Here is a 60,948-nt window from a genome sequence, read left to right on the forward strand (position 1 = left end):
CCCGACTGGACGAACAATCAGAAACGGTCCTCTATAAATGGGAGAAAGTTTATGATCTCCTTGTTTAGGCCAGTCATACAAGACGAGATCTCCTGTCTTAAATGAATGAGATCGACGGTGAAAATCGAATCTGCGCTTATTATCTAGATGTTTTTCGTATATATTATTTACGGCTTCGGCCCTGGCTAAAGCAAGAAGGTCAAGTTGATCTTCACGTGGCGTGTCATCGATGAAACTTGCAATGTGCAATTCACGTGGAAGGCGTGGTTCATATCCATGAAGCAAATAAAATGGGGATCTTTTAGTTGAATTTTGTCGTGTGGTGTTGATTGCTAGTAAAGCGTTAGGTAATAATTCATCCCATTTTTCTGGATGTCCATCAATTATTTTTCTCAAAGTTGATGCAATGACACCATTGGCGCGTTCAACAATGCTATTAGCTTGTGGTGAATATGGTAGTGTCATGGACTGTTGTATTCCACACTTTTGTAAAAAGCGCTGAGTGTGGCGCGCTGTAAACGCAGTTCCTCTATCTGATAAATACATGCTGGGCGGCCCATATCGAAGTATGATGTTGTTATATAGTATGTCAGTCACTGTATGTGCTGCGAGAGAAGCAGAAGGTGTCGCAATAACATAGCGTGTGGCATGGTCAATCTGAACGAGTATGTTGGTGTTACCAGATTTGGATTGCGGTAAGCAAATTATGTGATCAGCAGATACAATTTCCCATGGTGTTGTAGGAATCGGCGATTGCTGTAATAAGCCATAAGCGTTGGCAGTTCGACGATTAACAATTTGACATTTATGACAACTTCGAACATATAATTTGGTATCCTTTCGCATTTGTGGCCACCAATAGCGCTGCTGCAAGTTGTGAAGGGTTTTCTTGGCATCCATATGTCCGACATCATCGTGGCAAGCAATCAATGTTCTGTCTTTCATGGATTTCGGTATTACAACAACAGATTTCAATCCATTGTCTTTAAGTCTTACAAGCGTATTGTTCTCAATCTTGTAATCTAATATATATAATTCTCTTACGTGGCTCCCAAATTTTAGCTGTATTTCTTATCCGCCGGTGGCAACGTTTGCTTTGTTTTGAAAACACCAAAGCATTCTGCCTTTTAATGATGTGTTTCTGATCTAATATATATAATTCTCTTACGTGGCTCCCAAATTTTGGCTGAAGTACTTTGTGCAACTAGATAAATTTCTTTTCACAACAGTTAAATATTTACTTTATTTTCTTCATTCATAGAGAAAACAGTCGACAAAGAATTCTGTTAGGTTAAAAAACATTTCGCTAAAAAAATAACGAATTCTAAAAGAAATAAAAATAAACAACTTAAAAAATAAAAATGCTGTTGCTAGCCATGGGATTTTTTGAAAGTTAACTTAGCAACATAAATCAAAATGACATAGAAGCGCAACTAGATTAAAGTTATGATACCTGAGCGCTTGACGTAACATATCCTTCAATTCTAACATTGTTGTATCGCCAAATGCCCAAATTAACAATTGTGTTCTTAAAGAAATTCTATAAAAAGTTTTAAATAAACAACCTACTTCTACAACTGCTTCTTGAAGAGCTTGGCTCATTGATTGAAAATATTGTTTTAATTTTACAGTACTAACTTCACTTCTACTTTCATTATTGCTATGACCCTCTTTCATTACCAACTTCATGCTAAATTTGAGGACTTTCAGTTGTTTTGTGGTTGAATACTGACATTTAGAAATGTGTACATACAAAAAATAATATTTAGAGGTTAAGAGTTGCCTCAGAAAAATTTGAATTGTTGACATTGAACTTAACAATGGAAACAATCGTTTTTGTGAAAAATTGAATTGTATTGTTGACATCAAAACTAAAAATATTGTGTTTCAACTTAACAATACTACCTTAATTTATACTTTAGAATTGCCTCGGAGAAATTTGAATTGTTAGCAATGAATAAAACAAAAAGTTTTATTTTAACTGACAAATACTATATTATAATTTTAACTTTTTCTATGACTATACTTATTTTCTTACTCTTTTCTTTGTTTTTTATACATTTTATATTTTTGTGATAAAATAAAAAACTTATAGTTGTTCTACTTCTGAACACTGATGAAAACACAAAATGATCGGCTTCATCAACAATCAAAAATATATACATTTATTTTACAAATTCCATATTATTAAGGTGGCGCCCTTCAGAGAATTAAAAATACAAAATTATCTTTATCAAAGCCGATGCTTTACATCCAGCGTTCAATGGCAGACTACTATTTCATATTGTTTTACAACACATGGCCTTAGCCCTCTGGTGGGAAAGACTTTAAAACAAAACTTACAACAGTTACTTTTCTCAACAACTGAAATTTAGAATAGTGTGATTAAGAAAAATATGTGAACTGTTTGCAATTTCAAATTAATATTGAAATGTACAGGTTTAGAATTTTCTACAGTGAAAAGTTTTCGGAACTTCAGTATTCAAAAAAGTATACAAAAACTAGACGTTAAGAACGTATCCAATGAGCGAGCAAGGCGAGCATTGGATTGCGAAGCAATCCGAAATGAACTGCGAAAGCAGTTCCGGGGGTTGGTGAGCGCCAGCGAGTAGGGGGAAAAGCCTCCTAGTTGGATATAATTGACAAAGTCTTTTTATTAGGGTTATCTTCTTTGAGTAGGCGAAAAATGTACTGACAAAAGTCATCTCTGTTCTGTTTTTCACAAATCTGAGATTCACGGCTTGCAGTAACAGTTACACAAATAGCTGGTTTCGGATAATGTGAGAGATGATCGGCAATAACATTTTCTTTTCCAGGTCGATGAATAGTTGTAAAGTCAAATTGTGCAAAATCCACCAAATATCGGGCAAATTTCCGATTGAGAGATGATTTCGTAACTACATATGCAGTCGTATAGTTGTCTGTTATCAGCTGAAATTTGTGACCAATAAGATATAGACGAAATTTTTCAGTAAGTGCCCAGTGTACAGCAGCACACTCCAGCTCATTGCTGTGGTAGCGTGTTTCAGCATCTTTTAAAGTCCGTGATGCATATTCAATGATACATCGTTTTCCATTTTGCTCTTGAGATAAACATGCACCTAGTCCTGAATAAGATGCATCAGTTTCTACAAAGGTTGGTAGTCCTTGTTTGAAGTACGCAAGAATAGGAGCGGTAGTGATCTTGGTTTTCAAAGTCTCGAATGTTCGATGTTGGTCATCAGTTAAAGTGATTGTCGCATTACTTGTCTTCTTTTCTAATCCTTTAAGAATATTTGTGAGCGGTTTTGCAACAACAGCATAATTTCGAATGTGCTTTCTAAACTGATTGGCAAATCCTAGGAAACTGCGGAATTTATTAATTGTTTTTAGAGTAGAGTAACGTTCAACTGCTGCTGTGCGTTCTCGATCAGGGCATTCACCATCTTGGGAAAGATTTCGACCAAAAAGAGAAATTTCTGATACAGCAAATTGCGACTTTCCTGGATTTAGCTTGAATCCAGCTTTACGAGTAGCTTGAAAAATATTGTAAATAACTTTAAGGTGGTACATATATTGACGACATTTCAACTTCACATGGTAATCAAAATTATCATGTGAAGTTGAAATGTCGTCAATATATGTATTTACATTATGTTCAGCAAGGTGGTCGTATGCACATTTTATTGCTCTTGTCATCGTAGATAGGCCGTTAGTGACACCAAATGGCATTTGAAGAAATTCATAATGTCCGTCAGCTGTTACAAAACCAGTTTTGTAGACGTCAGATTCTCTGATACGAATGGTATTGAATGCGGATTTTACATCCATTTTAGAATTAAAGCGTTTTCCTACTGTTCGTTTAATCACATCTTCCATCTGATCGATTGAGTGCGGATCAATCTTGGTGATGGAGTTGATAGTGCGTAAGAAATCTACAACAACTCGTCTTGGAGTGCTTTCATGGAAGGGCTGCTCAACGATGAAGGCAGGGGCGGCGTAAGGCGAGTTAGAAAGACGACAAATTCCTTGTTTCAGCCATTTTTGAATTTGAGTATTCATAAATAGGCGATCTGGTTCTGTAAGGCGATATGGACGACAACGAATAGGCTTGTCATGTTGCAATTCTATTTTGAATTCCACATACGGGCATAGTCCAATATTGTCATCTTCAAAATAATATATGTCTGCAAATTGTCCAATTATAGCATCAAGTTTAGTTTGCTGAAGCTCAGATAGTCCTGCAGATTTTGGAATAAGTTCAATTTGAGGAGGATGTTTACTTGGTTTAACAACGTCGTCTAATGATGGTACTGAGAGTTCTCTGGAAGCAATGCAGTTAATGCTAGGTTTCGAAGAATGAACACATTCGTATAGATGGAGTGCAGACGGCATAGAAATACATAGTGAACCATTAGAGTCGTAAGTGCATCTAGCTTGCACTTGGTGTAGCCAATCAAATCCCAAAATAAGCGAAAATAGAAGTTCGGAGCAAATTCCAATCTTGGTCATTAGATGGTCAATGTTTCCAACCTTTATGTTTAAAGAAATCCATCCAATAGGGTTTATTAAATGGTCGACGACTTGAAAATGTCCATCAGTCCATGGGTGAATAACAGCATTAATAGGAACGCAAGAATACTGAATAACGGTAATATCTGCACACGGATCACAGAGGGCTTGAATTTCTGTATTATTGTCAATAGTAACAGGTATTAAGGCACGCTTATTTGTTTGAGTTTTAATACAGTTTATAGAATGATCATTTTCATTTGTAGGCTCAGATCTTGTGGGAGGAATGTTGCGATTTGTGTTGCGACGTAAATTTGGATAATTTGAACTGGTGAAGCTGCGTGGTTCATTATTACTGGAACTAAGTGAGTGTCAAGTCGACGGGAGCTGAGTTCTCGGTTTGTTGTTGGATTCTTGAATGGATCGTGAAGAATTTCGTGATTGAGTTGCAGGTAAATTTCGTTGAGGAGGAGGTAAAATGTACATAAAAGAAGCATGACCTTTTTCTCCGCATCGCCAGCAAGTAATATCTTGAACATCGTCAGTAGCAGGGTTATATTTACGTCTTTGTTCAACGTGCGAATTGAAATTTTTTGACTGATTTTTAGGTACTGAAATTAAATTGTTAGCTGATTAGCGTGACATATTTTCTTGTTTGAAACTTCGAATTGCATCAAGTGCGGCAGCTCTGTCAATTAATTCTTCGACAGTAATGGAATTCTGAGTAGCTAATGCAATCTGCCATTTTTCTTCTGTAATATCACCAATTATCATAGAAATACGATTAGCTTGTGGTATAGTACACGGAGCTTTTTCAAGAAGAGTGTCCTTAGCATAAATATAATCAACTAAACTTTCATTAATTTTTAATTTACGAGAGCTCTGATGAGCCAAAAATTCTTGCACTGTAATACGCCTTTTAAATCTGACAGCGAGGGCAGTTTTCCATTCAGTCCAGTCATTATAAATTTTACCTCGTGTCTTTTGCCAATTTTTTGCAGATCCAGCGAGGCGAAATATCGCATTAGATCATCTGACCAATTAGCTAGTGTCGCAATTCTATCTACTTCTTTTATCCATTCAGAAGCATTGTCAATAGCATCTCCTTTAAATATTGAAATAGAATTTGCGGTATCATTAGTGGATGTAATTTGAATGATATTTGGTTGATTTACTTGTCTGTCCAGTAATTGTTTTTGAATCTCCATAAATGTAGGGAGAATTGCTGCAATATTAAAATCAGTTTGCGAGAGAGGAGGTGAAGGGGGGAGTTGACGTTGACTGCTTAAAATTTCCACTTGTTTCTGAAGTAATTCAATTTTAGTCAATAATTCTGAGTTGTCGAAGCAATTTTCTTCGGAATATTGTGTATTGTTGTCATTATTTGGCGATTGCATGCGAAGAGTTAAAAGTTCATCTAAAGTTCCATCATCTGTTATTTTTATATTATCATTAAATATACGCGATATTAAGTCATTTTTATTTCCATTGGGCGAAAGATTTCTTAAACGCAAGTCTGATTTTAACTGGGCGACAGTTAAATGAATCAGTCGTTCCACGCATTCAAGGCATTCAAAACAGAATTCACGTCTGTTGACATCTTGGCGAGAAAAGTGCAGCGAATCTGTTTTGGCGACGTATGTTTGGCGAGAAGAAATCAGTATGTAATGGAATCCAATTATCAAATTTTTTTCGGTTAAATGTTATTTTTTGTCAAAATGGGTTTACCTGGGCGAGTTTCAGCCAATGATGAATACTTTTTTGCTTCGTTGGCAGTCAAAATTTCATGGAAGGAATTTAAAATGTAGCGATAGAAGAAGATCGATGTTCAAAGAAGAAGTTGTGAAAAGGTTCTTTCTTAAAAAGACGGCTGCGCCATATAAGATAAAGTTGAATGACAAGGAATTTAATTAATATGCAATACAGTAAATAAGCGAAGAGATATTTTATAAAAGCATTTAATGAAAAATAATAACAGCGAGATATGTTTTTGCGAAGCGTTCTATTTACATATCTGAATGTTGCCACCTTTTTATATGAAAGTTAAACTATTCTCTGCTGTAATAAAATTAAACTTATGCGAACCTTACACTGCCATACAAATCTTTATGGTTACCATTGGCCTATGGTATACTGCCATGCAAATCTTTATGGTTTCCATTGGCCTATGGTATACTGCCATACAAATCTTTATGGTTACCATTGGCTTATGGTATACTGCCATACAAATCTTTATGGTTACCATTGGCCTATGGTATACTGCCATACAAATTTCTATGGTTGCCATAGGAGAATGGTGACGTGCCATATAAATGTCATACAGGTCTCTATGGTTACCATTGGTCTATGGTATCTTGCCATACAAATTTCTATGGTAGCCATAGGCTTATGGGGTAGGGCCATACAAATCTCTATGGTAACCATAGGCGTATGGTATCTTTCCATACAAATTTCTATGGTAGCCATAGGTTGCCATAGATTACCATAGGCTTCTCTATCGCAAATTTTCCTAAACAAATTGAAGTGGAGGAATATGAAAGTAATAAACATCAAAACATGTTTAATTGGAGGTTGAAACTTGAAAGTGCTACCAATAATTGGTTTTCGACTATTTGGTTAAATAGTAATTCGCTTTTCTCTTACGTATAATTTTTTGCTTCAATATTCATAAGGATTCTAGAATTACATATTAAAAGATGTTTTTACGGAACACCCTGCATATATTTGTTAGTGGAAAATTAACTCTGCATTTATATCTAAAGTATACTATAGATACATAGTGTTTGTACAAAATGTTTTATTTTAACCTCAATTGAAATTCACTTCGTTAACTATTTAAATGACTAAGTGATATCTACACTGAGAAGAACTATCCTAGTAAAATTACCGTACTGTATGGTAATTATCTTTCGGATAAAAAAATAATAAATAAAATAAAATTTTTGTTAATAAAACCAGCATTCTAATTTACGATTTAAACTATTCATTTGGTTATTTTTCTTTTCATATAGTAAAGGTTTAGCAGAAATTTTAGTTTTCAAAATTATTAGCTCTTATTACAACACATTTAATAAAAATTGCAAAACTGCAAAGTCACCGATTAATTGGTTTTTATGTCATGCTCTAAGATATCGTGATAAAGTTATAGGATTTAACTACATTCAGTAGATTTTATCGCTAACTATTAAATTATATTTTATCGTTATCTTTACCAAAATCATTATCAAAGTTCTTGTGTGTTCCCATAGAGCCAGAAATGCGGTAAATTTTACCATATTCTGATAGTGTTGACCATATTGTTTTTCTAGGTGTTCAAAAATTAACATTTCTATTTACATTTTAGCATCGAGAACTTCAAATTGGTTGGATGGGTTCACTTTTTATTGTTGCAGGACTCATAGGGTCAATGATTGCCGGAACTATTCTTGATTATACCCATAAATTTAAGTAAGTTAACAGGTTATGAATTCAAATAAATTATTTACATAGATGCAAAAATGTATTTAGCATAAAAGTAAATTGAAATTATCTTTTGCTAAAATAGTTGTGTAATTTAATGCAAAAAAAATGACCAATGTCTCTGCTGCTGATGTAATTTAATCTTCTGTTTTATTCAGTTAGGAAAATACAAGTAGCTGCATTTCTGTAAGCATTCTTAGGCAAAAGCATTCTTAGGCAAATTGTTGAACCAAGATGTCCACCAAAATTACTATCTCCTGAATAAGGCAATCTAATGTTGAACAATGCTTCGATTTGAGAGACCGTAATATCGAGCCATCAAGGCCGTAGTAGCCTAATGGTTCCGGACTCCGGCTTGGAGTGCCTGAGGTTCGATTCCCGACTCCTCTAAGACCCACCAAGTACATGCTGAAATGTGGAGGGCTCCAAACGATCGATAGGTACTTATACCCATCCAGTTGACGTTTTGAGGGCTCCAAACGGTCGCCAAGGACAGAACTCTAGCTCTTCACAAAAATAGTTCAGCATCTTAACCTTTGAGCCATCGAAGATCCTAGTTTTTAGTTTAAAAACTTTTCTTTAAAAATTCTTCATCTGAATGATCTGATATAAAACTGACTACAAATTATGACTTTTGCAGAGAATGTAGATTTAAAAATGAGGGAAACAATGATCACATAAACGCTACTATTTGTAGAAATTTTTTTCGATAATTAAAATGTGTGTGTTTGTCTATCTGTATTTATTTAAATACTGTATCTGCTTTTCTACTTGTATTTTAGAGAAACAGCTTTATGCATTTGCGTCGCTAGCTTGATTACGCTGATTATTTTTTGTTCTCTACTAGCCATCAAACAACTCTGGGTGACGTTTCTTACTATCATAATATGTGGGTAAGAATTAACTTTTCAACTTCTTTTCTTGTTTGAAAATTTTGATAAATGCAATAAATTTAGTGCAAAATATTTGAAAATCTATAAGGCCATATTTATTTTCCACGAAAGCTTACATTATCATAATGCCAATAACTGCAATAGTTTTTCATAAGTAATAAAAATTGTAAAAAAAATTTCAGGAAAAGCTACAACAAAAGTTATTTTGATTTCTTTTACAAAAAATATTATATGATATGATTCAATACAATACGATACAATATGACACAATACGATACAATACAGCATAATGCAATACAGTATAATATAATACGATACATGGTAAGGTGATGTAATATGATATGATATGATATGAAAACAAATAATTCACTTATGATATGGTATGAAAATAAAACAAATTTACAACATTCTCTAGATCTACTGTTTAAACTGATAAATAATAATTAAAAAAATTTAGGGATGCTTGATAATAAAACAAGCTAAAATCTTAAAAAAGCATGTTTTATTGAAATCTAAACAATTTAAACATTTGAAACATTGACCAGTATAGGTAGGAGAAAAGCCTATTTTTCTACTTTTGAACCTATTTTTATTCATAAAAAAAGCCTTTTTTTATTCGAAAAGAGTTTTGATAGTATAAATAGATTTTAAAGACACATTTCGCAAAGTATTATTAATAATTTAAAAATTAGGAATTAAGCTGATAAGACTAATGAAAATTAAATAACAAAGGTTTTAATAGAATTTAAGTAATTTCAATCAATAACGGTAGCTAACGGTTTAGATAGATGAAATTCGTGAAAAAGCCTTCCTTTAAGGCATCAATATGAAAATCCTTTTTACCCAATGTAAAAAATATTTTAGTAATAACGTCATTTACTCTTTATATCTTTTCATTATTATTCTTTACATGCACTTTTATTAAAATTTGAATGTTTTTCACATACACATTTTGAATGTTGTCACAAAAATAGTTATTTTTTTTATTATTCCTGTAATTAATTTATTTTATAAATAGATGTATAATATAATAATTAAAGAATGTGTACTAAAAACTAAATGTATAAAATATTATTTACGATTTGCTTTAGATTTTTCCTGACCAGTTTTCTACCAGTTGGTTTAGAATATGGAATTGAATTAACATTTCCAGAACCCGAAGTAATCAGTGCATCATTGCTTAACTCAGCTACAATGGTGAGTGTCTTAACAAATTAGCAAAGGATTAGATTATTAATAAATAAGACTAACAAGAAAGAAGATTTAAGGATGATTGAGAATGAAAGGTTTTACCTTTTTTTCAAATGTAAACCAAATCAAATCAACCAATGAAAACCAAATCAATCAATCAAATCATGACAACCAATTGCCAACACCACCTGTTGCTTTCAGAATTAAGTGATTACAGCTTGACTAATTTTTTTTTCTTCAAATTTTTGTCGAAATTGAAGTTGAAAAATTGTGCACTATGTGAGTTGTAGGTTATCTAACGAAACTTATCGAAATCTAACAAACCACTATTGAAGAAAATCTGATTGAAAGCATCAAAATCTGTTTAAATGTCAGAAGAAACGTAGCAAAGATGAAAGCTGATCTTAAGAGACATTTTTCATTAGGCCAATCAAACTGGTTTTAATTTTGCCATAGTTTCCCTTAGGAAAATTTGCCATAGGTTTGCCATAAAAAATGCCATAGGATATTCCTATGGGGTTTTGCCTATGACAAAAGTTTTGCCATACACTTTTGCCATATACGTATGGCAAAATTTTGCCATACATGTATGGCAAAAGTGTATGGCAAATTTTTGCCATAGGCAAAACCCCATAGGAATATCCTATGGCATTTTTTGTATGACAAAATTTTGCCATAGGCAAAACCCCATAAGAATATTCTATGGCATTTATTTGTATGGCAAAATTTTGCCATACACGTATGGAAAAACTTTGCCATAGGCAAAACCCCATAGGAATATCCTATGGCATATTTTTGTATGGCAAAATTTTGCCATAGGCAAAACCCCATAGGGATATCCTATGGCATTTTCTTATATGGCAAATTTTTGCCATAAACTAAGATGTGCTACAGTTTATGAAGAAATATTTTTCCATAGGTTAAGGTACACCTTTGCCATACAGCTATGGCAACATTTCTCGTTGATATTTTACCATACGTCAAAAAATAATTACTTACAAGAATCTTTCGCAACCCTTAGGAAAATTTGCCATAGAGAAGACTATGGTAATCTATGGCAACCTATGGCTACCATAGAAATTTGTATGGCAAGATACCATACGCCTATGGTTACCATAGAGATTTGTATGGCACAACACCATAAGCCTATGCCTACCATAGAGATTTGTATGGCACAACCCCATAAGCCTATGGCTACCATAGAAATTTATATGGCAAGATACCATACGCCTATGGTTACCATAGAGATTTGTATGGCAAAACCCTAAAAGCCTATGGCTACCATAAAGATTTGTATGGCAGTATACCATAGACTAATGGTAACCATAAGGATTTGTATGGCACGTCACCATTGGCCTATGGTAACCTTAAAGATTTGTATGGCAGTATACCATAGAGAAAAGCTGATCTAGATCTCCACCAACGAAACAACAACTTCTATGGAGTCCTCAAAAACATCTTCTAAAAGAGATAAATATCCATTATTTCACCCCGAAGTTAATTAAATTCAACATGTAAACCCACAAGGCATTCCTGGTGAGTCTTTTCCGGCCTCCGGGTGGCCAATTTTTCCAATTTTGAGTGTTTAAAATCCGATGTTCCATTGATTTAGGCTTAGAGTATCAGACCGCCATATTAACGTGTCATCCACTACAAGTGGAATCTTTCGCTAACTTTGGCTACTTATTTTTATATTTTTTCGATCTCATTCTTGGTCAAAAACATTTTATTGCAAACGCCTATGCAATTATCTATCTGAATTTATTAAGTTTTTTAATTTCCGGCTGTCTGGTACTTTTATCAGTGTTTACATTCTCATTAGTTTTTTTATTTTAATTCCACTTAGGTTCTGGCAATGCTTTTTTACATTATCTTACATATGTTAGGGCTTTATATTTATATTTTGTGTTTAATTTTTGCTTACCATTAAATTGATTTTTATCATGTCTCTGTGTTTTACTATTTTACAACTAATATTTCTTAAGTATCCACATATATTTGTACAATGTTCTGTTACATGTTTATACATAGCTTAGGGTCATCACTCAACTAGATTTGCTGAATTACTGGTTGACAATTGTTTTGCTTCAATATCATCAACTGGACAGTCCCTGGCCATATCATCTGCTGCTGTAACCAAAAATGCTTTTAACAATTTAATCTTTCCTTAAGTTTACAACTTTTTCGTCATAGTGATTCCCTATACCCAATTAACTTTTATTTACTATCCCTGACCAAGTGTAAATTTGTCAATAACAATTATTAATTTCACCAATTTTAATCATGTCTTAAACATGTTTTGTATTTACCAATGTTTCTATATTGCGTTCTCATTTCTAACTGTGCTAAACACAACTCAACATAAATTTTCTGAGTTTTATATCTCTCACTATTAGGGGATCAACTAATTTAGCCTGTTTTCTATTCTTAGCTTTTCATAGTCTAATACCATCTTTTTTATAGATAAAATTTTGTTCACATGCCACCACTGGTTGCACCGTTACATATTCAGCTTTTGTCCCGTTTGATCTATTTTAAACTAATTTCGCTTCGACCACCGGCTCCACTTTTTATCTTTTGAGTTTTAATAGTATTTTATTGTTTTAGTAGTCTGTTTAATTTTTAGTTTAGTATCACATATCAAAATTTAAAGAATTTTCATACTCGCTCCGACCATCGGACCGTTATTTTGCTTCGCGTTCTTTTAGGTTCCTCTAATATCTGACGCTTATCTAACTAATTATGATACCAATCAATCAAATTAACACTTTTTATAACTCGCTCCGACCTCCGGACCCACTTTCTATTTTCTTCTTTTTACAGCTTTAACAAATATTAGTTGCCTGTACTCAATATATTTTGTTCTTAATCAACATAACCAATATTTTCCCCACTCGCTCCGACCACCGGACCCATTTTCTAACGGTTAGTACTAACTGTTTGAAATTTATTTGAATAAGAACCGCATACAAAAAAGGATTCTGCAAGTAAAACAAGAGAAGTTTATCAAAGAAATTTTAAAAAAAAAAGCTTTCTGGATATATATTTATTCTACAATTATTAAGTTTTGCATTTTTAATATCCATTGCGAAAGATTCTTGTAAGTAATTATTTTTTGACGTATGGTAAAATATCAACGATAAATGTTGCCATAGCTGTAGGGCAAAGGTGTACCATAACCTATGGAAAAATATTTCTTCATAAACTGTAGCACATCTTAGCTTTATGGCAAAAATTTGCCATGTAAAAAAATGCCATAGGGTATTCCTATGGGGTTTTGCCTATGGCAAAATTTTGCCATTCAAAAAAATGCCATAGAATATTTCTATGGGGTTTTGCCTATGGCAAAAATTTGCCATACATGTATGGCAAAATTCTGCCATACGTATATGGCAAAAGTGTATGGCAAAATGTTTGCCATAGGCAAAACCCCATAGGAGTATCCTATGGCATTTTTTTATGTCAAACCTATGGCAAATTTTCCTAAGGGAATGGATATTCAAAATGCAAAACTTAATAATTGTAGTATAAATATATATCCAGAAAGCTGTTTTTAAAATTTATTTGATAACCTTCTCCTGTTTTACTTGCAGAATCATTTTTGTTATGCTGTTCTTATTCAAATAAATTTCAAACAGTTAGTACTAACCGTTAGAAAATGGGTCCGGTGGTCCGAGCGAGTGGGGAAAATATTGGTTATGTTGATTAGGAACAAAATATATTGAGTACAGGCAACCAATATTTGTTGAAGCTGTAAAAAACAAGAAAATAGAACGTGGGTCCGGAGGTCGGAGCGAATATAAAAAGCGCTAATTTGATTGATTGGTATCATAATTAGTTAGATAAGCGTCAGATATTAGAGGAACCTAAGAGAAAGCGAAGTAAAATAATGGTCCGATGGTCGGAGCGAGTATGAAAATTTTTTAAATTTTGATATGTGATACTAAGCTAAAAATTAAACAGACTACTAAAACAATAAAATACTATGAAAACTCAAAAGATAAAGAGTGGGGCCGGTAGTCGAAGCGAAATTAGTTTAAAATAGATCAAACGGGACAAAAGCCGAATATGTAACTGTGCAACCAGTGGTGGCAAGTGAACAAAATTTTATCTATAAAAAAGATGGTATTAGGCTATGAAAAGCTAAGAATAAAAAACAGGTTAAATTAGTTTATCCCCTATTAGAGAGGGACATAAAACTCAAAAAATTTATGTTGAGTTGCGTTAAGCACAGTTAGAAAAGAGAACGCAGTATAGAAACATTGGTAAATACAAAACTTGTTTAAGACAGGATTAAAATAGGTAAAATTAGTAATTGCTATTGACAAGTTGACACTTGGTCGGGATAGTAAATAAAAATTAATTAGGTATAGGGAATCGCTATGACGAAAAAGTTGTAAGCTTAAGGAAAGATTAAATTGTTAAAAAGCATTTTTAGTAACAGCAACAAATGATTTGGCCAGGGACTGTCCCGTTGATGATATTGAAGCAAAAAAATTGTCAAACAGTAATCCAGCAAATCTAGTTAAGTGATGACCCCAAGTTAAGTATAAATATGCAACAGAACATTGTACAAATTTATGTGGATACTTAAGAAATATTAGTTGTAAGATAGTAAAACACAGAGACATGATAAATAAACAATTTAATGGCAAGCAAAAATTAAACACCAAATAGAAATATAAAGCCCTAACATATGTAAGATAATGTAAAAAAGCATTGCAAGAACCCAAGTGGAATTAAAATCAAAAACTAATGAGAATGTAAACACTGACTTTGATATTGATATATGACAGCAATAAAATGAAATTGTCACCGAAGAAGTTAAAAGAATTAAAAAATTTTAATTATTAAAGAAATGATGGATCTGGCTTAATGATAAGCACTTAACTGCGTTTTTCATCATGAGATTGTTTACAAATTGCTATGGGGAATAGAACACCATTAATAATGGAAAAGTGATGTGACTTTAAAAATTTATATAAAATCAGAGGGAGGGGATAAAATAAAAAGCAAGATGTCGTTTAATCAGAAACAGTTGGGAAAAAGAAATATAAAAATTTTAGATAAAAATATAAACTGCAAGATATTAATTAAAGTTGTAACGTATCAAGCTATATTAGGAAACAGTTCTATGTTTTATTAAAAAAACGTTTATTTCACACAACAACACATACAGTAACAAATATAAAGTACCCGTTACGGGATAGGGAAAAGATCATAAAACAACAAGAAAAACCCGTAACGGGATATAAGGAAACTCACCCGTACCGGGATAGATGAAATATTATAAAACAAACTAGATAAAGTGCCCGTAACGGGATATATGAGAACCTAAATTCCACACAAAACTAATTCTAAAAAATCAACTGGTGTTCTAATTTTATCGTCTGCTTTTATTTTTTTAAATTTATCTCTTTATATGCTTATTTTATTTTATTTATGCTTTTGCCAGCCCGTTATTTTTTCAATATTTTTACTTTTATTCATGCTTTTGCAAACCAATTATCTTTCTTATATTTTCATCCCTTTATAAAGTGTACAAAGTCAGCGTTAACAAACGGCAAAATTTAACATAGCGAAAACTTATACCCAATCGCGACATATTTTGAAAAGATACAAATAATAAAAGTACCAGACCACCGGAAATTAGAAACTTAATAAATTCAGATAGATAATCACATAGACGTTTGCAACAAAATGTTTTTGACCGAGAATGAGATCGAAAAAATTTTAAAGTAGCCAAAGTTAGCGAAAGATTCCACTTGTAGTGGATGACACGTTAATATGGCGGTCTGATACTCTAAGCCTAAATCAATGGAACATCGAACTTTAAACACTCAAAAATGAGAAAATTAGCCACCTGGAGGCAGGAAAAGACTCACCTGGAATGCCTTGTGGGATTACAAGTTGAATTTATTTCGGGGTGAAAAAAATGGATATTTATTTCTTTTAGAAGATGTTTTCGAGGACTCCATAGGAGTTGTTGTTTCGTTGGTGGGGATCTAGATCAGCTTTTCCCTATGGTATACTGCCATACAGATCTTGATGGCTACCATTGGCCTATGGTATACTGCCATACAAATTTCTATGGTTGCCATAGGCCAATGGTGATGTGCCATACTAATCCTTATAGTTTCCATTGCCGTATGGTATACTGCCATAGAAATGTTTATGGTTACCATTGCCCTATGGTATACTGCCATACAAATTTCTATGGTTGCCATAGGAGAATGGTGACGTGCCATATAAATGCCATACAGGTCTCTATGGTTACCATTGGGCTATGGTATCTTGCCATACAAATTTCTATGGTAGCCATAGGCTTATGGGGTTTTGCCATACAAATCTCTATGGTAACCATAGGCGTATGGTATCTTGCCATACAAATTTCTATGGTAGCCATAGGTTGCCATAGATTACCATAGGCTCCTCTATGGCAAATTTTCCTAAGGGTTGGTGCCGACCATCGTACTCTCCGGCTAAGACTGGAGTCAGACTCAGCATCTGAAGGTGTATATTAGTTTAATACTGAGAAGAAGTTTGTTGACGACGTAATAGGACCTCATTTCTTAATCCCATACCTATTATATATTATCGTTGTAAATATCAATTGTTGGTTATGATTGTTTAAATTTATTAATAAATAATTTTTTAGTTAAATTTTTTAATTGATAATTTTATGCAATCACCTCACTCCAAAATTCTGTGTTCATAACTGGCATACATATTCCTTTTTATCTTTAACTCTTTTTATGAAACAAAAATTCGAGCTTCGTACGAACTTTCGCAAGAAAATTCGAATATTCTTTTGAAAATTTAAATCTTGGCTAAATTATGTCTTTGTAGATTATTAAACTTATTTATAAAAATCTAATAATTTAAACAATACAAAGCTTTACACGTAACGCAAATCTTGATAACGGATCATGATTTCAGTTCGGATAGTTTCTAAAATTAATTTTGGAAAAATCTGCGAATTTCATGGTGCAATAAAGTAATGAGCCCTTTAAATAAAATCCTTATTTTCTCACTAAGCTATGCTAGTCTAAAATGAACTTCAACTTAATGCTGTACAATAAAAATGGTAAGATTAAAACCAAAAGATAACTTGTTAACTGAACTTTTTTTCTCAATTAAAAAATATTCTCTAGACGAAATTGTATTAATTAATTTACTCTCTTGTTAAGAACTCTTATTCTTTTTATTCATATTTTCTTTTCAAACGCATTAACCTGAAGTGCATTTTTAAATTATTTTTAGATATTTGGATTTATATTGACCACAATTACATCAAGTCTACTGGAAAACTTTGGCCAAGTGTATTCAAATATTGCTTTGGCTATTTATTTGCTTATCAGCCTCATAATTACCGGTAAGAAAACACGGCAAATAAAGATTTAATAAAAAAAATCCAAATAAAGAGCTTATTGATTAGCAAATATGCAGCTTATGCAACAGAATATGATTATGATTGCAACATGATATTAAGATTATTTATTATTAGGATTATATATATAACTGCATCATAATTGCAACAAAAACTTGCATTAAAAGAAATCATAAATTATTTAATATTAAAGTTTTCATGATGTATTTTACATTATCTTTTGTCTCATCTCAAAAGTTATGTACAGTGCACAGAGAAAAAGGGGCCACTCTGAATAACTTTTTGTCTAATGATCAAATCCTCACGTTCTAGAACTCAATCCTAATGACCTCAAATATGATAATAATTTAGCGAAGACGATATTTTTTAAAAAAAATCAGACACATAAATGTATTTCCTCGGAATAAATATGCCTTTTTTTCAACGGATTTGGATTTCTGAGCCCCAAAATAAAGGCTTCTCCGCAATCTGGGAAAAAGCCCATAATTTGGACCTTAGAGAGATTTAAAGTTTAGACCTCTTAATTGTTAATTTTATTTTTTGTGTATTTCACCTTATCTCGGGAATTTCTTTCGCGAAATGAAAATTTTTTTCACACAATTTTAAAATTCGTTTATCCTGAGATAGTTCTATCCAAAAAAAAAATTATGAATAATTTATTATTTTTTGTTATTTTATTTCATAATATTCGAAAAAAAATTTGAATTGCAAGATATACAACTTTTTAGATCATTATAAAAAATGTAATTATACATGGAAAAATACGAGTTCTAAGCAAAATAGGTCGAATTTAAAAAATTAGAAATCGAGAAGAAATCGAATTTAAAAAATACAACTTCTGAGGAGCTAATTGACTGATATTTGATATATCTTGTTTTTTATGTAAAATTACATTTTTTGAAATGCTATAAGAAATTGCATACCCTACAATTCAAACTTTATTTAGACTATTATTAAATAAAATAATAAAAAATAATATATATTTATTAGAACTTACTTTAACTAAAACCTACATTTTGTTGATCAGAAATCTGAATCCATTGAAACACAAGTATGTTTATTCATAGAAAGTCCGTTTTTGTGTCTGATTTCATAACTAAAATATCGTCTGCACTTATTTATATTTATATTTTTAAGCGCACTGTAAGCACATTTCCTAAAGTTCTAGTAAAGAAATAAAAAATCTTAGAACAGGTAGAGAATAATTTTAAAAAGTCTATAAATAATGTTGTTAAATATTAATGAATTTTAAGAAATGTCTTTTCAAACTTTGATACATAAGAAATAAACTTTTCTCGGTTTCTTATGAACAAATCCAACCGGCCATAAATTGGCTGGCTGGTATGAAAGATATATATATATATATAACCGGTATATAAATAGTCGGTTGGTAAAAAACATATATATTTTTTAAAAAAAAATTTAAATTTAAAAGTCGAAAATTTTTTAATTAAAATCCGTACTAATCAACGTTTTTGCTCACACCAGTAAAACATTTTTTATCGAAAGTTAATTATATGCAAAAATAATTTTACGTAACTATATATTATTCTTCATTAATGATAGATAAACGTTTTAACAGCAAAGTAAACAAATATGCGCTGTACAAAAAGTATTACTGGAAATTGTTGACTTTTACTAACGAGGGTTTTCAAAAAGTAAAAATAAATATATTGCTTGGTTTTTTGAGACAAAAGTAATTGAAACGCCACTTTTCACCATAACCACCACTTTTTTAAAAAGTTTCAAGTTATTACGTCTCGAGAACTATTTGAATAACTTTTTAATTAACTCAAAATTAGATTAACTCAAAAAGTCACGAATGTGTTTTTAAACAATTTCATTAGTTCTTTTTTGTTACACTCTGCTATATAAAAATTTTTTTAATTTAATTTATTGGTTTAAAATTCATTTTAGTGGTCACAACCTGCATTCCTGATTCAATATTCCAGCGAAAAATATTTCTTTCATACTATACCATTTTTTAAAATGTATACCAAAATTTATCAAGCACTTTATATAAGCTTTATGCAAACATAAATCTTTTTTTTTCAAAATCTATCAAGAACTATACCTTGGCAAACAAAGATTCATACCTGCTTATCCTGGTGGCCAAAAACTATACTATTGATCAAGAAAAACATATTTATACCTTATTTGCATAAATATGTTTGGGCACCGCAGGTGGCGAGCCGAATTTTGAAGCGGATTTGCTACTTTTTCTGGCCACTGCATAAAACAACATCCCCATCACTTCTGGAGGTCCGAGCGACCTAGGCTTCTCGGACACGGAAACCACACAGCCGTCACCCCGAAGACGCGTGTGCGGTTCCGAGCACCTAGAGCCCAATCCTACAGCCCTTCAGACCCACTAAAACTCGTCTGTCTGATGTCGCTGAATGGGAAATTGATTAAAACATAGAAAATAAATTAAAATTAAGTGAAACAGATACACTTAAGAACGCTTTAATCTGTTAAAAACAATAGTTGGGCAGCGCTTCCTAACCCAAGAGTTGCCCTTCCCATTTAACCCAAGTGATGCGCATCACTTGGGTTAAATGGGAAAGCTAGAGGTTACAGAGCTATGGATTGGACTTAGAAGCTGATTTAAGTTAAATTGCTGGTTCAGATTGATGACTGTGGCCAATGGTCGGACGTTATTTGAAAGATAAGAAGGACTGGCCTGGTAACCATCCTTTGGATTTAGTTTAATGCAGTTCTTACATATTTATTAAGTTGAAATTATTGAATACACTCTTGTTGAGCTAGGTCAGCAAAGTACATAGATAAAAATAATATATAAGTGTATATTGCATAAAATTAATGGCGAATGAGAATAGTTACTTATAAGAGTTATAAAAAATTATTTATTACAATCATAAATATGTTTATTAGGATTTGGGAGAAGATGTGTTTAAAAGTCGAAAAATAAAACACAAAAAATCTATTTTTATTCCACAAAAATTTTAAAGCCTGCTTTGGGAACACTTCCTCTTATTCTAAGAGCCCCCAAATAACTAGTTAGTAAATAGTGTAAAACAAAAAGAATTTAAATAATAGTATTACATTATGTCTATGAAAAATTAGTAATAATAATAATATCAAATTTCTAAGAGGTAAAAATATACATTTAAATTTTTTTTCAAACAACAATTTCGAAATAATATAGCTATCATTTTTTTTTATTTCAGCGTTCCTCACATCAGAATATAAAAGGAGTAAAAACCATACAAAAGAGGAGACTCATCAACCTCATATTTCAGAAGAAAATGTTGAAAGAACAGTTTTCTGAATTTTAACCCACTGGCGGTTAAGGAAATGGGCAAAATTGGGAGAATGTTTCTCCCCTACACACTGTTCCCCTATCAGTTAACATGGGAAAACCGGTTTTGCTATGCAGAGAAGACTGCAGGTTAAAATGCGACTTTTTACGTGCAGAACCGTCAGTGGGTTTTAAAAGCCTTAATTGTTTAATTTTGCTAACTCCACATTCGACTCCAAGAATTAAATAGCTTGTAACTCAACAAGTGATTGATTCGGTTACTTTTCATGTTCGATGTCTGATTGACTCGGCATTTTACCATAAGTATCAAGTTACTTGAAACTCATCAAGTGTTTAAATCGGTTATTTTCATGTTCGAGGGCTGAGTGAAGATCAGTTTATACGATCAAAGTTCTTGGACGAAATTGATTGAAATTGTTGGAAACTTGTTTTGTTTGTAGCTTGAATCGTGTAAACCATTGTCCAAGTTCTTAGCTCAAGCCCTTGGATGATAATAGAGCATGTTCTACTTTCCATCCAAGTTATTCCTACCATAACCAATCAAGTATTGTGGAGTCAACAAGCAGACATCATATTATACCATTTTGTGGTCCGTTTTCATATATTTTAATCCAAATTAATCTGTTTGGGTATATTTGAATTATTATAATTTTATTTGAATTTATTTAGTAACTTCGAATTTTCGTAAGCACGATTTTATAATGCTTAGTATAAACAATACGCATGCGCAAGTTTTTCATCCGACCAATGAATGACATTCAAGAACTTGGATAGTGACGACGATTCATCCGATTTCTTGGAGAGAGAAATTCCTCCAAGAACTTAGACAGTGTAAACAGGCCTTAAGGGGAGTCAGTACCCACCCAACCTTCAAAAAATCGATTCTGAGATTTTTACATTTTTGAAATCTCCTATTCAAGAGCTTTCCAATGATGTATAGTTTTATGTATTTACTTAAATTTAAAGTTGTTAAATTTCAATTTCAAAATGTAAACAAACGCTCCTCTAGCTGTGCCACGCCCACATTTGACAAATGAAAACGTAAACACAAGATTCAAAGCTTTGACGTTTACGAGAATCTTTTTATTATTTTATAATCTAAGCAAGCTAAAAGTTCAAATTCTTATTTTTACTGTAAAAGCTATAAGCTAAATATTCATGCAACTGCTGTTACAATTAATATAGGCAATACTCAATACTTATTTATATATTTCATTTGATTTTCACGTGCGAAATGTAGTAACTTATCTTGTTCTTTACAGGCAATTTCATAGTTTTTAAATAGATTTATTTTGTTTTTTTGTTAGATTAAGTTTGTTTTTTTATTAGATTTGTTTTGTTTTTTGTCAGATTTGTTTTGTTTTTTGTCAGATTTGCTTGGGTTTTTGTTAAATTCGTTTCGCTATTGGAGTGAATTTTTTCAAGCTTTTTTGGTGAGGTGTTACGGTTTAGTTTTTTTTTAAATATTTTATAATTTTCTGTCAGTAGAAGTAGTTATTTTCTTAAACTTTAATAATTAAAGTTTCGTTTCTTTTGGTATTAAAATTTCAATACATTGAAAACAAAAGAATATCATAGAAGCATGTACTCGCGTGTAAGTAGTGACAGTTCTAATTTTTTATAGTAAAATATTTTTATTGCTTGTAATTTTTTGGTACTGCTTTTTTAAAGTAATATAAAAAATTATTTTACAAGAATTTATATAACATAAAAATGTATTTATTTATACCTGAGCATATTTACTTGTGTTTTTTTTGTTTTCAAATGTTTTACAAAATACGAATCATAAAATTGATGTTTATCTTACTCCGCAGTTAATAATTAAAAGATATATAATAATAATTGTAGGAATAATTTAGTACTAGAACTTATATTAAACATATTCATAACCATGCTATAATAGATTATATCTGTTAATGAATTATTTATGACACCTAGTGTGAAACTTGAAATTTTAACATTGTCAACGTAACGTTAAGCATACTTGATATAATGCAAATGAAGCTTTTTTGGATAAAATTAAGGAAGAAAATAAAATTAAGTGTACTAAAAATAAATAAATAAATTGTATAAATGAAAAAAATGTATTAGTTTTGTACTTAGTACCAGAATATTTTAGTAATAAATTATTTTCACTTTAAATTGGCTTTTTCTCAAAATGTGTTTTCTTCTCTGCGTGTACCTTTTTCTCAAAAACTACTGAAGATAAATTCCTAAAATTTTTACAGCTTATTATTTAGGACTTAATACATATACAGAGGTCAACTTTTTGTGATAACTCTTGAGAAATATTGTGTAGCTGTTGAAAACGTACTGCAAAATGACATTTTTATAGTAGTGCTCAGCTTTTATTTTTTAAAAAAATTTTTTAATGTGTATTGATAAACTTTTCACCTCAGTATATGTATAAGTGTTCATATAATCACCATAAAAAATTTCAAAGCTCTATGTTTAATAGTTTCTCAGACAAAGGTACACGAAGTTTGGCATTTTAACATTATCGGATGTAGGTAGAAGCATTTCAAATTTTTTTATAGTAAAATATTTTTATTATTTGTAATTTTTTGATACAGCATTTTTAAAGTAATATATACAATTTACTTTCAAGAATTTAAACAACTTAAATGTGAATTTATTTATAACTGAGCATATTTAACAGTGTATTTTTTCAAATGTTTTGCAAATTATAAATCGTGAAATTGATGTGCTTATCTTACTCGGTAGTTAATAAATAAAAGATTAATAATAATAATTTAAAGAATAATTTTGTACTTGAACTTATATTATACATATTCATGAATTTGCTATAATAGATTATGTCTTATGAGAAATTATTTGTAATACATAGTGAAAAACTTGAAATTTTAACATTGTCGACTTAATGTGTACATATTTGATATAATGCAATTTAAGCTTTTTTAGATAAAATTTAGGAAATAAATAAAAACAAATGTACTAAAAATAAATAAGTCAATTGTACAAATGAAATAAATGTGAGAAATTTGTACTTAGTGCCAGAATTTTTTAGTAATAATTAATTTTAACTTTAAATTGGCTTTTTCTCAAAATTTGTTTTTTTTAGCTGCGTGTACCTTTTTCTCAAAAACTACTAAAGATAAATTCTTAAAATTTTTACAGCTCATTATTAAGGGCTTAATACATATACTGAGGTGAACTTTTTATGATTATTCATAAAAATAAATGTGTGGCTGTTAAAAACATACTGCAAAATGAATTTTTTTCAGTAGTACTCAGCTTTTATTTTTTTAAAAAAAAATAACAATGTGTATGGATAAACTCATCACCTCTGTATATGTATAAGTGTTCATATAATCACCATAAAAAATTTCAGAGCTCTATGTTTGATACTTTCTCAGAAAAAGGTACACGAAGTTTGCCGTTTTAACATTGTCGGTATAGAGGGTACCGACTCCCCTTAACTCAGCGTTTCCCCACAAGCATAAGTAACAAACAGTTTACCAATGTTCATCAATTGGTGAATTGCTGAATTGGCGAAATGGTGAATGTTCATCAATTGATCACCAATCAAATTGGGGTTTTTTATGTCTTCGATTTAACTTCCTTACATGCATGTAAATTGCTATATAATAAATTGAAATATCAGCGTACTCTCTCATTTATTCATCGATGAATGAAAGGATTGTGACAATATCGTGATCAACCAATTTCCCCAAAAAATTACATTCTTCCATCAGCCTGTTTCTTAGTATTGTTTCTGAAAAGAGATGCATTTCTTGAAGTGTCTAAAATATCTATTATATGGCAGTACTATACACCGAAATATTATTCCGTCCTATATTCCTGCCTTATATTTTTTTCCAGTTATTTCGCAGTTTCAATTTCACGAGTACGTGCAGTCAACTCCTTTAAGAGAAAACTCACATTGGTGGAATTTATGTGTGGTCATTGGCAAGCCAGAGACCACAATCTTACACTAATCGCAATGCCCTGTCCAGCCACTCGTCTTTTGAGCGATTTGGAGGAGAGGTGTAGAACACAGGTGTAAGAATGAAAACTATGTGTAACCAGAAATGGAAATCGTAGCTTTTCACCGAAAACGTTTTCCTGGACACTTTGAAAATTGTTGCCAAGTTTTATAACTTGTTATGTCCTTGAAATGTATGATGTTTTTGAAGGATTAATAAACTCTCATATTACTAAATACTTCTTTATAAATGTCTTTTATGATTTTCGCACTTTTTAACAAAAATGTGTCACACAAATTAATAATAACTCAACTGTAACATTACACGATTCTCGTTTCCAGCACATAACCTGAAAAGCTAAGCAATAACAAAAATAGAGTTACCAATAGTTGTTCATTTTTCAGTAACAAAGGCGTTTTTAAAGAACCGCTCTTGATATATTAAGAAAATTAATGATAATTATGCAACGTTAAAACAGCCGAAATAATTTGTCAACTAAATTGTCAACTAAAAGACAAGTTTTGCAATTTTTATTTTTACATTTTCTAAACTTTTTAAATTTTTTTATAAATTTTTAATTTATTTAAACACAAAATTTGACTTAGTACCTTTTTATTCGAAGTAATCCCCAAGTCAAGTATAACATCAGTGCTCCTAGTTTAGGCGCGCGACGAGCCATGCGCCATGAAGTAAATATTAATAGTACTTTGCATAAAATTAAATTTAACCTGAAAGGTAGAGAGTCAATTAAACAAAAATTAATCAAATCCTAGAAAAAGAACAAAACCCATATGACGTTTAAAGACTTAAAACTTTAAAAAAGTATTTAAAAAATCTTAAAACAACTAAATAAGTTTTCTAAATATTTTTTCGAACCAGAAAAAGCGCAAAATGCAGCTAAAACCAGATTTGAAAATTACATAATAAGAAAAGAAGTCAAAATAATTAAAGCAATTAGAAACTACATTTACAGAGGGAAAACGCACAATGCAGCAGAAATTCCAAAAGAAAAATAAAACCAAAAGAATAAAGAAAAACAATGAATAATGAAAAAAATGAAAAATACGACAACCAAAGCTAACCTCGTCAGGGGGTACCAGCCGCAGAAGTCATAAATGCAAAACCTTTTCTATCGACAGAGCACGACGAATGTTTAAGTTGTTCTCTCTGTACCCCAAAGGTTTTGCCAAAGAAAAGTTCAGGTAGAGAAAATACAATACAAAATACAAAAAACATATACAAAAGTATAAAATCTAAACTAATACATAGGAATGCAATGGTCAAAAACTTACTTGAAAATAAATCCCAAAACCAAATTACACAACTGACAACCAAGCATCAACTAAATTGAAATAAACGAAAAAACAACGCCCCCTAATTTAATGGGCAGAAGAAAGAAAAAAGAAAAGAAAAAGAGCAAGAAAGTAGTTGCCATCATTAAAAGAAATACTTAACCGGGGCAACTCGGTCAAGACTTGATCATCCCCTATTAAAAGAAAAAACGGAACTAATAATTTTCAATCATTTCCTAAATTTTACATTCAATATTACAGAAATGAAAAGGAAACGTAAAAAGTCAATTTATTTGTTACATCTTAATTAGTTTAAATCAGAAAATCAAATACACAGGTTTCCTTCTCTTCTTTGAATTTAAGACTCGTGGAGCCATTTAACAAATATAATAATTCGATTAAATCGTATACCCAGAATTTGTGGAGTAATTTTGAGTCATTTTTTGTTTGTTCACATCTTCATTTTGTAGGTAAAGGTTCGGTGAACACATGGAATAAACTAAAGCATTAAATCAATAAAATATTATAAAGAAATAATTTAATAAAAAATAAAATTAACTAAAAAAGAAGAACAATTGTTTTGTTTTAAAGCATTCAAAAAATGTCAAGAAAAAAAAATTATGTATCGAATTACGCGAAGCTTCTCCTCCCCTCTTCAGCAACATATCTGATAAAGACATGAATGTTATAACAAAATTGTCCATAGTTAATATTTTATTTTATAACAGTCGATGAACAGCAGACCCATTTCTGGGCTTACTACTACTAATGCATCGCCTGGAGGCAGCTAATTGAGAAAGCCTTGACCTGCACTGGACTGTAGTGCTGACGAAGAAGAATTACTAATGTTCAGTTCCGTTGACTTGCAATTTTGAACCCAATCCAGTATATAAGGGAACTCCTAGATCAAGAATTGGGAGAAATTTCCTTCCTGGGGGACTTTTTGATGGAACTAACCCTCAATTGCGTTACATGGTGAGGAAAATTACAATAGCCTCCCATGGTTAGTCTGGTGGAGGATTCTAACCCATGTTCCGTCTACCACTGAAGACATTTTACATTAGCACTGTGGTCGGTACGAGGCGGGTGCGAAATTCGTATCGACCAGACACCACAAATAATTGAATTGCAAGATAATTAAGCTGAAAGTACTTATACAATCGGACCCCAATTAAACAAAATAATTAAGTCTGGATCCACTTCAGATGATCAAAATATTATTATTATAGAGGTAGCAACAATTTTTAATCTATTTTCATCAATGGATTCTTAAATTTTTAATTTTTATGATTGTTCTATATAACATTTAAATTTAATTTTAAAACGACCATTTAATGGATGTTTGCCAAAAATGTTTAACGATATTTTGTTTTAAACTACACTTACACTATTACCCCAGATATCGCTATACTACATCGTTACTCATTTTAACAAACCATTTATATCAGCATCTAATTCTGAATAGTTTACTGATTTCCCTCATTTCATTATTGATTTGTATTCGTTTGCAAACTTTACAATACCCGATACCATTATTATATTTTTTGTACAGTTAACATAACACTTTTCTGCGGCTGTGGAAACGATAGTGGCCAAGCTACACTGTAATTACAACAAAAAAGCCATATAAAACAAGACAAATTTCAACTTTCACGCGTTATATATATCACGTATATACACCGAAGAGCCATTACATTATGACCACCCTGCTAATAACATGTAGGACCACCTTTAGTCCTCAAAACTGCTAGCACCCGCCGTAGCATTGATTCCACAAGGTACTGATAGGTAGTCTGAGGTATCTGGTACCAAGCGCTCACCATCTGATCCTGCAATTCCCCCATATTGCGAGGGGGTAGCGTGACAGCCCGAATTTGGTTTTCCAAGTAGGACCACAAATACTCTATTTTATTAAGATCAGGTGAATTTGGGGGCCAAGATATGACTTGAAAGTCACTGGAATGTTCCTCGACGATTCGACCCTTATGACATGGTGCATTATTGGTAAACACCATCCTCCGCAGGAAAAACTGTTGCCATGAATGGGTGAACCTGGTCTGCAACTATGTTCAAGTAGCTTACAGACGTCAGGGATTGTTCTATGAGGATTATGGGTCCTAATGTGCCCCATGAAGACATTGTTCCTGGGCGAGAAACCATGAAAACCTGGGCGAGCCCATTGTTAGAGATGGAGGGTGGTCATAATGTAATGGCTCTTCGGTGTATATCAGGTACAACCGATAATGAATAATTTATTATTAACGGGTAATAAACAATCACTAATAAATAATTTATTAGTGATTCAAATGGAGTGATCAATTTAATAGTCATGAAGTACAGAGAGTATTTTTTATTTCGAAGGTTTCGCATGTATGTTTGATTTATGACAGCATTTTATTGAAATCGAAAAAAGGAGAAAAGAAATCTGGGTGCACGTGTAAAAAGAAAAAAAATTCGGATTAAGTTAGGTTTGTATAAATATTTGGATAATCGAGGTACTACAGCATTTCGACATAAAACATAGGAAGGCATGTCGTAAAAATTAAACAAAATATCAAATCTTCTTTAAGTAGTTTGGAAATATATAATTTTTTTTCTTTAGTCAATACAAAAAAGATTTTATAAGTTTTTAACTTTGGAATGTTTTTATGAAGTATTCAACATAAAATAAAAGTGTTTTTTTTTCTCTTATTATACCTTTTACAGAATCGCCAAAAATTGAGCTTAGAAATTATTGTTTCTTGACTGTACTATCGAATAAAGACAGGTTCAAATTATTTATATTAAATCGATTACGATTATTTACGATTACAATTTATTTATGAAAAACATTTTTCAAAAGTAAATATATTTTTCTTTTGTTAGACTATCCATATAAAGAAATTATTTTAAATAGAAATAAATCGCTTAGATTTGACTTAGAGTGACAAGTTTTGCGAACTTAGTCACGGAAAACGTGTAACATTTCACGCTTACGGAATTTACTATCCTTATATTTGTTATATAAGCAGTCTTAAAATAAGAGGGTTGCAAAACAAATACTTATTGTCAGCGTTTATTGATGAGTAGTCGTACAACAGAATTATTTTTTAGACTCATCATTTCCAAGGTGAACCATACGTTATGACGAGACTTTGTCATATGTGAGAAAAACTTAAAGGAAACATATACCTTAAATACTAAGATAAATATTTCAGATAGATACAATAAAAGCGAAATAATCCTTTACTGCTATATATCTACTCTCAGCCACAAAAGCTGTCTTTTACTGTTCTAGTTGTATATGTGCTTTCAGTCACCAAAACTGTTTTTTACTGTTCTAGATGTATGTGTGTTCTCAGGCGCCAAAAGATGTTTTTTACTTTTCCAGTCTTTGTCTGCTCTCAACTACCTAAGCTGTTTTTACTGTTGTTGTATGCGTGCTCTCAGCCACCAAAACTTTTTAACCGTTTCAGTCGAAAGTGTGCTCTCAGCCTTAACATTTTGTACAGTTCAAGTCGAATGTCTGCTCTAAGTCGCCTAAGATTTTTTTACTGCTCCTGTCGTATGTCCGCTATCAACCACCAAAGAGCCATACCGATCTTATAACATTGAATAATATTGTTTAAGTCGATACACTTTGATAGGAATTGATCAAATTCAAAATGTTATTTTATAAATCGTGTTGTAAGCGTGATAATGTTTTCTTCTTTTTCAATATTTTTCTTCTTTATACTCCGTCCTATTATGTCTGTCCAACAATAGCTAATTCCGGCCAATATGTCAACAATATATAAGCTTAATACAGCCAGAAAATATCCTGGCTATGTTAAGTAAATAAATCTGAGTTTCTAAAACTGTTTGTAGACGACCCAGCTTCATCTGAGGGAACTTGAAACAGCTTGGTGGCGTTCAAACGGCCATTCAAATAGTGCGCTTTAGACGGTAATTCAAATTACAGCTTACTAGGAAATAAAGGTGGCCGGTGCTTAATGCTGACCTCATTACCAGTATCCTGATATTAGTCACAAAAGTTTGGTCTCTTAACGTTCATAACATTCTTGACCGACTATTGGCTGTTGGGGTAGAGTTTTACCTAAGCTGTGCAATTAGCGTCGTATATTTACAGTTTAATACAAATGTTTGATTAAAAACCATGGTCATTCTTAAGAACGGAGGACACTGAAAAAAGACTAAGAACTGAAGAGTTGAAAACCATTTATTCGTAACCTACCAACATCTTGCATTTAAATACAATAAAGATAGTGAGGGATATTTTCATTCTTAAAAGCATGTTAATTTATTTTAAAATATAAAAATTGGCAAATCTTACGTGGAAAGTAAATAATAAATAATCGATGAAACAATTTTTACCTCAGACATTACGGTTGATAAGCCACATTATGAAGGTAAACATTGAACAAAAATATGTAATAGATTTCAAAATGTTATATAATTTAATAAACAGACGTAATAGTTAAAAATTATTAAAATGTTTAATTCTTTCATACTAATTTATCCGTTACTATTGCATGATTAAATGCTACCGTTTTTAGAACTTTAATATTATGTCATAGAAGAGCATATTTTTATATGTAAATCCTATAATAAAAATAATCGAGTAAATAGAGAATGAGAAATGTACATTAGAGCAAATTTAATTAGTATTTTCACAAATATTACGCGAAAGAATTTATGAGGAAGCAAAGATATAGTTAAAAGGATGATTAAAAAAGATGATAATGCATAGAACGTATTTACATGAAATAACACTCAGCTGTAATATCTGGCCTCAAAAGCTTTTCGTGTCTTCTTTAAAACTTTGTTGTGTAAGTCTTATTTTATAAACATGTGTAGAAATGTAGAAATTTTCGAGCGATAATTCTTTATAAAGCAATTCTTCTTTTTTTTTTTTTTTTTTTGTTCAACCATTTAAAAAAAATTACATCAACAAAGCTTTGTAAAGTTATAATTCAATTTTTTTACTAAATTAGAAAATTATAGACAAAAAAAAATTGTTTTTCTAAATAACCCATTTTGAAAAGCATTTGATAAAAAGTAGTTGATCCTTTACAAGGTTAAATGTCACCATTTATTGCTTCTCAATGTTATGTCATAACGAACAACTGTTTGAAAAATAGTCCGAATTTTTTGTTTTATGCGACATCATTTTTTCTTTTTTATTTATTTACTCCATATATCCGTAAAGAAATCGATGGATTTTATGTCTAAAACACTAAAACTTAAAAGCATATTAATTTTATTTGAAGAAGATAAATATAGCTTAAATATTGTTCGATATTTTGTTACTGTGCCTTCTCGTGATTTTTGTCTAAGATGTTATTGAAAGAAAAGAACAAAAAAAAATAAGTAACGCACAATCATATATTGCTGAAAATGAAGCCTGCTATTACTCGAAAGGTGTTAAGTAAGTTTTTTTTTTCTTACATTATACTGTGTTCTTATCATCCGGCTTTTGATCATTAAATTTATGTGTAGAATATTATATGTAGAATATTAATATCATTCTAAATTTTTCCATGAATTTTTCTAATGCTTTTAGTTTAAAATATAGATAAAAAAAATTAACAAATCAGTTTTTAATGATATCAGAGAGGCATAAGTTAATCCAAAGTTTTGTTTGTGATTTATCACTTTAAAATTCATGAATCATCTAACGATACTGTAAATTTTTTTACAAATGTGCAAAATCAACTAAGTGACTAAGTTTTTATTACTTTATATCGTGCTTTTATAGTTCTCAAAAACTTTTAAGTAACATTTTTTTTCTTTTTGTATGAATACATCAAATGAATAAGAAATTACAATACTGTTTAGCGTTTTTAATTATAATTATAATAATTTCTATTACGTATTTCAAATTAATAGATAATTTTTACAGCTAAAATTAATCGAACTATAACTGCTTTTACTAGAATAAATTCGTAATTATCTTTATAATTTGAAAAAATAATATATAAAATTAAAGTATGCAGTTTAATACAACTACTATGTGTCTCTCAAACTGATAAAGATTCAGGTGTCCTATTTTTCTGCTTTATCTTAACTATATGAGGAATTGAAAATTTTTGAACAAATACGAAAGCAATTTTAAAAATCCGATTTTAAACTAATTAAACTTGTACTATTTAAACTAACTACAATAATTTTTCATAAAATAAAAATCCCTTAGTTCACGATTTTCGTCAGTTATATCAACTAAAAAAATCACCTGGAATTCAATTCACTACATTCGGAGACATATGAGTCAGAAATTGATTAGTAAAAGAGCAAACAGCGAAAAATCGAAAAGAAATAATTAAGCGATAATTTGACTCTAACAACGATTCCCATTTCACTCCTATTGAGCAAAACTTCAAAATGTAAGTATTTACCTTTCTTTTATTTGGTTCAGACGCCTAATATTTGTATTATTTTTGAACATTTATTCTATTTAAATTCTTAATAAATGTAAAAATTATTAATTTTGCTTTTATTCACTATGCCCGCCGTACTGTATGTATCCTCCGTACTGTCGAAAACGATTCTGGCAGAAGTAAAAGTACTAAACTGTATGGAAATGACATTTCCGGAAGAAAAAAATTAAGATTAATAAACCAAAATAGACGGTATTTAAACCATTGTTTTGGGTAATTTTCCGTTCATGTGGTAATGATTTTCCCGAAATTTCGGTTTTCAAAATAATAGTTTTTATTCCCACACATTTAGTAAATAATACAAAACTGAAAAGTAAATTTTACCAAATAAATGGTTTTTATGCCATGCTGGAAGGCTCATTATAAAATTACTAAGTTTTATCACAGAGTATAAAATCCTATTTGTTTGTTATATATGTTAATTTGGCCAAAATCATTCCCAAAGCTCTTCGGTTAAAATTACCTTGCTTTTTGGAGTTTCCTTAGGGCTTAAATTTTACAGTATTCTTGTAGCCATTTAGCATACTTTTTTCTCAGTGCTTGAAATTAAATCTCTTTATTCTCCCCGGAAGTAATACAAACACCATTATAATGGATATATGCTTGTGGGTCTTCATTACGATATACAATACCCTACAATGATAGAAGAAACGCAAGATATGAGTATTTATAGTAGTTCTTCTATACTGCGCATGCGCGAAAAAAAGTTTTTTTTCTCACTATTTTGTTGTCAATCGTATTTTGCAACTAATGAAAAAAAATCTGATTTAAAATATCTTAAAAGAGTAAAAAGTTTCAAGCAGTTTTCTAAGCATTTTTTGCAAATTTCATTCGAAAGCTGAAAATGATAAGGGTTTTCCCCAAATTTTATCATGTAATTATCTATTATTATTTTATAATTATCTATTATCATGTAATTATCTATTATTTAATTTCCTTATCATTTTGAACTTTCCTTTCAACAGTACAAAAACTGCTTAGAAAATTGCTTGAAACTTTTTAAGTCTTTACGATTTTTAAATCAGACTTTTTCCATTAGTTGTTAAATACGATTCACTATAAAATTATGAAAAAATAATTTTAAATTTTTTCCGGCGCATTCACAGCATAAAAGAACAACTATAAATACTCATATCTTGTGCATTTTTGTTACTCAAATTTTAAAGCAATAATTTTTTTAATTAATTTTGAAGTTAAACTAAAATATATGGGACAGAAAATTTGTTTTTTTTAATGAAAATGTTCATATCTCCATAAGTATTTAATCTGGATTTACTATGCAGTTGTTGCAAATAAGAATCAAAGTAATCTATACAAGTTGCAAATTTATTGCTTGATTTTCTAGTACAGGGTGTTCAACTTGTTTACTTTCGTAGTTTATCGTCGGTCTCTCAAACCTCTGAGAGCTTTGAACTTTATTGCAAAGTATGAATTAAGAACTTTTAAAATTGCTAAATAGTCATCTTAAACTATTTCTTAAGAAATTAAAAAAAATATTAAGAGAGTGTCTCTTTCATTATTGTAGGGTGAGGTATAAGTTCAAGAGGGGCAAAATAAAAGATATCTTCAAGTTCTTGTCCAGCATCACTCAAATCTTTGGTAGCCCCATCTTTTTGAATGACCATTAAAATCACCAATTAAGATTGTTGTTTGATGGATGGTTATGATTCATAGGTCAAGTTTGTTACCAGGAAGGATATGGACGGCATAAATCCTAACGAGGCATTTATTTTTCTTAATTTTAATTTTTCACTCTCATCAATAGTTTGATAGTTTTAACAAACTTTAAATCCTGTGTGATCTCATTTAACTCAAAGGAAGATTTTTTTCTTCCTATGCCCACCTGGGGAATGACCTTTCATCAATACAGGCATCTGAAGGGCAGATTTGTTGGCCACTCTTTCATGGGCACCATATCAGGTGAGCCAACGTTGCTCTCACAGTAAAGACAGATAGAACAGAGAAGGAAAGAACATCCATGCGTTGCCCGGGATTCGAACCCAGAACCTTCCTGATGCAAGGCCAGTTCCCTGACTTCTACACAGTCCGGTTGGCACCCCAACTAAGATACCACTGGGAATTCGTGTGAGGTTTCATAGAAAAGATGGGTAACATACCCTAACAAAGGGAAAAATTTTAATTTTTCAACAGTAAGATTTGCCTCTGGGATGGTGCAGTCAAAATCAAATTTATGAGAGTTCCTTGAATATCAGTCTTCTCGGGTTCCGCAGAAATAAAATTTCCTACCATGTTATTCATCCTATATAGGGTTTCAATTATAAACATAGTGTTTCTTTCATTTTAGATAAAACGGAAATTATAAAGATACTTTAGTCACAGTTATCCGAAGTAAGAAAGACTACAGTTTTTTCAATCAAAATGCCTGAAAGGAAAAATTCCTATGACTTGCCGATCTCAACAACGACCCTTGCTAATGGAACAAATCCTCATTCAAAACAGGAAGAGCCTGTAATAAAAGTTTACAGAAGACGTTACTGGATGCTTTTTGTTTTCAGTTTTCTTTCAGTGCTGTGTGGAATGATATTTCCTCAATATGTCTCCATTGCAGATGTGAACATTTGTTACTATGACATATCAACAAGCACACTGAATTGGACTGCTAATATTTTCTTTCTCGGTTACGTGATTCTTGTATTTCCCGCCTCGTACTGCATGAATTATGTAGGTCTGAGATGGACTGTGATAGCTGGAGCGTTGAGCAATACTGCAGGTAAGAATATTTTCGCAATTAAATTTTATAATAAATTTTTTAAAGTACCTTTAAAAATACCTGAGATATCAGTCCACTTATTTTAAATGCTGAAAATCACTAATTATACTTAGCTAATATGTTGTTGTTGTTGTTGTAGCTCATTTACGTAGCACTAAAGCAGCACAATGGGCTATTGGCGACGGTCTGGGAAACATCCCTGAGGATGATCCGAAGACATGCCATCACAATTTTGATCCTCTGCAGAAGGGATGGCACCCCCGCTTCGGTAGCCCAACGATCTGCGCGAGAAGTCGAGCACTTTACGGTAGCACAGTTTAACGAGGACCAATACCGCACACCCTCGGTCCCTACTCAGACTGATCCAAGTGGGTCACCCATCCGCACACTGACCGCAGCCAGTGATGCTTGACTTCGGTGATCTGCTGAGAAACGTGTCTTAATGATCAGTCCACTACGGGACTAGCTAATATGTAATTAAAATATTCATTATAAAATATAGTTCCTGCTATAGCTGGTTTATTCGGAAACTTCTCATGACTCTCACAGATCTCAGAATTCGTTTTTAAAATATTTCCAGCGATAAACAGATTACGAAAAAGAATGTCCTTGCCATTGTGTTAACTAGAACTGGGCGATGTAAGAGATTTTATATCGTTATACATCGTCTGTTAGACATAGCGATGTATCGCGATTTAGCACATGTTCAAAAATTATCAATCAGGATCTTTATCAAAAATAAATAAAAGGAATAAATCGATTGCAAAACAAAATGTCTTAAGTAAAAACAAACCCAAGCTTTATTTTAATTTTTTTTATAATTTAAAATGATTTAAGATTTATTGGTTAAAAATAAATCTAAATAATCTTGGTTTAAAAATAAAACTAACAAAATATTTTAAATACATGCATTAAAAAATAAAAGAAAAAAAACCTAAAAAAATGTTCTCCTTAGTAAAACATTTTTTAAATTATTTGTTGAAAAAAACCGTGCTTTTGAAGCATTCTTAGACCTTCTTTAATTTTACTTATTTAAAATAATAAAGTTGTATTAACTAATAATCCAATTCTATACTTAATGAATGTAAAAATAAATTCAAGTTTTTTACTTATTTATTGTTATTTTCTTCTTTAAAAATAAAATCGACTCAAGATTTATTTGCTTAAAAATGATAATGACTGTCTAACAAATTATGAAACAAACAAGTATTGAGAGAATTTTAAGAAAAATAAAGAAAAAATACTTTTAAGTACTATTGTCAAATTATTAAAAAGCGTCAAAACATTGCTTAACTTTTTATTCAATTAAAAAAATATTTGTTTTAACTAACAGCCAAATTTTTTTATAATTAAAAGCGACTGAAGATTTATTTGTTTTGAAAACAATCAAATTCTATCAAATTATTATACTTACGCGCATTAAATAAATTTTTTAAAAAAAACTAACTTTTAATAATAAAGTTAAATACAAAATACCCGTATTAAATTGTATCGCTAAAAATAAAAAACAATAAAAAAATAAATAAACAATGATGAATTTTTTTATATTCATATTTTCTTTTCATTAATAGTTCAGAACGAAAATTCAAGATAACAGTGATTGCGCAACGATCGCCATGTAACAGTAGATCTACTAAAAATAATTGACAAGAATCGTTAAATCCCGTCAAACAAAAAAAAGAAGAAAATGACAAAATAATGCGCAATAAAACGATCGCTAAGTAGCAAAAGTCTCACAGAAAATAATTTGCAAGAAACGTCAAATCCCGACCAAATAAAGTGCGCAGCAATCACAAAATAACGTAAGTCCAGCTGAAAATAATCTTCAAGAAAAGTTCTTCAATAAAAGTTCTGAAAATAATCTTCAAAAATGGTGCATAAAGAAACTATGCATAGCGTTCTATTTCAACGCTGATCCTCGCACGAAACCAAGAGTTCTGTTTCAATTCACTTTTCGTTAAATCTTCGTTCTTCAGCGTGCTGGCAGCGTTAGCGTAGACAAGGATTCTCATATGTTAAATTGTTTTATCGTTAAACTGCGAGCGTTGTCTTATATGACGGCTTAAATCAGATTTCTGATGCATCGCCTAAAACGAGAGTCACTCTCCGCAGCTTAAATCAAATTTCTGATGCATCGCCTAAAACGAAAGTCATTATATCGGTCTGCCGATATATGCATTAAATCGATATTTCGCGATGCATCGATTTATAGCCCAGTCTTAGTGCTAACCGTAAGAGGTTTTCCTCCCCATGTAATCCGAATGCTGGTTAGTTACATCAAAACAACCTTCACTAAGTAGAGTTTATTCCAACACTTAATCTAGAAGTCACCTCATTATCTTCTAGGTTTGGTTCGTGTTTGAATATTGATAACGACAAATCAAAATTGTATTTTTGCTTTTCAATGCCAGTGATAAAATAAAATAATTAAAAGAACGCAATAGGAACCTAAATAAAATGAACGTTAAATTTAGATCGAAACTAAGAATTTGCATCGAAACAAGTCTTGTTCGTTAATATAATATAATAAACGGAGATCAATTTAACACCTTAGTAAGATTGCAACAAACTTAAACCGTATCATGGGATTCGTGATGAATCATAATATTGCTCAAATATGCTTTAATATGAAACTACGTTTGACAAAATTAGTGTAAGTTTTAAGCTTGATTACACAGTACTATGGCTGAATGGAAACATAGTTTAATTTAGCACCTTAGTAAGATTGCAACAAACTTACATCATAGTCTGTTTCATTGCTTCTGAAAATGTAGATGGAAGCAATTCTGCAATGTGAACTGAAACAGGTACTAATTGATATAACTAAAATGCTATAAAAGGATTCTTTAACCGTATTGTGGGTTTCGTGATGAATAATAATATCCCTCAAATACGCAGAAACCATAACTAAAACTACTGAAACTTAAACTACGTTCAACCAAATTAGTGTAAATTTTAATCTTGATCATACAGAACTTTGACTGAATGGAAACGTGGTTTAATTCACAACCTTAGTAAGATAGTTACAAGCTTACACCATTGTCTGTTTCATTGTTTCTGAAAATGTAGATGGAAGCAATTCCGCAATATGAACTGAAACAGGCGCCAATTGATATAATTAAAATGCTGTAAAAGGAGTCATTGAAAACTTCATTAAAAATTACAGCAATATATTATCTATTCTTTACTCTTAAAAGTTAGAGAATTCTCCTTAAAACCTTTTGATATATTTCATGCATGAAAATGCAATGAAAATCAGAATACTTTTATCTTTTAAACGTAAACCTAATTTTTTAAAAACAATGTGCACTCTAATGTCATTGAATTAGAGTTAGCAAAATTTACAAGTGGAGACTATGAAGCTCATGTGGTAAAATGAGAGTAAACAGATCCGTTTACCGACTTTAAAACCACAGAGAAAGGAAGCGGATTTAGGGATAGAAAATGCTATTTAAACTATGCAACGCTAAGCCTCATTTATGCGAAAGTGAAAAAGCTCTGTAGTAACTGCATATGCAGTTAGTACTGCGACTGTTATTACAGTTGTTTCAAGGTCACAGCATGAATAAAACTTTTGAATTATACGCATTTGATCTTGGACTTATTGTAGGCGCTGGACGCCTAAGTCATTCTATTTCCAAAATCGTTATAGAACTAGAATTTTCTAAGTCAGCGGTGTCCAGAGTATATCAAGAATTCAGGAATGGTCAGGAAAAAACTATCGATTGGGCAAACATCAATTAACAAATAACAATATATTTCAAGGAGCACGGTGAATGTTGAAACTGTAAGCACGATTGTTCGTAGAGAGCCGTATTGTACGTAGCAGTGACGACAAACGTTTGATTAAATTAGCCACCAACTAAATCACGGTGCTAATCGCAGAGTATGTGAACTGTCCTTGCAACACTCATTTTACCGTATGGGCTTTTGGAGAGTAGGCCCAACTTGCAATTTACTTGCTACTCGTAACCTCATGACACTTTAGGGAGTTTTCCTTTTCTTGTTTCTACCCTAAATATAAGAGTCCAATTTCAAAAATTTTAGTACTCGGAACTGATTAAAATACTGTAATAACAAGAATACATTCTCTTTCAATTGTTAACTTTATTGTCATTTTCCTTTCAGCTTGTGTTTTACAGTTCACGGGACTATCACCTGAAAATTTTGCTTACATTTTAGTCAGTACAATATTTGGATCCATGTCTAATCTCTTAGTGTTAGCTGTTCCTCCATTCTTAGCAGCGACATGGTTCCCAGCAAATGAGCTTTCTAGAGCATGTGCTGCTGGAGTATTTGGGAATCAGGTACCTTACAATAATTAATTCTCCATTTTTTATGATCTATTTTTTGCTGTTATAATATCTAAAATTTGGGCTAACTATTCAAAGTTTCAAAACGAAAGTTACTAAGTTGTGCAAGTCAGAAGCTGAACTCGATCAGTACTTCACCATCAATGCCATCAATTTCCGTTTGCCTTAATCCCGTTGAACAATTCGTATTCTGATCCCAATACAAACGTAACCCTGTTAGTTACATTTATAACTGATTGATCATTGATGAATTTTCAAAGGACAGATGAGTGAAATGGCGTCATCTTAGACATCTCTATTGAAATGTCTTATTTTAATACCATACTTAACCGTAACTCTAGGCTTTTGCAGTGTAAAATGCAAAACTTGTAATCAAAATTTTAACCACTTTCGTAGCAGCTGGAGTGCTCAAATTTCAACTAGGGATCTGAGTCGGAGGACTTTACACGTTCTAGTTGTTTTCTAAGAAGTATAAGCAAAATATCTTGCCCTTAACCAGCCCGATAGAATTTATCTCTAATCATAATTTCGATCTCTTTCCGACATAAACTAAAATGAAGAAAATAATAAAAACATTTTTATAAATCACGTTTTTTAAATGAACATAAAAGTTTAAAATAATATTATTATCATATCAAAAATGGAAAAGGTTAGGAGGTTTCATGTACATAATTGCAAACTTCAATAAAATTACTCTATATTTTTCAGGATATGAAAAAAATAGATTACTCCACTAAGTCCACTTAAAAACGAGATCATACCTATTTTAGTTTATTTTTTCATTGCTCTCAATTTTATTATTTCCGTGCATAAAGTTTCTCAATCTCTAAACATAAACCAAACCAAATCAAAATTGACCTTACTAGTTCTGCATCGTTTCGTGTTAAATGTTATCATGAACTATTGTAAAAAATAAATTACTTGAATTTCGTAAATTTACATAAACTTCGTGTAAACACCTTAAATCACATTACATTAGTTTCTTAAAATGAGCAAATTCCAGAGATGCTCCAATTAAATTTTATGTTAATTTGATTTTTTTATTTTATTATTTTCGTAATTAGTGCTTATGGATCTCAAACCATGCGTTAGCGTTTACTATTCTAAAGAAGTTGAGACATATGTTAAATATAGTTATAAATTCTTGAAAAACATTTATCGCACATTATAATTATTGAGTGAAAACTTTAAACACAATTACTTGATTACATTTTAAATTAACAGATTCCAGAAAGAAATGTCCGTTAACTTTATATGGTAATTAATTTCATGCTCAACTTCACTAATTAATTAATAAACGACACTTTATCTATGTTACATAACATTGCTTTGAATACCTTGAAAATTAACCTTAAAGAAAACTGCCAAAAAAAAATTGAAGAGCTAATCAATTTAAAAATTACTAGAAAGTTATGCGTAAGAGTACAACTCCTATACATTTTATTGTATCACACAAATCCTGATACATATTTACGAGAAAAAATTTTCATTAATGCATTTTTATTGATAAATTGCTATAAAAGATTAAAAAACGCAACAAATAAAATAACATCCTATGAAATATAAAAAAACAAATTCTGGTGAAATTACCATAATTAATGATTAATTTTACCAAAATCATTATCAAATTGTTTTTTTTTTTAAAAAATTGCGGAGCATTTTGGTGTACCATTAGAGCCCGAAACACGATAAATTTCACAATATTCTCGTACTGTTGACCAAATTTTTTTCTCAGTGAATAAAAAATCATTTCTCTCCTGTTACACTGTAAAAAAGTTTGGCGTATTTTTGCTGTTGCATTTGACGAATGTACTTGATACATTTTTGTTGTTGAGGTAAACTAAAATTATACTTTTATTTGATTTTTCGCTGCTACAGTTTTATTTATTTATCCTTTGTTTGTTCACTATTTTACTGACAGCACATATTCTCATGACCATTAGAATCAGTTTAATGGCTTCATTGCAAATATATTTCATTTTAAAAAAAATCACATTTTCAGTAATATACTCGCACTTATTCTTTCAAACAATTACCATTTTTTAAATTTTGTGCAATTTTCTGCTAGAATTCTGTACTTACATGCACTTCATTACATTCTGCTTTACTTCTGTACTGTGTGCTACAGTTCTACACTGGATAGCTACAGTTCTGTTCTAAAAATATATTTAGTTTATCTCAAAACCCAAAATAATAACTAGATACCAAACTTTTTTACAGTGTATTATCCTTAAAATATGGCGATATTTCTAAACTAAAATAAGCTTCTTAACTTAAATAAAAGAAGTAAAATAGTTATTTTTTTAAAATTATTTATTTATTTTATGTATCTATCTTAAAATCATAAGCAAGTAATGTAAAAAAAATTAATTCCTACTTAGGACAGTAAAGAATTAAATTTTATTATATGAATCAAAGAATTAAAAATTTTATTTTGGTTACTTTTTATTAAATAATTACAATTAATATGATTGTCCGTTTGTGAGGCAAAATTCTATATCTCTCTCTCTCTCACACTTTCCATCTTTCTCATTAATTTATTCTCGTGTTTCATTTTCCATTTTGTTCCCACCTTAACTCAAACTAGAACCCAGAATAAAAAAAAGAGTCTGAAAAAGTAATTTTTTTCTACACGCTTCCCCACTGACGGTATTTATTCCTAAATTTATATTCTGCTACATATCTTATGTAAGAGAAATTTTTTCTCTCCTGTAAAACTGAAATTAATTAATTAAATTTAATTAATGAATTAATATTTGAAAAAATGACATTAACATTAAGTGCCATTCATTACAAGCTTAAAAAAGTGTATTTGAACTAGAGTGGATGAATGAAAAGTATTTTATTAATGACTGAAAATATGAACAAGATCTGTAAACGTATATAGGAAGAGAGTGAACTAATATTGGGAATTGAAAAGCATTTTTGACTCATAAATACCATTAAGGTAGATAAAATTCGACAAAATAGAACAATATCAAGTGAATTTTTTTTTGCCTTATCACACCTTTCTCTTATCATTGTTCGTAATATAAAAACAATTTTAAAAACAATAATTTAAAAAAAATCAATATAAAACAAATTTATTTTATCTATTACAATATTATTTTTGCTTACATTTCAAATTTTTTAAATATTTGAAAAGAAATATTTTCCTTTTAAGCGTCGGTAAATGCATTAGAAATTTTTTATTGCTGAATAAAAAATTTCCAACCAATTTTTATTAACCAATTTATTGTATCATTTTATATAATAGAAGAACTTTTTGCCGTTAAAAATATAATGACATGAAGCATAATTTGCTTTTTTATTTTTATTTTGTACATTTTTCGTTTATGATACTTAAATATTGACAGAGTTTTCCTTTTTTTCCCTTCATAGCTTTACTATCCATTGATTATATTTTTTATCATCTATTCGAACATAAGAATGACGCCCTTGGAATGTGCCTTCCAAAAATAAAAAAAAATAAATATAAAAAAAGGAAATCTTATATCTTATGTCTCTTAACCTTTTCAGTTAAGACAATAATGCGTTGTAAATTCACTGGTTAAAAATACATTTATATGAATAATAATATTTAGTTTCTTGAATTCATCGCGAATAAACTATTTCTATAAACCACAGAGGAAGCAATGAAAATCGTTTATTTGACAGCTTATACTTTCCTGGCATGCACAATAAAAAAATATTGACTCAGAAATCTCGTTGTTGCAATTCTGATTTCTCAAGAACATAGTTGTTGAAATAAATATATTTATGTGTTACGTTATCCAAAGGAAAAACATGAAAAATGCTCGTCTACATAATGTATTATTAACCAACTCTAGCGTAATACTAATTTGAATAGTTTATAAAATTTTATTGATTTAGATAAAATTTTTAAACCGGTTTTTACTTTAAATGAGACATGCAAAGCAAGGTTACAATAATCTAGCTGCATTAAATTAAATAAATAAATAAAATGTCTTGGATTTTTATTTTTTCCTGAAAATTATTTGTGCCAACTTTTTTATCCCATTGTATCCTATAACCTAAAGATTTAAGAATTTAAGATATCTTTCATCCATAATATAATAATTTTTCACTGCTCCAAAGATTCATAACCTTTTTTCTTGTTCATTTTATTACCTCCATAATTATCGAGGCCTTCTTGGGAATAAACATTTACCAAGTCTATGTCTACTCTCTAACTCATATTTGTAAAATATAAATTGTTATTTGTATAAATTAAAAGAAAAAGTTAGTAACTACAAAGAAAAATTGAGATTTCTCTGGGAATGATTTTATTTTATTATACAACTTCCATTTGTTTTGTCAAGTCATTAAATTTTGGAGATCTCAATGCATGAAGGTGTGAAATATCAGTCTATGCGTATTTTTGGAGTAGAGGAAGGGTTGAAATGTTAATTTAGAGACAAAGAGGTGACTGCAACTTTAGTAAGTGCTGCTTTTGCCACCATACTCGAGCACCAAGAGAGTTTTTGTTTCTAATGCCCAATACCAGGAAACCTGCCTAGTGAAACCAAGCGAATTTAAGGCAAAGGGTGCGTTTTGGCACCATCTATGGTCAAGAATATGATTTCAGCCACACGCAAGTCACACCCGTTTATATAGAGGACCCTTTCAGGCAACCATTTATTTATCCTCAGATCGTAATCTTTACCTGAACCAGAGAACAATCAATCTCCAATTCAGTACCCCAGAGGTATGATTAGTCATGTGAACATGGAGGACTTCGTGACACGACAGATTTAACGTGAACTCGTGACCAATTACTACACGGGGAGTCTTCGGCGGGTGGGGATAGATCTCACGACTCCTTGACCATGTGCCGAACACCCTACCAACCAGGCTATCCCAGCATTACACCAAGAGTTTGAATTTTAAACCACGCATACTTTAAATAAACATTGAGGTTTTATACGCTGAGAAACAAAGTTTCTTGCTCTATGGAAGAATAAAAAAAAGGCAATTTTTTCAATTTTTATTCGGTTAAACTTAATTTTTAATGTTGAGATTTATACTAAATGTGTGGTAATAAGAACAATTTTTTTTTAAAAGCCGAATTTTCGGTAAATGGTAACCGTACAGGCGGAAAAACTACAATGCGAATGGTTTAAATGCCGTATATTTTGGATTTCAAAACCAGAATTATTGATTTTTTTTATCAGAAATGGCATTACCATACAGTATGGCAATTTTACCGGAATTTTTAATAGTTTACGTAATACATAGTTACAATAGCTTACGAAATACTTACTGGAAATTAGGGCAACTCGCAATTTTCATTTTCTTACTCAAGTAATTAACTCCAAAGCTAATTTACTCAAATTCATTAAAATAAATCCAAAATCAATTTCTAAATTGAAATGAACTCAAATTCACTGTAGAAGCTTCATCCAATCAGATCTTCAACTGGTATGCACCAAAAAAATCTAACTTGAAAAGTTAAATATGGCTTGCCACTTGTTTTATGTCAATACGCCTCTAAGCTAGAATGCTAATGTTCCTTCACCAAAATGGCTGTTTCACTGTTCTACAAAACTTCTTTTATACATCTATCAATATATTGCAATGTTTTTCTGTATATAAATACAATCGTTACCTGTTTTTCATTTTTTAGTTGGGTGTTGCTGCCGGCTATCTATTTTCTCCCTTGATGATTTCTAACAATTGTTCTGATAAAGCTTTGATACAACAAGAAAAAACTACAGTCACCACTATTCTTACATCCGTCAATGTTTTTTGGCTTTTTCTAGTAGTCTTCAGTAAGTAGTTTTAACTTAACATCTTTTATTTGAAATTTACTTTATTTGGATAATAAAAGATAAAAATATAATATTTAATCTAAAGAGAAGTGGAAAATACTACTAACATGTATATATGTTGAATAAATTCTCTTTTGATCTCGAGATTGAGTTGTAATGTGAAAATTTTTTATATCATTTTAAAGTGTGTAATCTCAAATGCAAAATTTGAACGAAATTAGTCTAATAGTTTTAGGGTGATGAAATTTTAAAATTATGTTTAAGTTATAAACAATATTTTTAACGATGAAGCTTTAAAACTTTAAAATTACGAAAGGAAATTTTAAAATTTCATTTCTCAAGAATTTCATTTCTCAAATTTGCACGTTGTTATTTAAAATTGCATGCTTTGTAATAATAAAAAAATTCGCAAAATGCTTTACGATTCAAACTTTTTTCAAGTGGAATATTCGTAAATCACGGTTTTCTGAAGATAACCGAAGTCAAGCATCAATGGTTACGGTTACTAAACGGGTATTTGATCACTTTGATTAACCTATGAATGTGTGCAGTATCTGTTTTCGTTAAATTGTTCTACAGAAATGTTCTCGACTTCGTGCAAACAATACCAAACAGGATGAGAAATTCCCACAGCAAAGGAGCAAAATTCTGATAGCGTGTCTTCGGATCATCCTCAGATTTGTTTCCCAGACCATCGCAGATAGCCCATTGTGAAACTCTACTGCAATGTAAAATACTACTATTACTATTTTACAATTGTTATAAATACAATGATAAGAAACAATGATAATTATTAAAAATTATTTTTGAAGGAATTATTTTTAGATAAACGAACTATGAAAAATCCTTGTTTCATTCCAATAATTCTAGGATTCTATATATATATATATTATTATTATTATTATTATTATTATTATTATTATTATTAAGGTAACTTTCATGTGTAGAATAAATTTTCTATAACACTTACAGCATTCCAGGACTCCCCTAAATATCCACCAAATCTGCATCAGGTAAAAAAACAAGTAACACATTCCCACCTCAAAACAGTGATTGGAATGTTCAAAAGTCTGAACTTCATTATGCTCTTTGTGATGTATGGTAAATAGAAATTTTTATTAATTAATTTATTTATTTGTTTGTTTGTTTGTTTGTTTGTTTGCTTGCTTGCTTGCTTGCTTGCTTGCTTGCTTGCTTGCTTGCTTGCTTGCTTGTTTGTTCATTTGTTTACTTATTACAGTATAAATCTCATTGTTTAATTTATAAATAAATACATTTCATTTATCAATCTAAAAAGATGTTAGTTAGGTTTTTGTAGGTCGCCCAAGAATTAACGAAACATATATTTAGATTTTTTAAATGGCAAGGAATAGAAATAAATATTATAATAAAAGATGCTACAAAAATAAAATAAGAAATCATACAAATACCTTCTAAAACCTTGTCCTAAAAGTCTGAGTCGAAATTCGTCTTAATGTCAAAGATCACGATTAAAGATGTCAATATATTTTTCAATTGTTTCAAGCAACTTCTCTAAATTGTTTAGTTAGATTTAAAATGAGTAGTTTTTAAAAATTCATTCTAATTTAATTCTTTTTTCTTTTAGGACTAATGGTTGGAACCTATTTTGCTATCACTACTGTATTAAATAATTTAGTTCTGCGATATTTTCCTGTAAGTTTTTGAAGTTAGTTTTTAGCAGTAGTTTAGGAATGTTTCAAAAATTAAAAAAATTGAGTTCTTAATTTTACAATTTTTATGAAAATTCAAAGTGGAAATTGCTTTTTTTTACAGTTTTTCTTGTAAATTTCCGCTGAACACAAAAATTTGAGCTTCATGTACTGAATACTTTCGAATTTCATATTTTTTTAATTACTGTTAATGTTTTTGTGCACTTTGCTTTGACTAAGCATAACTTTCTTTATTAATGAGCCATTTTTAATGAGTAATTGATTTTACGACTTTAAGAATGTAATTTAGAAAAATTCTAGCTTAAGTTTTAAGTTATGCAACTGGTATTCTCATACCGTAGAGGCTTTTGAAGTTGCATTGTTTAGGATCAATGCATATTTTTATAAGATCACTGTTCATATTAATAGTCTATCTTCATATTCTGTGGGTTATCCTTCCGGTAGCTTATATTGAAATATATACCGGGCGTTTTTTAAAGACCATCCTTAATATTCGTTTTCAGAATTTCTGTCAAAACTAAAAACAAAAAAGTATGCGTAAGAGAATCACAAATTAATATTTAAACGTGAAAAAAGAAAAACGTGATTAAAATCTGACAAATTGCAGTAGAAAAATGCGAAAGTAATGAACATCAAAACATGTTTAATTGGAGGTTGTTTAATTGGTGGTGTTTCCAATAATTTGTTTTTGAGTCTATATTCCTGCACTATGACTTGTCAGATATTAATAGAAGTTTTTTTTCCTTGATTAAATAGTAATTCGCTCCTTACGTATGTATAATGTTTTGCTTTACTATTCATAAGGATTTTAGAATTACATATTAAAAGCAGTCTTTACGGAACATCCTGTATACGTTTTTTCGTGCATAATTAACTCTGCATTTATATCTAAAGCATAGTATAGATACATATTGTTTGTACAAAATGTTTTATTTTAACCTCACTTACAATTCGCTCCGTAAACTATTTAAATGACTAAGTGATATCTACACGAAGAAAAACAATCCTAGCAAAATTACTGTACTGTGTGATAATTGCATTTCTGGTAAAAAAAAAATAATAAAATAAAACAAATTTTTCTTAAGAAGACCAGTACTCCAATTTACGGTACTTCAATCATTCATTTGGTTATTTTTCTTTTCCTACGGTAAATGTTTACCAGAAATTCAAGATTCCAAAATTATTAGCTCTTATTAATACACTCATTTAATAAAAACTTCAAAGTCACCGAATAATTAGTTTTTATGTCATGCTCTAAGGCAGGGGACGCCAAACTTTTTTGATCATCGACCCCTACATAATTTTTCGAAATCTCCATCGAACCCCACAAAAGTAATTTTCTGTTAATTTAAATAAAACTCTATTAGATACTGTGTTTGTACATTTATTTTATGATTTTAAACATTTATTAAAGTAATAGTACATTGTGTAACAATAGTTTTACGAAAAATATATTAATATTGAAATTAAAATACCTTATTATTAAATAATAAGTAATTATGCATAAGTAAAGTAACTAAAGGTTTACTGCTACATTATCAATGAGATGGGTGTGCCTGATGTTTTTTTGCAAGGTTCGCTATATTGGGTTCAAAATTGGTCAATTTTAATTTTCGTCAAAATTGGCCAATTTTGTAATTTTCGTAAAAAAATACAAAGTGTGCTATAGTTTTGTCGCGGGCTGTACTAATCCATATTATTAATGCTTACCTTCTTTTTTGTGCATTGATAATTAAAATTGATATCTAAACCAAACGAATGGTTTTATCGAAACAATAACTAATTATCCAGAACTATAAAAGTTTTAATAATGACACTGCAAATATTCAACACAGTTTGCAAAGATAGCTGAAACTGCGTATGATATTTGCATTTGTAACGTCAATGCTCGTCACACGTGACATTTGGACAAGAGCACATATGCATACGACTTATAAACTGCGCTGAGTTCGTGCCACTGCGCGGTGGTACGTAAATACTTATTTCATCCCAATAAATATACGTTTATTAATTTATGTTTTATAAAGAAACTGATATTGAGTCAATTATTAAAAAAAATTCGCAAATTTCACATACTTAATTAGGTATGTTTGATTTGCGTATTGACTGTTTTTATTTTTTTCGACGCACAATCGACCCTTCCGATTCGGATCGACACCCATTCGCTCCCCTGTCTCAGATCGACCCCCGCTTTTGTTAAATAGACCCCTGGAAGTCTATATAGACCACTTTGGCGACCTCTGCTTTAAGGTATCGTGATAAAATTACAGGATTTAACCCCATTCTTTAAATTTTATCACTTAATATTAAATTATATTTCATTGTCATTTTTACCAAAATCATCATCAAAGTGCTTGTTGTGTTCCCATAGAGCCAAAAACACGGTAAATTTTACCATATTCTGATAGTGTTGACCATACTGTTTCTCTCGGTGTTTAAAAATTAACATTTCTTTTCGCATTTTAGCATCGAGAACTTGAAATTGGTTGGATGGGGACACTTTTTATTGTCGCAGGACTCATAGGGTCAATGATTGCCGGAACTATTCTTGATTATACCCATAAATTTAAGTAAGTTGAACAGGTTATAAATTCAAATAAAATATTTACATGAATGCAAAAATGTATTTAGCATGAAAATAAATTAAAATTATCTTGCGCTATAATAGTTATTTAATTTTATACAAAAAATGAGCAATGTATCTGCAGCTGATGTAACTTAATCTTCAGTCTGTTTTAATCTGTTTCATTCAGTTAGCAAAATACAACTGCATTTCTGAGTTAATCTTAGAAAGCATTCTTAGGCAAATTGTTGAACCATGATAACCACAAAACTACTGTCTCCTGAATAAGGCATTATTAAGTTGAACCATGCTTTTATTCAAGAGACCATAATATCGGGCAATCAAGGCCGTAGTAGCCCAATGGTTCCTGATTCCGGATCGGAGTGGCTGGGGTTCTATTTGCGACTCCCTTAAGACCCACTGAGTACATGCAGCAAACGTGCTCGTAAAATCTATGGAATCGAAGCTCTGACGCTGATCAGTACCATAGGTAGAGTGGTCTGAAGAAAATTTCCTTTCCCTTCAGATCTATGTCTAAATTGAGGAAGTGAGTGATGATCTATCAGTGGGGTACTGAGCTAAAACGTACTTTTATCCTTGTGGTGATTTCTTGTCAAACAAAAGGCTCACATTCCTGACCAAAGTCGCTAAAAAGTCAATAGTTGGTGAACTTGGCTTGTCTAAATGTCATTAGAAATAACAAGAAAGTACCGGGCAATCCTGTGTAAGAAGGATTAATTTACGAATACAGTATGTATTGTAAAGTGAATTTGTAAGACATTGAAAGGATGGATCTGTTTATTATCTAGAAATTAAGACTCATTTGTTCATAATGTGTTCTAATTTTGTTAATAAAGTTTCCCGTTAATAAAGTTATTATAGAGCTTCCATCAATTAATTGGCGTATCCATTTTAAAAATGCACATAAAACATAATACTTTACTAAGGTTGCAGTAAATTCGCTTTATGTCTGATATTGATCAAAGTGTACCAATATTTCAAGCAGGGCAACATGAAACATTAATAGGTACAGTGGTGCGTTTAGTAATAATATAATAAAAGTTTTTTTTTATTAATTATGTATCGCAACTAGGAAGTGCTTCTTGTTTATCACTTTAAGCTGAAATTTCACAAAAAGAAGTACCCGAGTTATAAATGTATTTTAAAAATATAAGGTCTGTTTCAACCCCAGATACATATTTTTTACGTCACAAAAGACCTATTCATATTATAAAACTCAACTGCAGAAAAATTAAATTAAATAAGTAAAGTAAAGCCTTCAACTGACTAATGTTTGGCAGGCTTATTGGAGCAGTCAACTGCCCATTTAGTCCAGGAGGTAATTAAGTCTCTATAAATTCGGGACCAACGACATGATGGAGACAATGTGCTTAGCATTTTGAAACTTCGCATTAACCACTTTAACTCACTCGACAAACTTATACCTATCGAGTTGAAGTTTAGAGGGCTCCAAGCGGTCGCCAGGGATAGAATTGTAATTCTTCACAAAAACATTTCAACATCTTAAGCCTTGAGCCATCGATGATCTTCGTTTTTAGCTTAATACATTTTTCTTTGCAAAATAATTTTTCTTCAAAAATTCTTCATGTGAGTGATCTGGTATAAAACTGACTACAAATTATAGCTTTAGCTGAGGATTTTGATTTAAAAATGAGGGAAACAATGGTCAAATAAATGCTAATATATGCAGAAATTTTTTTCGATTATTAAAGTGTGTGTGTTTGTCTATCTGTATTTATTTAAATACTGTATCTGCTTTTCTACTTGTATTTTAGAGAAACAGCTTTATGCATTTGCGTCGCTAGCTTGATTACGTTGATTATTTTTTGTTCTCTACTGGTCGTCAAAAAACTGTGGGTGACGTTTCTTACTATCATAATATGTGGGTAAGAATTTCCATTTCAGCTCCTTTTTTAGTTTGAAAATTTTCATAAATGCAATAAATTTATTGCTAAATATTTAAAAATCAATAAAGCTATATTTATTTATAACGAAAGCCTAAATTACCATAATTCCAATAACTGGAATAATTTTTCATGAGTAATGAAAAATGTATGCTCTAATGTAAGCTTCTACAATTCTAAAGGAAACAACGATTAGTAATTTAACACACTAGTATTCAAATTTTAAAGCTTTTCCGTTTACACAAAATTTATGAGCACACGATTGTAGTTGTGATTGATCCGTATCAGGACCAGCTACAACCAAAGTTATTTTGTTTTCTTTTACAATAAATATGATGTGATGTACGATATGATACGTTATATTACGATAAAATATGGTACGATACAATATAATACGATCTGATATAATACAACGTAATGCAATAATACAATATAATGCAATACAATATGATATGATACGATATATTACAAAATAATGCAATACAATATAATACCATACTATACAATATAAGACAAAATGATATGATATGATATGATATGATATGATATGATATGATATGATATGATATGATATGATATGATATGATATGATATGATATGATATGATATGATATGATATGATATGATATGATATGATATGATATGAAAACAAAACTAATTCACTTATGATATGGGATAAAAATAAAACAAATTTACAACATTCTCTAGATCTACTGTTTAAAATGATAAATAAGAATTAAAAAATAATAATGATGCTTGCGAATAGAACAAGTTAAAATCTTAATAAAACATGTTTTATTGAAATATAAACAGTCTAAACATTTGAAAATTTGACCAGTATAGGTAGGAAAAAATCCTATTTTTCTATTTTTGAACCTATTTTAATTAATAAGAAAACTTTGATAGTATAAATGGATTTTAAAAATATATTAAAAACGTATAAATAAAAATAAATAAAAACTAAAAAAAGCTAATAAAAATTTAATAACAAAGGTTTTTATAGAATTTAAATAATTTCAATCGTTAACTAATCGAATTTAAAAATTAAATGTAGTTAAGGGTTTAAATAGATGAAATTCGTGAAAAAGCTTTCTCTTAAGACATCAATATAAAGATCCCATTTACCCTATGTACTAAAATATTTTAGTAATAACGTCATTTACTCTTTATATTTTTTCATTATCAACCTTTACATGTATTTTTATTAAAATTTGAATATTTGTTTACGTGCACATTATGAATGTTGTTGCTAAAAATTTCTTTTTTTATTATTCCTGTAATTAATTTATTTTTTAAATAGATGTATAATACGATAATTATAGAGTTTGTACCAAAAACTAAATGTATCAAAAATTATTTACGCTTTGTTTTAGATTTTTCCTGACAAGTTTTCTACCAGTTGGTTTAGAATATGGAATCGAATTAACATTTCCAGAATCCGAAGTAATTAGTGCATCATTGCTTAACTCAGCTACAATGGTGAGTAGCTTAACAAAAGATTGTTACAGTTTTACCTTTTTTCTTAATCAACAATCAACCAAATCAATCAATCAAATCATGACAACCATTTGCTAACACCATCTATTTCTTTCAGAATTCAGCGTGTTCTGCAAGGATTACCTTCACTAATTATTTTTTTTTCATCTTTTGTCGAAATTGAAAAAGTATGCACAATTTGCGTTGTAAGTTATCTAAAGAAACTTATCGAAATCTAACGAATCACTACTGAAGAAAATCAGATTAAAAGCATCAAAATCCGTTTAAATGCCAGAAGAAACGTATCAAAAATGAAAGCTAATCTTAAGAAACATATGAGATGGTTTCGATTTAATAATTTTAATTTAATTGTATTTAAACATGCCTTTGAAACAAAATACTGTTACATGCGCTGTAGGGGTACTGCTTTTGGTGACGGATTTTTGTTTTAAGTTTATCGCAGATAAATTTTCATTTCAGCTCCCAGTCAACCTCTCGTCCATAGAAGTCAGAGCGAAATGCACCATTTTAAATAAAATATAAATAATTTAATGTTCCTAAAGCTGTTCGGCAACTTTTGATCCATGGCCCGCCACCGGTCAGCGGCCTGGGGGTAGCGGACACTGATTTACGCCATCTGTGTTCAGTATTATACGTTTTACCATCCAAATGAAAATCCTTATTTTCTCACTAAGTTATGCTAGTCTAAAATGAAAACTTAAATGAATGAAACTTAATGAACTTAAACTTCTGCTGTTTTAAGATTAAAACCACCAGATAAATTGTAAACTGAACTTTTTCTCAATTAAAAAAATTCTTTAATTTTTCTCTTGTTAAAAACTGTTATTCTTTTCTTTCCTATCTTCTTTATGAACACATTAACCTGAAGTGCATTTTTAAAATTATTTTTAGCTATTTGGATTTATATTGACAGAAATTACATCAAGTCTACTGGAGAACTTCGGCCAACTCTATTCAAATATTGCTTTGGCTATTTATTTGCTTATCAGCATTATACTTACAGGTAAGCAAACACGGCTAATAAGGATTTAATAGGAAAAATACAAATAGAGAGCTTATTGATTAGCAAATATGCAGCTTATGCAACAGAATATGATTATGATTGCAACATGATATTATGATAATTTATTATTCGGATTATATATACGACTGTATTATAATTGCAACAAAAGCTTGCATTAAAAGAAATCATGAATTATTAAATATTAAAGCTTTCATGATGTACTTTACATTATCTTTTGTCTCATCATGAAAGTTATGCACAGTGCACAAAAAAATGGACCATCCTGAATAACTTTTTATCTATTAAACAGATTTTCACGTTCTAGGACTCAATCCTAATGTTTCGCAGGGGCAACCTCAAATATGCTAATAATTTAGTGAAGACGATATTTTAAAGAAAATCAGACACAAAAAGGTATTTTCTTTGAATAAATATGCCTTTTTTCCCAACGGATTTGGATTTCTGAGCCCCAAAATAAAGGGTTAGCCGCAATCTGAGAAATATGGTCCCCATAATTTGGACAGGAGAGCAATCCAAAGTTTAGACCCCTTCATGTTAATTTTACTTTTTGCGTATTTCACATTATCTCGTGAATTTTTTCAGAGAAATGAAACGTTTTTGCACACAATTTTAAAATTCGTTTATCCTAAGATAGTTCTATGCAAAAAAACAAGCAAAAAATTTGGAATAATTTATAATTTCTTATTATTTTATTTCATAATATTCGAAAAAATTTTGAATTGTAAGATATACAAATTTTTAGATCATTATAAAAAATTTATACATGGCAAAATACGAAGTCTAAGCGAAATCGGTTTAATAGTTCCTAAAAAATTTTATTTAGAAAATACGATTTCTGAGCAGCTAATTGACCGATTTCTGATATATCTTCTTTTTTATGCAAAATTGCATTTTTTAAAATGAAGTAAGAAATTATATACTTTACAATTCAAACTTTATTTAGACTATTATTAAATAAAATGATAAAAAAAATAAATGTTTACAAAAACCTACATTTTGGGGATCAGAAATCCGAATCCGTTGAAAAACAAGTATATTTATTCACAGAGAGTCCGTTTTTGTGTCTGATTTCATAACTAAAATATCGTCTGCACTATTTAATTAAGCTATTAGAGGTTACCCTCTCGAACCATAAAGATTGAGTCCTATAACGTCAAAGTCCGATTTAGATTCAAACGTTATTAGTCAAAGTGGTCCGTTCTTTTAATTTATATTTTTAAGCGCACTGTACGAACATTTCTTAAAGTTCTAGTAAACAAATAAAAAATTTTGGAACAAATAGAAGATAATTTTAAAAAGTCTATAAATAATGTCGTTAAAATATTAATCAATTTCAGGAAATGTCTTTTTAAACTTTGATACATAAAAATAAACTTTTTTAGGTTTCTTATGAACAATTCCAACTGGCCAATTAAAAAAAAACATGCATATATATTTTTAAAAAGATATTAATTTTAATTTTGAAAGTCCAAAATTTTTAAATTAAAATCCGAAACTAATCAACACTTTTGCGCACATCAGTTAAACGGTTTTTATCGGTAGTCTATATGCAAAAAACAATTCTTCTGCAAAAATTGCTTCTGAATTTCTTAGGCTCCCAAGATTGAAGACTCAAACAATTGTAGGCTTCATCACTGGGCATTATCATTTCAGGAAACATCTACATAGATTGGGACTTTTCGAACAAGAACCAATATGTCGGAAATGCCGTGAAGCGGTAGAATCAGCACATCACATCCTATACCAGGGATGGCGAACCAATGGCACGCGTGCCATTTATGGCACGAGACACAATATTTTGGGCACGCCACCGATCACAATTGTAATTACACTATGAAGCATATGTAACAATTAAATTAAAATTCACAAAAGCAAAACAAAATGATAAACAATTATTAATAAAAAATTAACAATTAATGCTAAAAAAACAATTAATAACCATAGAAAACAAGCTAACAATAAATAACTAGTAAAAAAAATTAACAGACCTGCATAAACTAACATCTTACAACCTCATATAAGTTATTTGTCATCTAATCCGCAACAACAGAAGTCACACTGATGTTACTTAACGTCCCGTAGTGGACTGATCGTTAAGACACGGTTCCCAGCAGATCACCGAAGTCAAGCATCACTGGCTGCGGTCAGTGTGCGGGTGGGTGACCACTTGGATCAGTCTGCGTAGGGACCGAGGGTGTGCGGTATTGGTCCTCGTTAAACTGTGCTACCGTAAAGTGCTCGACTTCGCGCGCAGGTCGTCCGGCTACCGAAGCGGGGGTGCCATCCCCTCCGCAGAGGATCAAAATTGTGATGGCATGTCTTCGGATCATCCTCCGGGGTGTTTCCCAGACCGTCGCCAATAGCCCATTGTGCAGCTCTAGTGCGACGTAAATTAACAACAACAACGATGTTACTTAACGCGTATAACTGAGACATGGCACAATGTATTTATCTTCAATGTAAATAAAGAGTTTTGAGTTGATAGTATTTAGTATTTCCCAATAATCACGGAGTCAAAATTATTTCACGGCACGTCTATGACTTCATCAAACACTTTTTTTAGAAAAAAATGGCACGTTGGTGTATAAAGGTTCGCCACCCCTGTCCTATACGAATGTGATGCCCTCGCCTTTACGCGCCTCACTACCTTAGGCAATCCATATCCTAAAGAGCTTCACCTTAATTCCATTAAGGGACTGTCAGACTATATAAATAAAGTAGGCGACCCAAGACAATGGAACTAGGAAAAATTGGGCTTGGAGCATGGTACAAAATGCAACATGTGCAGAGGTGCCACATATCTGACAAGCTCAAGCAAGAAGAAGAAGAAGAAGAACTGCAAAGTACATAAATATGTGTAATTTTAAATAACAAAATCCAAATTTTAAGGTAATTCAATTCATAATATATGGAAAATAAATCTTTGAAATACGACTTCTTTGAGAAAATAAAATGGGGAAATTTTCAAAAAGTAAAAATTAACATAAGAGCTCAAACTTCTAACCACTCTTGTACCTAAACTATTCGCTCCAGATTTTCAAGATTACCACTCCACCTATACTTCCAGATACAAAAATCTCAATTTATTGCCACAATCATGTTTATACATGAAAAATACATTTTTGTGTTATATTTCGTAGCTTAAAACATTGACGGGCTCAATTATTTAGGAAAGTTAATTCTTCGAATTATTTAGACTGGAAATCCGATCATTAATTAAGATGTTAGCCTTTTTTACGCTGTACAGAAATTAATATTGGAAATTGTTGGGCAACTTTATAAACGAGAGTTTTAAAAAAATAAAAAATTGCTTGGTTTTTGAGACAAAAGTAATTAAAGCACCACGTTTCACTATTACTAGCACTTTTTAAAAAAGTTTCAAGTTATTATGTCTCGTGAACTATTAAACCAATTAACTTTTTTTACCTCAGGAAGCCACGAACATCTTTTAAAAAAATTTCATTAGTTCTCTTTTATTACACTCTACCAAATAGCATTTTTTTTATTTAATTCATTGACTCAAAATTCATATTAGTGGTCGCAACCTGAATTCCTGATTCAATATTCCAGCGAAAAATATTTGTTTCATGCAATATCATTTCTTAAAATTTATACCAATATTTATGAAACAATTTACATAAGCATTATACAAATACAAATCTTTTCCTTTGAAATCTATCAAACACTATATTGATCATGGCTTCAAGAAAAATGTATTCAAAACCTTATTAGCATGTGTATGTTTATTAGGATTTTGAAGTAGATGCAGTAGAAAAGTCGAAAAATGAAACACGAATTATCTATTTTTATTCCACAGAAATTTTATAGCCCGCCTTGAGAACACTTCCTCACGTTCTAAGAGCCTTAAGTAACTAGTTAGTAAACAGTGTAAAACAAAAAGAATTTAAATAAGAGTATTACATTCTGTCTATGAAAAATTAGTAATAATAATTATTTTAACTTTGATAACCAGAATCTAAACTATAACATAATTTTCAAGAAGTAAAAATATACATTTAAAAAAAATTTTTGCAAACAATTTTTAAATAATACAGTTATGATTTTCCTTTTATTTCAGTGTTCCTCACATCAAAATATAAAAGGAGTAAAAACCATACAAAAGAGGAAACTCGTCAACCTCATATTTCAGAAGAAAATGTAGAAAAAACAGTTTTCTGAATTTTAGAAATATTAGTTTTTTAATTTTGCTAGCTCCGCGTTCCACTCCAAGCAACTAAACTCATCATCGCAACTCATCAAGTGATTGATTCGGTTATTTTCCTCTTCGATGTTTGACTAACTCAGCGTTTCACCCCAAACAATGTAACTTGGAACTCATCAATTGATTAAATAGATTATTTTTTTTGTCTGATATTTGACAAACTTAGAATTTCACCTCAAACATTAAGCAGTTTGGAACTCATAAATTTATTAAATAGACTATTTTCTTGCCTGATGTTTGACTGACTCAGCGTTTCACATCAAGCATTAAGTAGCTTGGAACTCATCAATTGATTAAATAGACTATTTTCTTGTCTGATGTATGACTAACGCAGCGTTTCACCTCAAACATTAAGTAGCTTGGAACTCATAAATTGATTAAATAGACTATTTTCTTGTCTGATGTTTGACTGACTCAGCGTTTCACTCCAAACAATAAGCAGCTTGGAACTCATCAATTGATTAAATAGACTATTTTCTTGTGTGATGTTTGACTGACTCAGCTTTTTACCACAAGTATCAAGTAACTTAAAACTCATCATGTGTTTTAATCGGTCATTTTCATTCCGGATGGTTGAATAACTCAGTGCTTCCCCACACGCATAAGTAGCTAGCAGTTTACCAATGTTCATCAATTGATTCCATCAATAAATCAATTGATTTCACCAATTGATGGAATCAATTGGTGAACATGAGTGTATTGCTGAATTGGCGAAATGGTGAATGTTCATCAATTGATCACCAATCAAACGGTTATTTTAATGTCTTCGATTTAACTTCGATATATACAGGTAAATTGTTAAAAAATAAATTGAAATCTCAGCACACACACACACATTCATTCATCGATGAATAAAAGGATTGTGATAGTATCGTGATCAACAATTTTCCCCAAAAAATAGCATTCTTACATCAGATTGTTTCTTAGAATTGTTTCTGGACAGAGATGCATTTTTCGAAGTGTCTGAAATTCTATTAGTTGGGAACAATACACAGAATTATTATTCCTTCCCTGCATTTTTTTCAAATTACTTAGCTCGCAGTTGCGATTTCCCGAGCAGGCGGAATCAGTTCTTTTAAGAGAAAAAGAGTATATTTTTATGTTATATGCTGCCAAGCTGCGATTTCCACATTCGCAGAATTTATATGCTGTCATTGGAACCTCAATGCACTGATCTGCCACTCCTTTTGAGTGATTGGGAGAGAGGGGGAGTCAAACGCAGGTGTGAGGATGAAAACTTTATGTAACCAGAAATATTGCCGATGGATGGTGTTTTCCACACTAGGGAACGTTGCAAGCTCCATACCGCCTATACTTCCGGGTTACTGTCTCCGGCATATTTTGAAGCCATTTGACTCACAACGTGATCATTCTGCTCTGAGATTCTTCCAACGTGGTATTTGATTACTTATTACTTGTGCTTACAATGCTAACAATACTTGTGTTTACAATTCTAAAGGTGCTAACACTAACGTAAGACGGTGCACAGCTTGCAACAAGAAAAAGCAGTAATAAACAAATGGAAAGAGGCCAAATCAGGACTGCCAAAAAAGTGAGTTATTCAAAATCTAGCAACCATGTCACTTTTTTTAACAATATATCAATAAATAACTGAAACAAGTTTTCACTTCCAACTCACCAGAATTACTTAATGACATTAATATCTTATGAAATACGACAGATTTGAGCTCAGAAATTATCTAATTTACTTCTTTTATAGAAAACAAAAATATTCGTTTGAAAATATCGCCTCGCGGAATAAGCTGTAGTAAGCAGTTGCGAACTTTCTAACCGGAACTAGAGCAGGTATTGAGCTCGAGATTGTTATTGTTTACATTTATATTGAAAACACCATTCATATGGAAATCGTAGTTTTTCACCGAAAACGTTTTCCCGAAAGCTTTGAAAAATGTGGCCAAGTATTATAACTTGTTATGTCCGAAAAATGTATGATGTTTTTGAAGGATTAATAAACTCTTATATTGATAAATGTCTCTTTTTAAATATCTTCTAAGATTTTTGTAATTTTTAAGCAGAAAATTTGCCACACAAATTAATAATAATACTTCAATGGGGTATAATTGTCTCAACTGCAACACTACACGATTGTCGTTCCCAAAACATGACCAAAAAAGTTATACAATGACAAAATAAAAAGTTAGCGGAAATTGAGCATTTTTCAGTAACCAAGGCTTTCCTTAAGAACCGCGCTCTTAAAATATATCTTTAAAATTTAAATGAGGATCAAAAAATCACCAAATTAGAAGTCGAAAACAAATAGTAAGTGAAAATAAAACACATCGAAATTTAACACATTGAAATTTGGTTAACTTGCGTACAGAATTACAAAACCTGATATATTGCTGGTTGAAAATTGAAGAACTTTCTTATAAATGTCTTTTAACTCATTGTTTCCTCTCTCAATAAAACAGGTTTTGTGCAACAGCCTTTTTTAACAGTCATTAGCCATATTTCTGGGGTGTTTTTTCCTTGCTTAAATATTCTTTTTTGTCATCATTTCCAATTAAGATTCCACAAGGAAGGAACTTTTACAGAACACCGTATAAACTGAAGCTACGCATATAAGTTTGAGAAAACACTTAAAAGATACAATTCACCAAATTCTAGATAAAATTCTTGAGTGAAACAAAATACTTTTTTAATTTGATTTTTATTATATTTACTATTTTATTTAAAAAAAGTGCTGAATACTGCTTTCTTTCATAAATGTTGTCTTGTTATAAAGGAAGAAAACTGTACGCATTCTATAAGAATAAGTCAAAATAATTAAAAAAGGATGATTTTGGATGTAAAATGACATTATTGAATAGTTTGTAAGATTAATTTTT

The 60,948-nt window shown here is 30.7% G+C and overlaps 2 protein-coding genes across 2 annotated transcripts in view; both read left to right on the forward strand.

The window, feature by feature from the left end:
• Nucleotides 1–21,732, forward strand: part of LOC107449347 (choline/ethanolamine transporter FLVCR2-like) — a 32,554-nt gene extending 10,822 nt beyond the window's left edge. The window contains exons 6-10 of the mRNA XM_087166829.1: nt 7,835–7,938; nt 8,733–8,843; nt 9,935–10,040; nt 17,298–17,409; nt 20,616–21,732. Of these exons, the coding sequence (XP_087022955.1) occupies nt 7,835–7,938; nt 8,733–8,843; nt 9,935–10,040; nt 17,298–17,409; nt 20,616–20,716 (534 nt within the window). The 3' untranslated portion in view covers nt 20,717–21,732. The remainder of the gene's footprint in view (nt 1–7,834; nt 7,939–8,732; nt 8,844–9,934; nt 10,041–17,297; nt 17,410–20,615) is intronic.
• Nucleotides 21,733–31,040: 9,308 nt separating this feature from the next.
• Nucleotides 31,041–60,089, forward strand: LOC107447685 (choline/ethanolamine transporter FLVCR2). Its single transcript, XM_043054369.3, has 11 exons — nt 31,041–31,353; nt 34,668–35,093; nt 39,222–39,400; nt 45,033–45,177; nt 46,150–46,278; nt 46,784–46,851; nt 49,335–49,438; nt 51,228–51,338; nt 52,730–52,835; nt 53,745–53,856; nt 57,956–60,089. The coding sequence occupies exons 2-11, from the start codon at nt 34,742–34,744 to the stop codon at nt 58,054–58,056; spliced, it is 1,407 nt and encodes a 468-aa protein (XP_042910303.2). The 5' UTR covers nt 31,041–31,353; nt 34,668–34,741; the 3' UTR covers nt 58,057–60,089.
• Nucleotides 60,090–60,948: the final 859 nt, after the last annotated feature.

Source organism: Parasteatoda tepidariorum, chromosome 6 (assembly GCF_982258835.1).
Source record: "Parasteatoda tepidariorum strain Cologne lab strain chromosome 6, Ptep-v5.0, whole genome shotgun sequence".
Lineage (NCBI taxonomy): Eukaryota > Metazoa > Arthropoda > Arachnida > Araneae > Theridiidae > Parasteatoda > Parasteatoda tepidariorum.

What these genes read in the sequence shown, in the direction of transcription:
- LOC107447685 (XM_043054369.3), top strand. Translation starts at nt 34,742, where the DNA reads ATGCCTGAAAGGAAAAATTCCTATGACTTGCCGATCTCAACAACGACC. An exon ending in GCTTTTTCTAGTAGTCTTCA is followed by an intron (nt 45,178 to 46,149) that starts GTAAGTAGTTTT and finishes TAACACTTACAG; the next exon opens with CATTCCAGGACTCCCCTAAA. An exon ending in GATTATACCCATAAATTTAA is followed by an intron (nt 49,439 to 51,227) that starts GTAAGTTGAACA and finishes CTTGTATTTTAG; the next exon opens with AGAAACAGCTTTATGCATTT.